The sequence below is a fragment of the Hibiscus syriacus genome, unplaced genomic scaffold (assembly GCF_006381635.1).
Source record: "Hibiscus syriacus cultivar Baekdansim isolate YM2019G1 unplaced genomic scaffold, ASM638163v2 tig00111810_pilon, whole genome shotgun sequence".
NCBI lineage: Eukaryota > Viridiplantae > Streptophyta > Magnoliopsida > Malvales > Malvaceae > Hibiscus > Hibiscus syriacus.
In genome coordinates this window covers 1,756,965-1,829,053 of record NW_024063186.1, presented here as the reverse complement: position 1 = coordinate 1,829,053, position 72,089 = coordinate 1,756,965, and the positions used below count along the sequence as shown (strand labels likewise).

At 33.8% G+C, this 72,089-nt stretch overlaps 2 protein-coding genes and 2 pseudogenes across 2 annotated transcripts; all 4 read right to left on the bottom strand.

Annotated features, from left to right (window-relative positions):
- Nucleotides 1–13,646: 13,646 nt before the first annotated feature.
- LOC120171019 lies at nt 13,647–14,210 on the bottom strand (annotated as a pseudogene).
- A 19,229-nt stretch (nt 14,211–33,439) lies between these two features.
- Nucleotides 33,440–52,164, bottom strand: LOC120171065 (cytochrome P450 81D11-like). Its single transcript, XM_039178865.1, has 3 exons — nt 52,121–52,164; nt 34,205–34,394; nt 33,440–34,090 (listed from the first exon to the last, which is right to left on the bottom strand). Exons 2-3 carry the CDS (start codon nt 34,358–34,360, stop codon nt 33,455–33,457), a joined length of 792 nt encoding a protein of 263 aa, XP_039034796.1. The 5' UTR covers nt 34,361–34,394; nt 52,121–52,164; the 3' UTR covers nt 33,440–33,454.
- On the bottom strand, nt 34,557–48,097 carry LOC120171064 (cytochrome P450 81Q32-like). The gene is made up of 3 exons (XM_039178864.1): nt 47,178–48,097; nt 46,424–47,063; nt 34,557–34,682 (listed from the first exon to the last, which is right to left on the bottom strand). Exons 1-3 carry the CDS (start codon nt 48,072–48,074, stop codon nt 34,627–34,629), a joined length of 1,593 nt encoding a protein of 530 aa, XP_039034795.1. The 5' UTR covers nt 48,075–48,097; the 3' UTR covers nt 34,557–34,626.
- Nucleotides 52,165–62,803: 10,639 nt separating the features above from the next.
- Nucleotides 62,804–64,294, bottom strand: LOC120171052 (annotated as a pseudogene).
- Nucleotides 64,295–72,089: the final 7,795 nt, after the last annotated feature.

The following is a 72,089-nucleotide window of genomic DNA, read 5'->3' as shown; positions in this document are numbered from 1 at the left end:
ATGTTTGATATTAATGGTTGTAAAGTCATTGACATTGCATCTAATCGGATTATGCTTATTGGTCATAGAATAGAAAACATTTACATGGTGCATTTAGATTCTATAGATATGACTAATTTATACCTAGTTGCTAAGGATGAGCATGATAGTTGGTTATGGCATAGGAGACTATGACATGCTAGTATGAGTGTTTTGCAATGGTTAATTCAAGGAGATTTAGTTTGAGGGTTGCCTAAACTAAAATTTGATAATGATAAAATCTGTGATGCTTGTGCTAAAAGAAAACAAAAGCGAATTTCTTTTAAATCCATTAATGACGTATCCACTAGTAGAGTATTACAATGATCCATTTAGATCTTTTTGGGCCATCTAAAACTACTAGTTTGGGTGGAAAACAATATGCATTTGTATTGGTAGATGACTATTCTAAATATACTTGGGTTCTATTCTTAAGTACTAAAGATGAAGCATTAGAAAAATTCATCACATTTTCAAAAGTAATCCAAAATGAAAAAGGTTACTCTATAACTAGTGTTAGGAGTGATCATGGAACTGAATTTGAAAATCTTGGATTTACTGAATTTTGAAATTCTAACGGTATTAACCATAATTTTTCAGCACCTAGAACCCCTCAACAAAATGGAGTTGTTGAGAGAAAAATTGAACTTTATAAGAAATGGCTAGAACCATGCTTTATAAAAATAATTTGCCAAAATATTTTTGGGCGAAAGCCACAAATACCGCTTGTTATGTTATTAATTGAGTAATTATTAGGCTTATTTAGATGAAAACTCCATATGAACTTTTTAAAAATAAAAAGCCTAACATTAGATATTTTCATCCTTTTGGATGTAAATGTTTTGTTTTAATCAACGGTAAAGAAAATCTTGGCAAATTTGATGCTAAAAGTGATGAAGGAATTTTTCTGGGTTATTCCTTAAATTCTAAAGCTTATCGAGTATTTAATAAAACAACTTTAGTTGTAGAAGAGTCTATACATGTTGTTTTCGATGATAATCCCCTTCCGAGGAAGGATTCTTGTGTGAATGATGGTGTAGGTATTATAAACATAAATAACATTGGAGAACCATCATCAAAGGAAGAAACAAAAGATGAGGAAACTCAAGATCCTCTCGAGAATCCAACCATTGAAGAAAGGGAAGTCTCTTACCCAAGGGAATAAAACTATGTCAAGGATGGTGAAATAATAGGTGATCCATCCAAAGGGGTAACAAATCGATCTTCTCTTAGAAATATTTGTAATTATGTGGCATTTATCTCATGCATAGAGCCTAAGAATATTAAATAAGCATTAAATGATGAACATTGGATTATGGCTATGAAAGAAGAGTTAAATCAATTTGAGAAAAGTAAATTATGGATATTAGTTGAAAGGCCTAGTAATAAGTCTACTTTAGGTACTAGATGGGTATTTAGAAATAAGCTTGATGGTGCCTGAAGAACCTCTAATGAAAAAATCATTAGAAGTATATGGGTTCCTAAAGAACTTATTACTACTAAAGATAAGGATATCCTACACAAATGGATACCCAATGGGACTAGGATTTTGGAAACTAATGAATATGGACCCAAAAGAATTTGGGTACCAAAAATAAAAAATTAATCTATGTTTATAGGAAAATGAGTATTGCTACAAGGCACGGGAAACAAATTCAAACTCATAGTACCTTGATAGTGGATGCTCAAGACACATGACTGGAGACAAAAGCCAGTTCATAGAGCTCAACGCCAAAAATGGAGGAGAGGTGACTTTTGGTGATAACTCAAAAGGTCACATTGAAGGTATAGGAACTGTAGGTAATACCTCTTCCATACAAATTAAGAATGTTTTATATGTGAAAAGCATAATCTATTGAGTATTAGTCAAGTGTGTGATAAGGGATTCAATGTCATGTTTGATATTAATGGTTGTAAAGTCATTGACATTGCATCTAATCGGATTATGCTTATTGGTCATAGAATAGAAAACATTTACATGGTGCATTTAGATTCTATAGATATGACTAATTTATACCTAGTTGCTAAGGATGAGCATGATAGTTGGTTATGGCATAGGAGACTATGACATGCTAGTATGAGTGTTTTGCAATGGTTAATTCAAGGAGATTTAGTTTGAGGGTTGCCTAAACTAAAATTTGATAATGATAAAATCTGTGATGCTTGTGCTAAAAGAAAACAAAAGCGAATTTCTTTTAAATCCATTAATGACGTATCCACTAGTAGAGTATTACAATTGATCCATTTAGATCTTTTTGGGCCATCTAAAACTACTAGTTTGGGTGGAAAACAATATGCATTTGTATTGGTAGATGACTATTCTAAATATACTTGGGTTCTATTCTTAAGTACTAAAGATGAAGCATTAGAAAAATTCATCACATTTTCAAAAGTAATCCAAAATGAAAAAGGTTACTCTATAACTAGTGTTAGGAGTGATCATGGAACTGAATTTGAAAATCTTGGATTTACTGAATTTTGAAATTCTAACGGTATTAACCATAATTTTTCAGCACCTAGAACCCCTCAACAAAATGGAGTTGTTGAGAGAAAAAATTGAACTTTATAAGAAATGGCTAGAACCATGCTTTATAAAAATAATTTGCCAAAATATTTTTGGGCGAAAGCCACAAATACCGCTTGTTATGTTATTAATTGAGTAATTATTAGGCTTATTTAGATGAAAACTCCATATGAACTTTTTAAAAATAAAAAGCCTAACATTAGATATTTTCATCCTTTTGGATGTAAATGTTTTGTTTTAATCAACGGTAAAGAAAATCTTGGCAAATTTGATGCTAAAAGTGATGAAGGAATTTTTCTGGGTTATTCCTTAAATTCTAAAGCTTATCGAGTATTTAATAAAACAACTTTAGTTGTAGAAGAGTCTATACATGTTGTTTTCGATGATAATCCCCTTCCGAGGAAGGATTCTTGTGTGAATGATGGTGTAGGTATTATAAACATAAATAACATTGGAGAACCATCATCAAAGGAAGAAACAAAAGATGAGGAAACTCAAGATCCTCTCGAGAATCCAACCATTGAAGAAAGGGAAGTCTCTTACCCAAGGGAATAAAACTATGTCAAGGATGGTGAAATAATAGGTGATCCATCCAAAGGGGTAACAAATCGATCTTCTCTTAGAAATATTTGTAATTATGTGGCATTTATCTCATGCATAGAGCCTAAGAATATTAAATAAGCATTAAATGATGAACATTGGATTATGGCTATGAAAGAAGAGTTAAATCAATTTGAGAAAAGTAAATTATGGATATTAGTTGAAAGGCCTAGTAATAAGTCTACTTTAGGTACTAGATGGGTATTTAGAAATAAGCTTGATGAAAGTGGTAATATAATGAGAAACAAGGCTAGACTTGTTGCTCAAGGGTATACTCAAGAAAAGGCATAGACTATGATGAAACATATGTTCCCGTAGCTAGGATGGAAGCAATTAGAATGTTATAAGCATTTGAATGTTTCAATGAATTTAAATTATATCAAATGGATGTTTAAAGTGCATTTTTAAATGGTTTTATAAAAGAAGAAGTGTATGTGGAACAACATCCTAGTTTTGAAGATTTAAAATTTCCAGATCATGTTTTTAAATTGACAAAAGCGCTTTATGGTTTAAAACAAGCTCCTAGAGCTTGGTATGAAAGATTGTCAAATTTTTTAATTGAAAAAGGTTTTTCAAAAGGGAAGGTTGACACTACATTGTTTTTAAAGTATAAAGGTAAAGATTTATTAGCAGTTCAAATTTATGTTGATGATATAATATTTGGTTCTACTAATGATGTTCTTTGCCAAGAATTTTCTAAGCTAATGCAAAGTGAATTCGAGATGAGCATGATGGGGGAGCTCTCATTTTTCTTGGGACTCCAAATCAAGCAAAGAAAAGATGACATCTTCATCAATCAAGCTAAATACGTCAAGGATATGCTCAAGAAGTTTGGACCAGAAAATGGGAAACCTCACGACACTCCTATGAGCTCATCTACAAAGCTTGACAAAGATGAAAGAGGTAAATGTGTGGATGTTAAATTATATAGGTCAATGATTGGCTCTTTACTTTATTTAACCACAAGTAGACCGAACATTATGTTTTGTGTTTGCTTATGTGCTAGATTTCAATCATGTCCTAAGGAATCACATTTACTAGCTGTTAAGAGAATCTTTAGATACCTTAAGGACTCTCCTAGTTTAGGACTTTGGTATCCTAGAGACTCTAGCTTTAGCTTACATACCTTCTCTGATGCGGATTATGGAGGATGTAAATTAGATAGAAAAAGCACCTCTGGCACTTGCCAATTCCTTGGAAATATGTTGATTTCTTGGTTTTCAAATAAACAAAATTGTCTTGCATTATCTACCACTGAAGCGGAATACATTTCAGCCGTTAGTTGTTGTGCACAAGTTTTATGGATGAAACAACAACTTTTTGATTATGGAATTGAAGTAGGTACCATTCTTATCAAGTGCGATAATACTAGTGCTATTTGTCTCTCTAAAAATCCCATCCAACACTCTAGAACTAAGCATATTGGAATTAGACATCACTTCATTAGAGACCATGTCACCAAGGAAGATGTAGTTCTAAAATTTGTTGATACTTTGCACCAATTAGAAGATATCTTTACAAAACCCTTAGACAAAGAAAGATTTTGGACATTTAGGAGAGAATTAGGTTTAACTGACCTATCTTCACTTAGTGTTTAAATTAATTTTAGCACTTTTAAGAATAAATGAAAAATGCTTATAATAATAATAAATTTTTATTGCATTCTTTGCTATTAGTTAGGGGGAGTTTATGATCTTTGGTGAAAATTAATTATATGTTCAAATGTAGTTTAAAGGATAAAATTGATTGAACATGATTAATTTTCAATATATGAGTTGCTAATACTACTAAAGCTAAATTATTTAGCATTTTTAGTGTTTAAAATAGATTTTTGACATTTTTGTGCATAATGCATCGATACACTATAAAGGTGCATCGATGCATCCCTTTGAATGTGCATCGATACATCATGTAGATGCACCGATACACTCCTTGAATGTGCATCGATGCACAAGGTCATGCATCGATGCACCCATCAGGTTTTTGGTTAAAACCCTATTTCTTCTTCATTTTCTCAAACTCTCTTAAACACTCTCAAACTATCACCGCTCCTCTCCCTCTCCTCACTCTCAAAATTGCTCCAAAACCTACGTTTTTTATCAGAAATCATTCATATTACTTCTCCAAATCCTGTTAACATCATTAATTTCAAGGTATTTTTCCAAAAACCTCTATTTTATCAAATTTTGATTTTAAAACTAGTTTAGATTAGTTCTAGGATGAACATTATATTGGGCATTGATTATAGTATGATTCTAAACTATATTTTACAATCAATTTAGTCAAAAACAAACAATTTTTAAAAAAAAATTCTGAAATTTCGAAATAAAAAATAATAATAATATAATTGATGTTTTTTATTTAACTGAAAACTATACGTATTATGATTTCTCAAATATTATTTTCAAATAGTTTTCAAAATCTTGCCCATTAGGATTGGGTTTAGAGAATATTGAATTATTGCGGACTCTTTTGAGTTTTGGGATTGATTATATTGCATACATGTTTTTAAATTTGCAGGTTGCCCATCCAATTCCGATTCCTAAACCATGTCCAACCCGAAACGCCCTAGGACTTCTTCGAGTCGTTCTAACTGACCTCCTAATCCTATTCCTCCTCACCCTCCAAATCCAAACGATCCCAATATGACCATTCTAAACTCTTGTTTTAATATGCCTGGTCGTCATAGAGAAGAACTCTACCATAGGTACATGGATTCTTTCCGAACATAAAAAATCCAGGAAGAATGTATTCTCTCTATTCAAGCCATGGTAGATATTAACTTTGAATACCTTCCGACTCTCAAATCCTGGAAGTTTGATAAACTATTTCACCTTAAACCAATTGTGTATCATCAGCTAATCTGCATTTTCTACTCTAATGCGGTATGTATTCAAAACGAGAGTCAATGTGGGACTATAGGAATCAGATCCAACATTTTAGGACAATATATTCATATTGACTCCGACACTATAGCTAAATAGTTTGGGCTAGATGATAATGGTTTATATAATGAGAAAGAAACAGTGGCATATCCCTATCTTCCTAATGTTAGTGTTAGTACCTTGCGTACACATCATGATCATTTTCTTCATTTAATGATCTCTTGGTGGTTTTGACCATCCGGAGGTAGGTACTCTACTCTTCGTGTCAGAGATTTATGGTGGATACATTGTATACAGCATAATAAAAAGATAAATTTGCCACAAATCATTTTTAGTGAACTAGTAGATACTATAAATGTTGTCCCCTCTAAACATGTCAAAACTTTAGTTTATGGGTGTCTACATAGAAATCTTTTTATCAAATTCGGTCTTAGAGTCTCTCTCGATAATCGAAGATCAAACGCCTCCATATTTTTTATCTTTCCTAGAATTGTTTGATATGAGGTTTGCTTCCATTAAGTCTCAGCTAACTAAATTTCAACGGGAGATGCGTAAACGTATGGACGCTCTCACTCTTGAAGTACGAGCACATTATCCTCCTCCTCCCGACCCTCCGATGGAGTAGATCTTTACTTGCCATGCTTTCTTGGATTTAGAACTTCGATTGATAAACATTTTGATGTTCTTGGATTGTTTTGGATGATTATATGTTTGGATTTATGTTTTGGCTGCTTGAATGTTTGAACTTATATTTATTTGGTTGTTGAACTTATATTGGTTTATCTTAATTTTTGCATCATTTAGACATCTATGACCAATTCTCCATTACACATTTTATATGAATATTGATTATGAAACTAATGGCTAATCCTTCTTTTGATTGTGATCTTAGCAACTAAAGCTTTAAATTTCTAAATATCAATTGGCTAATTTTTCAAAACCTTGTTTAAAAACATTTTAGAGTCTTTTTGATTTAATAAAAAGGGGGAGAAGTGTTAAAGGAGAAGTGTTAAAGTAAGGGGGAGTAATTTCAAAAACTTTATTTCAAAAATCTTAAAATTACTAAAATGTTTTGTTATATCAAAAAGGGGGAGATTGTTGAAAACATTTTGATATTTCGATATAACAAATTAAGTTAAATGAATTTTAAGATTTTACATAAGATTTTCTAAAGTATATTCGATATATTTATTCGAATATCAAAATATTACTCCAAGTCTTTCAAAGTTCAATGTCAATCCTTACTAAAGTGTAAAGTTGTGTTTTATACTTAAAATATTTTTGAAACAATTTTAACAAAGTATTTCAAACCAAAAACGAGCCTAAAATCAATTTTTCAAGTAAGTGTACCGATGCATGAATCAATGCATCGATGCACCCTTGTTTGAATTGAACATCGAATGGCTTTTATGTACCGATGCACATACCATGCATTGATGCACTCCATATATATTAAAAATCGAATTGATTTTATGCACCAATGCACAAGCCATGCATTGATGCACCCAGGCTTTTTCAAAACATTGAAGCATATTTATGCTTCGATGCACTAAGGGTCCATCGGTCGAAATATTTGAATTTTACACATAGTGTACCGATGCACTAGCCTTATGCATCGATGCACACACGCTCCTAACTGATTTTGTTAATTGTTTTCACACTTAAATGGCTCCATTGACTCCACTAATCATCCCTAACGTTCATAATCAATTGAAGGAGTATTTAAACAAGCTTAGAAGCCATTGATCAATAACAAGATACAACAATCAATAATAATCAAGAGAGAGTAAAAGAGAAAGCATCAAACCTCAAGTTTGAGCATTTTCAAGCATATTTCATTCAATATTCATTTTTGCTTTCAAGATCACTTATTGTTCTCAATTGTATTATTCTTGCGTGTTCTTTTTTTTTTGTTCTAGAATTGTGCAAACACATTTGCCTTGTGAGATTTTTCATTAAGTTTACGAATTTGTAATATTCTCTTTGAGAAAGAGTGTTCTCAAGAATTGGGGTATATTCTTGAGGGAGTTGTAAGGTTATCTCTTTGTCCTCAAAAGAAAGAACAAATTAGTGAATTTGTTGGAAAATCCTTAGTGTGGATAGCTAAGGTACTGGACGTAGACTTTGGTTGAGAAAGTCGAACCACTCTAAATCACTGTGCAAATTACTTTCAATTTTCTGCAAAAGCTTCCACCAAATTTTTAATTGCCAATTCACCCCTCTCTTGGCCGATTCCATCGATCGATTAACTCAACACGAATGCTCAAATCTAAACGTGAGAATTATAAGGTACTTAAATCGCTTCGGATTTTCTCTCTGTTTTCTGAGCTTACTTTTCAAATCAAAACAATTTCGACATTGGTCCAGATATTGTTCTGGTTAACGTTTGAAGAAGGATTTGCTTATTGAAGCATATTCAACTTCCCGAGAACACACTTAGCAAAATTGTTTGCTAAAAGGAAACTGAGATCGAAATCAATTGTTATTGAAACGACACAATCCGTGTTGGCAACGAAGAATTGCCCTTGTAAGCTGACGTGAATCTTGAAGTAAACATCTGTTTTCGATGATCCGAGGAATTTGAGGCGAAGCTGAAGTTTGAGGTTACTTTCACAATAAGTTTCTCTCTATCTTAATCTCTTTAATTTGTTTATTTAATTATTTTTATTTTATTTAATTCTTATATTCAATTTTAAAAACAACTTTTAAAAAATCCCCCTTTTATATTTATTACTATTAATATTTATTATTTTATTATTTTCCCTTTTTTATTATTTATTTTATTTTAACATATCTTTTCAACTTCATATGAAATTCTATCTTCTTCTAAAATCAAGAAAGAGTTTTATTAAATCATAAACACCACAGTCCCTGTGGATCGACCTTGTTTCTCTATACTACTTTTTCCTTTTTATTTATTAAGAAGCCAGGAATTATTTTGATAGCAAAATGACGGTTATCAGTATCGTAGTGCTGGGATTAGTTAGTTTAGTTTGACTCAAAATCATGATAATTCGATTTAAATCGTAAATTATATAAATTGTATTTTTACTATATTTGGGTTAAATTACTAAGAATGAATTGAGAAACCAAAATTCCTAAAATTTCTCTGATTGCCTGAATAATGAAATCACTCATGTCATATCTAAAATTTCTAAAATTTCTCTGATTGCCTGAATAATGAAATCACTCATGTCATATCTAAAATCTAAAGTAGCTCTGATATAAAATATTTTGAATACCTTCCTGATTACTTAGTGCCTCCGAAAAATATTTGAATACTATATGATCTTGATAAATCACTTCCCGAATAACTAATTTATCCGTTAGCTATCAAACCCCTTTTTTAGGGATCTCATTTCAGAAATTCAATCAGTTCATAGAAGTTTTGTGTTTTCTCCGCTTGATAATTGTTAAGTACCTCTAAAAAATAATTGGATTATCTAGTGTGTTCCTTATGTGTCATATAATTGTTTTACTTGTTTTAAAATATGATTTTCTGAAATTACGGATTTACTGAAGTATTGATTTACTGTTTATGAACTATAACTACATGATATGTGTTCTCTGGTAACTGCTTTTACTAATAAATAAATATGTTTGAACTCTGATTTCCTGCTACCACTAGTTATTGTCTGAAAAATGTTTTTCTTCAGGGTACTTTGGGATCTGGTATGAAGTCTCTACAGGTTCAGTTATGATCAAGCAAGTAATTCCTTATTGTAGGTTCAATTATGATCAAGTTGGTAATTCCTTATATAGGTTCAACACCGATTAGTTTGTAATTCCTTATGGACCTAAGGCGACCCTTGGGTGGGCTCTTGGGCCCAATTGGCCTAATGGTAAGACCTTATGAACCCTAAGATACTCCCTTAGGGTGGCACCTCTGCTATGTGCATTGTGTAGGCCCTTTTGGGTTTGAGGGAACAACTCTCAAGTGGGCAACTACGCTTCGGCTAAGGTAAGACCTTGTGGACCCAAGGTGCTCCTTTATATTGACACCTACACCCAATGGGCCTAGGTAAGTCCTTATGGATGCAGTTATGGGGAACTGCATATCGGTGTTCGATTTTAGGGTATTATTATGGTTTTAAAATATTATTTAAACTACTAATGTTTTTAAAGGATATGTATTTATTTCTCTATTTTGTTGGAACACACTGGACTTCCCAATTCAATCTTCTGAATCTATCTCTCTCTGAACACTTCCTTCAGACCGTAAATTTATGTTTGCAACTGAAGACTTACCTAGTAGAATATGAATTCACCGCTAAAATTTGATGATTACTATCCCACTAAGGAATTTATGCTTTACCTTATACCCGATGGCCTATTGTATTCATCTGATAGTTCTGTATTACTGAGCTTCCCAAAGATCACTCTTTACTCACCCTTTCAGGTTAAAAGAATCGATCTAATGCAATTATCAACTTCATTATTGGGAGTTCATTCGGCTTTGTTTGCAGAGTACGGTACAATGTGTAATTAGGGGGCATATAGGTCATATTTGATTTTTTTTATATATTGAGTCTAAAACTTGTATGATTTTAATTATATTTGTAATATATGAATGGTTTTATGAACTTGTATTTTATTTATAAATTGGTTTATGATTTTTTTTCTTTTTCCAAATTTTTTCCTTTATTTTCCTTAATTCATGTAATTGCCGCATATTCCTCCGGTTTTGCTTCTTAATTTAATAAGCTTAATTCATACTGTTGTCCCTTCCATATTTATCTTTTGTTTACTTTTATTTTATAACTCTAATTTAGTCAAACTTCATTTCCTTTGATGGTTAATTGCCTTTTATTATTTGTTTACCTTTATGAGCATTTGTTTGTTTGTCTGTTGTTTTATATATTATTATTTATTTGTACTTTATATTTTATTGTTTTTAATTTTAGCCCTTCATGTTATTGTTTAACCTTGTTTCGTTTCTAGTTCATGTAATTTATTTCATTTACATTCTGGTCCCTATGCTTTATATTCATGTACCTTTTTAAAATGTAATTATTTAGTACATTCAATAAATCGAGGTAATGCTTTTTTGTATGGGGAATCTATGGAAAAGTCTCTCGGATACAATGGAAGTATGTTTCCGAGGATTGTTTGTATAAAAGAATTCCTTTTCAATTTATTTTTGGATCATAATTTAAATATAACTTGAATTTATAATTTTCAATATAAAGATGACATATAATTAAATAGGTATTGATTTCGGGTGCTGTGGGGGTGTTCATCCTTCCCCACGCGTAATCGATTCTCAAATCCTTTTTAAAATGAATTTATGGTTAAACTAGGCTGATTTTTATCTTTTAACTTGATTTTTTTCTTTTAACTTGATTTTTTTTCTTAAAATTATTTTAAAAGACATTTTTAGGTCTTCGACCTACCTAACCCAAAGGTCGATGGCGACTCCAAATCATTTGTTTTCTCAAACCCCAATCTTTTCAATTTAAGCTGGTTCGATCCCCATTCCAACTCCTAAAAAACTTAAGGACCATTCCGACAGTGACACGTTAATTTTTTAATGTTGAGTGACTAAAATAAATTCAAAACAATAATACTAAGTATGATCTTGAAATTAAAAATAATTGAGTGAAGAAAACATAAGAAAAGTGATAAATGGAGTGCTAAATATTTAGTTTACCATTTTCATTTTTTATAGGCTTAAAGTAAAAATAAATACCTAAACTATACCTTTTTTTTTGCTTTAGGTACTTAAACATCTTTTTGTCAAACTAGGTACTTAAACTATTATATTTAATTAGTTTAAGTCTTAAAATTGTTTTAGTTGGAAAATTAATTTTCGACCAATAAGATGTTGACACGTCATACAAAATTATGTATTTATTTTGACCAAAAAATATTTTAGGGGCTTAAAGTAAAAAAGAGGTTTAGTTTAGGGATTCATTCTAATAAAAAATAGTTGAAGTACTTAAAGTGGTTACATATTATAATTTAAGTACCTAATTTGACCAAAAAATAGTTTATGTACCTAAAGGAAAAATAGCATAATTTAATTTTTTTGTTTAAGCCTTTTTTTTATAGTATGCATGTGAATCGCTAGACGTCAGTGCATACGTTATACTCTTCTAATTACTATAAATTAACTATTTTAATGTAATTGTCTGTGACTCATATGATGCACGTGCTAAGTTATTTATAATTTTTTATTCTAAACATGTTCAATCATATAATAAAACTAATGATTTATAATTTTTTTGAACATGAATTACCAATCTTATTGCATGTAAAGGACGTGTCAAACACCTAGAAGAAGTTCAACAGACTAACAAACAAAAGAAAAATAGATGACGAGCAAAAACAAAGTCAAAAGACAAATTAAAACCCAATAACTAAAGGAAAAAATGTTTGAACTTCAAATCCTTGCTAAAGAAGTAGAAAAAAACGATGATACACTCAGTTGCAAGGAACCAAATAAAACACTCGAGCCTTCAAGCATCTGACCCAACCACGAGAGTCTGTCACTAAGGGGGATCCAGCCAACGACGATCATCCAATGCAGTAACTTCGACACATCTTGGAGCTTCCTCCACCCAGAATAGGTCTCTCCTTCCCAATGATGGCTCTGCTGCTAACGCATGCGCTGCCGTATTCCCACTGCGATGTGTGAAAAGAGCACGAGCGAAGACAAACTGCATGGCCCTTTATCTCATTCACTATAGCGCTAATTTCCGAGAGATCGGGCTCTGGTGATTTCAATTTATCAATGACTGATTTAGAATCACCTTCGACAATGATGTCCACAAAATCTAAATCAACAGCAAACAAGACTGCGTTGAGAGCAACGGTGGCTTCTGCCAAGAAAACAGACGTAATTTATTGCACCCATCTTCTGCTCATTCCTAAAATAAACCCACAATCATTTCTAATAACAATTGTTGTCTATGCATGTTGTTGGCCCTGTATAAATCGAGCATCGAAATTAATTTTAACTGCAGGAGATGTTAGGGCTTTCCACTGGACCAGGATGGGCTGTAGCGGACAATAAACAATTCTATTTGCATTCTCAAAATCATTGCATTGGGTCTTAACAAGGGTAAGCGCACTACAGCAAAAGTGGCTTGTTGTGGCGTTTTTTTTACTTATAGCGGCGTTTTTAAGCGCCGGCGTAAAGACAAACGCCGCTAAAAGCGCCGCTAAAAATAGCACCGCTAAAGTTTGCGGCGTTTTTCAACAAAAAATGCCGCAATAGGTGACAACATATAGCGGCGTTTGTTCAAACAAACGCCGCAAAAGGTATTGATATTTAGCGGCGTTTTTCTGAAAAACGCCCGCAATAGGTGTTGATATTTAACGGCATTTGGCAGACAAACGCCGCAATAGGCGTTGATGTTTAGCGACGTTTTCTTCACAAACGCCGCAGTAGATGTTTATTTTTACCGGCGTTTTTCCTACAAACGCCGCAGAAGATGTTGATATTTAGCGGCGTTTTCCTACAAACAAAATTTTAGCTTAATTTTAGTTTAATTTTTAAAATCCGTGGTTTCATTTCCGCCGAGATAAAAATATATTAATCTTTTCCCCCACCTCAACAACTACAAGCAAAATCCTACGGTCAAAGAAATCATATAAATCTTGCAAATGAGATGAACCCTAACATTAGAAGTTAATTGATAAATTCAAGCTTTCTTGGGAGATTTAGTTGCCTTTGATGGAGATTTCGATTCTTTAGAAGAGGCCTTTTCAGTCTTCTTTGGGAGAAGAACAGGGTTAATGTTCGGTAAAACGCCACCGTGAGCAATAGTAACGCCGGCGAGAAGCTTTCCCAGTTTCTCGTCGTTCCTCACGGCGAGTAGAAGGTGTCTTGGGATGATCCTGTTCTTCTTGTTGTCACGTGCTGCGTTTCCGGCCAATTCTAGAACCTGGATTCCCAATTCAAAACCGAATTACGAACTACAAATAACAACAATTAACTTATGCGATGACTTGCTCTAGCTTTCAGTTACCTCGGCTGCTAAGTACTCGAGAACAGCGGCGAGATAAACCGGAGCTCCGGTTCCGACACTCTGCGAATACCTTCATTTCTTTAAGTAGCGGTCGATCCTTCCGACGGGGAATTGGAGGCCAGCTTTGACGGACCTTGAAACTGGCTTCTTCTTTGGGCCGCCGCCTTTTCTTCCACCAGCACCTTTCTATACTTTAACTCCGACATCCATTGCTAGAGACAGACGAGAAAAAAATGATTTTAACGCTTCAAGAAGTATAAAATTCTCAGCTTTGACAAATCGCGGTGCAGAAAACAAAGCGAGATTGGCACGTTTTGTAGCGGTAGTTTAGGCGGGGTGCAACGAGAGGGGACTGAGACCCGTTAGATTGTGCACTTATCGACGGTTGAAGATCCTTTAGAGACGATCCGTGTTGTTTTCAATAACACCAATGAGAAGTGTGAACACTCCAACCAAACGTATCAAAAATATTTAGATGCTTACATTAATTTGTATTTCAATGCTAATTCGACATGGAATATTAATATGTCAGAAACAAATTATATTATTCAAATTTTCATGTTATAAGTAAATTAAAGACTTAAATATATTATTATCTCCTAAAGTATACTATTTGTATTAAATTGTCCTCTAAAATATTTTTTCAAATATTTTATTTTTTAAACTTTAAATCGTTATCTCGTTTACTCTAAATCGTTAACTCCGTTAAAGTAAAAAATCAACACACCGCTGAGAGGGCAAACGACTGGAGAGAAAGAAAGCCTAACCTGGGTATGGCGAAATGCGACGACGCCGGAGACGAAGAAGGCATGGCGCAGTGAAGGAGATGGCTACTGGTGTTTTCTGGGTAAATTGTAATCGGAAAATCGTAGACAAATCAATAAGGAAGAATGGCTAGGGCTTCAGGAGTTTTAAAACTGGCTTTGCAACGTTTAACATTACAAACGCCGCTGATGTGTAAATAATTGCGGCGTTTTTAATTAAAAAACGCCACGTTTGTTAAAATCAATTGCGGCGTTTACAGAAAAACGCTACTAATGTACGACCCATTTGCGGCGTTTCTTGTAAAACGACACTATAAGCAACTCTATTGCGGCATTTATATAAAAACGCCACTAATGTACGACCCATTTGCGGCGTTTCTTGTAAAACGCCACTATAAACAACTCTATTGCGGCGTTTATATAAAAACGCCGCTAAATTACTACTCTATTGCGGTGTTTTTTTAGAAAACGTCACTATAAACAACTCTATTGCGGCGTTTATATAAAAACGCAGCTAAATTACCACCCTATTGCGGCGTTTGTTGAAAAAACGCCGCTAAAGTTTCATTTTCCGGCGTTTCGATTTTAAACGCCGCTACATCCTTAAATTTTGTGGCGTTTTCCCTAAAAACGCCGCTGCATAACACTTTTGCTGTAGTGGCACATCCTCCATTTTAAGTCTATTGCCTTTGATGATGCTATCAATTCTCGCATACCATAAAGCCCACATGGCTACAAGAATCTCAACATGCTTATTGACTGAATATTTTGAAAATAAACAATCCAACCTGGCTATAAAATCATTTGCTAAATTAAGAATGGACCACAAATAATGTAAATGAGACCATACTAATTACGCTAGAACACAATCACGTATGATATGCAGTCTATTCTTGACATATGTATTGCATCGAAGACAAATGGGATTATTAACAACTCGATTTTCGTACAAACATTGTAAGGATTTTTTTTTATATAGAGTTTGTTCACCATCCATTGATAATCATCAATCCCCAATTCAACTTTGTTCACCATCCATTGATAATTATTTGCTCAACTACAACCCATAACTCCATTTCGACTTTACATAGAGTTTTTTTATATTGGAGGCAATTGTCAGTCCTGACGAGAAGAACTAGCCCAAATGGGATTTTTCTCCACCCCAAATTTTTTGATTGTGTTGACTATAAACAGAGAGTGGAATATTCAGTATTAGCTCCACTTTTACATCTTTGAAAATATCTCTAATGAGCCGCTCCTTCAATTTCATATGGTTATCATCAATTAAATCTGAAACATTTTCTACTGTATCGTCCCATGATGATTCAAAACATCTCGACTGACTCAGAGGGATCAAAAAAATATTCCAGATAGAGATCATCCTCCCCGCCCACCTTCCAATGTAATCCTTTCTCAAGCAGCCCCCTCGCGCTCCATATACTTCTTCAAATGTATGAAGGAGCGGATCCAAGGTGAAAGGATAAAAAATCACATGTCAGGAAATATTTTTCCTTCAATAGTCTTGTAACCAGCGATGATGGATTTTGAAATAACCGCCAACCTTGTTATGCAAGTAGGGTGATATTAAATTTTGATAGATCTAGAAACCTAAGTCCTCCATTCTCCTTAAGTTGACATAAATCTTTTCATTGACACCAATGTATTCCTTATTTTCCAACGGATTTTTGCCACTAGAATTGAGCCATGATTCCTTCCAGCTCCATACACAAACCTTTCGGCAACAAGAAACATGACATGGCATACAAAGGGATCGCCAGAAGAACAGACTTAATAAAACTTTTTACCTCCATGTGAAAGGGCTCGAATGCATCACCCCTCTAACTCTACTCTGAAATTTGTCTCGAATACAACCAAATGCTATTTTTTCCCCACTATGGTCGGCAACCCTAGATATTTTTATGGGTTCAAAGTACTTGAGACTCCTATTATACATCGAACAACCCTTCTGTTTTCTTCAATTACATTTGAGCTAAAAAAGAGACTTGACTTATCAAAATTGTTGGTTGACCTGAACACTATCCGTATACATGAATAATCTCCTTGATTTAAATGACCACAATTGCCACTGCCTTGCCAAAGATTAGACTGCCATCTACAATGATCAGGTGAGAAATTGACGGGGCATATATATTAATATGAACACTATGAAACAAACCCAATTCAATAGATGAACGAAGTAGGGAAGACAAACATTCACTATAAATTAGAAATAAATAAGGACCGAGGGATCTCCCTGCTGTTGAGTTAATCAATCAACGGAATTGGCCAAGAGGGGGTGAATTGGCAAATAAAAATCTGGTGGAAGCTTTTGCAAAAAATTGAAAAGATTTGCACATCGATTTAGAGTGGTTCGACTTTCTCAACCAAAGTCTATGTCCACTACCTTAGCTATCCACACTAAGGATTTTCCAACAAATTCACTAATTTCTTATTTCTTTTGAGGCCAAAGAGATAACCTTACAATACCCTCAAGAATATACCCCAATTCTTGAGAACACTCTTTCTCAAAGAGAATATTACAAATTTGCAAACTTACAAGGAAATCCTCACAAGGTAGATTGTTTGCACAATTCTAGAACAAAGAAAAGAACACTAAAAAATGAATACAATTGAGTACAAGTAGTGTTCATGAAAGCAAAATGAATATTGAATGAAAAATAGGCTTGAAATGCTCAAACTTGAGGTTTGATGCTTTCTCTTTGATTCTCTCTTGATTCTAGTTGCTTGTTGTTTCTTGTTATTGATCAATTGCTTCTAAGCTTGTTTAAATACACCTTCAATTGATTCTGAACGTTGGGGATGATTAGTGGAGTCAATAGAGCTGTTTAAGTGTGAAAAAAATTAATATTAGTGGTTGGGAGCGTCTCATGCATTGATGCATACCCTAGGTGCATCGGTGCATCAAGTGTAAAATTCAAATATTTTGACCGTTGGACTATCAGTGCACTAAGAGTGCATCGATGCATAAAATGTATTCGATGTTTTGAAATAGCCTGAGTACATCGATGCATGGTCTTCTGCATCGATGCATCAAATGCACTAAGTGCATCGATGCATGGATTGGTGCATCGGTGCATCACTTTGAAAATTTGATTTTAGGCTTGATTTTGGTTCAAAATACTTTGTGAAAATTGTTTCAAAAATAGTTTAAGTATAAAACACAATTTTACACATTTAGTAAGGTTTGAAATGATCTTGAAAGACTTGGAGTAATAATTTGATATCCGATTAATTGAATCGAATATACTTTAGAAAATCATTTGTAAAATCTTTTAAAATTCATTTAAACTTAGTTTGTTATATCGAAATATCAAAATGTTTTCAACAATCTCCCCCTTTTTGATATAACAAAACTCTTGAGTAATTTTAAGATTTTCTTTGAAAATAAGTTTTGAAATCAATTTTTAAATTACTCCCCCTTACTATAACAGTTCTCCCCTTTAAAACTTTTAACACTTAACACTTCTCCCCCTTTTTGTTAATTCAAAAAGACTCAAAAACTGAGTGAAAGAATGCTTTGAAAAACATAGCCAATTGATTAAACATTTTAATTGAATATAGCTTAAGCTGCTAAGATCAAAGATCAAAAGAGTGGTTAGCCTTTAGTGTTCATAATCAATATTCAAATCAAATGTGAAATGGTAAATTGGTTATAATGCAGCTAAGATGTAAATAATGCAAAAATTAATAAACATGAAGCTCATAAAGATCAAACCAAATAAATAAAAAGTTCAAACATCCAACAATAGTTAAACAATTCTAAAAACAACAAAATGTTTTAACAATCCAAGTTTTAAGTTTTAATCCCAAATACAATCAAAATAAAATAAGTCTAGTCATCCATAGAAGGATCGGGAGGCGGAGGAGGAAATCGGGCTTGCATCTCAAGAGAGAAAGCATCCATGCGTGCAAGCATCTCCCTTTGAAACTCTATCTGACGAGCTTCCAAAGTGTCTAAGGGTCGATTTACTGCTTCGTTAGTAGCAGTCAAGTGGGATTCGATGGAAGCTAACCGTAGATCAAATGTCTCCAAAAATGAATAAAATATGGAGGCATTTGATCCCCTTGTGGAGTTGGTTCCGGTGCAGGCTCGTCATCGGGTACGTGATTATCGAAGTCTTGCATAAGCTGTTGAAATTCAGGATCATCGTCAGTAGCCAGAGCCGGAGGAGGAGCATGAGAGGAGCTAGGAGCAGCTCATGAGGAACTAGCTCCCGGAGTTTCCTTACCGGGTCTAAAAACCCATTGATCGGTTACCTCGTCTTATTTCCAATCCGCTTTCTTCAAGGATGTGAGATTGATTGGGTTTTGGAGAGGAATAGGATTGTCAAGAGAGACATCCATACTGAGTTTGATAAAGAGATTGCTAAGAAGACAACCATAAACTAATATTTCAACTTGTTTGGACGGGATAATGTTTACGGTATCGACTAGCACACTAAAGATACTCTGTGGAAGATTTATTTTGATCTTATTCTTAATACAATACATCCACCATAAATCCCTAGCACGAAGAGTGGAGTACCTACCTGCGGATGGTCGAAACCACCACGAGATCATTAAATAAAGATAACGATCGTGATGAGATCGAAGGGTACTAACATTAGCGTTTGGGAGATATGGATATTCCACAGTTTCTTTTTCGTCATATGCACCATTGTCATCTATCTCAAATTTTGAAGCTATAGTTGTGGAATCAATAAGAATATATTGTCCTAAAAGGTAGGATCTAATTCCTATAGTTCTACATTGAGTTTCATTTTGAATACAGACCGCATTAGAATAGAAAATGCGGACTAATTGATGAAAGACGACAGGTCTAAGAGAAAACAGTTTATCAAACTTCCATGTTCTAAGAATCGGGAGGTATTCAAATTTAAAGTCTATCATGGCTTGTAGAGATGGAATACGTTCTTCCCTAATTCTATAAGATTGGAAAGAATCCATGTACCTATGGTACAATTCTTCTCTCCGACGTTCAAGCATATTAAAACATGTACTAATTATGGTCTTTTGAGGATTGTTTGGATTTTGTGGTGGAGGAACGAGAGGAAGATTTTGGTTTGACCGACTCGAAGAGGACTTAGGACGTTTGGGATTTGACATGATTTAAAGATCGGAAAAAAGGAAAGAAATAAATAACCTGCAAATTGAAAAACATGTATGCACAATAATCAATCCCAAAACTCAATTGAGTCCGCAATAATCAAGGTTCTCTAAAACAATCCTAATGGGCAAAGTTTTGAAAACTATTTGAAAATATCATTGGAAATGTTGCAATACATATAGTTTTCATAAAAACAATATAATGAAGTCAAAAACATCAATGATTTTCGAAAATAATTTTTTTTAATTTCGAATTTCAAAGAAAATTTTGAAAAATTGTGTGTTTTTGATGAAATTTGTTATAAAATCTAGTTTAGAATCATCATATAACCAATGTCTGATATAATGTTCATCCTAGAACTAATCAAAACTAGCCCTAAGATCGAAAATTGATAAAATGAGTTTTTAGAAAAGTTTACCTTGAAATTTCGGATTGAGAGGGATGTATTGATGTTTTTCACGAATTAATGTTTGAAGAAGGATTAGGAGTTGAAAAGCTCGAAGATTCCGATAAAAACCCAAGGATTTGGAGCAATTTTGAGAGTAGGAAAGAAAGAGGAGGCGAACGGCTAAGAGAGTTTAGTTTTAGGGTTTGAAATAAATGAGAAAATAAGTCTTTTTAACCTAAAACCCGACGGATACATTGATGCATGACCCTGTGCATCGATGTACATTCAAGGCGTGCATCAGCAAGATGAATCGATGCACATTCAAAGGGATGCATCGATGCACTGTTAAGTGAATCGATGCATTAAGCACAAAAATGTCAAAAATCTATTTTAAACCACTCAAAATGCTAAATTAATTAGCTCTAGTGGTTTTGGTAACTCATATATTGAAAATAAACATGTTCAATCAATCAAATTATTCCTTAAACTACATTTGAACATAAAATTAATTTTCACCAAATAACATAAACTCCCCCCTAATAGCATAGAATGCAATAAAAAATATTATAATCATGTTCAATCAATCAAATTATTTTAAACACTAAGTGAAGATAGGTTGGTTAAACCTAATTCTCTCCTAAGTGTCCAAAATCTTTCCTTGTCTAAAGGCTTTGTAAAAATATCCGCTAATTGGTGCAAAGTATCAACAAATTCTAGAACTACATCTTCCTTAGCGACATGGTCTCTAATGAAGTGATGTCTTATTTCAATATGCTTAGTTCTAGAGTATTGGATGGGATTTTTAGTGAGACAATAACACTAGTATTGTCACACTTGATAGGAATAGTACCTACTTTAATTCCATAATCAAAAATTGTTGTTTCATCTATAAACTTGTGCATAACAACTACCGCTGAAATGTATTACGCTTCAGTGGTAGATAATGCAACACAATTTGTTTCTTTGAAAACCAAGAAATCAACATATTTCCAAGGAATTGGCAAGTATCGGAGGTGTTTTTCCTATCTAATTTGCATCCTCCATAATCCGCATCAGTAAAGGCATGCAAGATAAGAGTCTCTAGGATACCAAAGTCTTAAACTAGGAGTCCTTAAGGTATCTAAAGATTTTCTCAACAGCTATAAAATGTGATTCCTTAGGGCATGATTGAAATCTAGCACATAAACAAACACTAAACATAATTTTGGTCTACTTGCAGTTAGATAAAGTAAAGATCCAATCATTGACCTATATAATTTAACATCTACACATTCACCTCCTTCATCTAAGTCAAGCTTTTTGAAGAGCTCATTGGAGTGTCATGAGGTTTGCCATTTTCCAGTCCAAACTCTTGAGCATATCTTTGACGTACTTAGCTTGATTGATGAAGATGCCATCTTTTCTTTGCTTGATTTGGAGTCCCAAGAAAATGAGAGCTCCCTCATCATGCATTTCGAATTCCCTTTGCATTAGCTTAGAAAATTCTTGGCAAAGAATCATTAGTAGAACCAATATTATATCAACATAAATTTGAACTACTAATAATCTTTACCTCTATGCTTTAAAAACAATGTAGTGTCAACTTTCCCTTTTGAAAAACCCTTTTCAATTAGAAAGTTTGACAATCTTTCATACCAAGCTCTTGGAGCTTGTTTAAACCATAAAGTGCTTTTGTCAATTTAAGAACATGATTTGGAAATTTGAATCTTCAAAACCTGGAGGTTGTTCCACATACACTTCTTTATAAAACCATTTAAAAATGCACTTTTAAAATCCATTTGATACAATTTAAATTCATGAAAACATACAAATGCTAATAACAGTCTAATTGCTTCCATCCTAGCTACGGGAGCGTATGTTCATCAGAGTCTATGCCCTTCTTGAGTATACCCTTGAGCAACAAGTCTAGCCTTGTTTCTCACTATATACCACTTCATCAAGCTTATTCCTAAAAACCCATCTAGTACCCACAGTATATTTATTACTAGGCCTTCAACTAATATCCATACTTTACTTCTCTCAAATTGATTTAACTCTTCGTACATAGCCATAATCCAATGTTCATCATTAATGCTTTAATATTCTTAGGCTCTATGCATGAGATAAATGCAACATAATTATAAAAATTCTAAGAGAAGATCGAGTTGTTACTCCTTTGGATGGATCACCTATGATTTCACCATCCTTGACATAGTTGTACTCTCTTGGGTAAGATACTTCCCTTTTCAATGGTTGATTCTCGAGAGGATCATGAGCCTCTCTTTCATTTTCTTTGATGATGATTCTCTAACGTCATGTCTAACCTCATTTGTATTTAATACCTACCATCATCATTCAAACAAGAATCCTTCCTCGGAAGTAGATTATCATCGAAAACAACATGTATAGACTCTTCTACACTAAAGTTTCTTTTATTAAATACTCGATAATCTTTAGAACTTAAGGAATAACCCAGAAAAATTCTTCATCACTTTTAGCATCAAATTTGCCAAGACTGTCTTTACTGTTGTTTAAAACAAAACATTTACATCCAAAAGGATGCAAATAGCTAATGTTAGACTTTTTATTTTGATAATTTCATATGGAGTTTTCTTTAAAATAGGCCTAATCATTACTCGATTAATAACATAACAAGCTATTTGGGCTTCTGCCCAAAAATATTTTGGCAAATTGTTTCACAAAGCATGGTTATAGCCAGTTCTTCTAAAGTTCGATTTTTCCTCTCAACAACTCCATTTTGTTGAAGGGTTATGTGCTGAAAAATTATGGCTAATACCGTTAGAATCACAAATTCAGTAAATCCAAGGTTTTCAAATTCAGTTCCATGATCATTCCTAACACTAGTTATAGAGTAACCTTTTTCATTTTGGATTACTTTTGAAAACGTGATGAATTTTCAAATGCTTCATCTTTAGTACTTAAAAATAGAACCCAAGTATATCTAAATAGTCATCTACCAAGACAAATGCATATTGTTTTCCACCCAAGCTAGTAGTCCTAGTTGGCCCAAAAAGATCTATATGGATCAATTGTAATACTCTACTAGTTGATACATCATTAATGGATTTAAAAAAACTCGCTTTTGTTTTTCTTCAGCACAAGCATCACAGATTTTATCATTATCAATTTAGTTTAGGCAACCCTCGAACTAAATCACCTTGAATTAGCCGTTGCAAACACTCATACTAGCATGTCCTAGTCTCCTATGCCATAATCAACTATCATGCTCATCCTTAGCAACTAGGAATACATGTCATATCAATAGAGTCTAAATGCACCATGTATATGTTTCTTATTCTAGACCAACAAGCATAATTCGATTAGATGCAATGTCAATAACTTTACAACCATTGGTTTCAAACATGACATTGAATCCTTTCACATAATTGACTAATACTTAAGAGATTATGCTTTAATCCATTCACATATAAAACATTTTTAATTTGTATGGAAGAGGTATTACCTATAGTACCTATACCTTCAATGTGACCTTTTGAATTATCACTAAAAGTCACTTCTCCTCCATTTTTGGCTTTAAGTTCTATGAACCGGTTTTTGTCTCCGGTCATGTGTCTTGAGCATCCACTATCAAGGTACCATGAGTTTGAATTTTTTCCCGTGCCTTGTAGCAATGCTCCTTTCCTACAAACATAGATTAATTTCTAATTTTTGGTACCCAAATTCTTTTGGGTCCATATTCATTAGTTTCCAAAATCCTAGTCCCCTTAGGTATCCATTTGTGTAGGATATCCTTATCTTAGTAGAATGAGCTCTTTAGGAACCATATACTTCTAACGATTTTTCCATCAGAGTTCTTCGGGGACCTCTATGATTGTAGTTTTTAAAACTTTTTCTAACAAGTTGGATTTGAATTTTCTCCATTTTCAAAACGTTTTGTTCCAACTTTATCAAAAGAATTTTAAGATCATCAATTTTCTTTTGATGATCATCATTGACCATTGAAACTAATTTGCAAATCCAAATTTTCTTTTCAAACTCTTCTAGTTTGATTTGCAAAATCTTTGATTACTTTCAAGATCGTTGTTGGTTTTGGATATGAGTTTATTTTCATTTTTCAATTTTGAAACATCATTTTTATATTTTAAAAACAATTTCTCATAATCCGAAGTCAACCCATTATATTCCTCTAATAGCTCATCATAAGATAAATCATCAAATTCAGATGAGTTAGAGGTTACCTTAGAATCTTCCCCGAATGCCATCAAGCACAAGTTTGCTACTTCTTGTTCCTCTCATCGGAACCCTCTTCATCGCTCATTGTAGCCACATGGTCCTTCTATTTTGGTTCATTTTTAGGCCTTCATTTCGTTTGAATTTTCTTCCTCGGTAAGGTCTCATCATTTTTCTGAACCGTTTAGCAAACAATGCCATTTCCTCGTCATCGTCATCTTCATCCGAATCACTCTCATTTTTTGTAGATTTGAGAGAAACTCCAATATTTTTCTTCTTCTCCTTCTCCTTTGGTGTCTCGTCAATCTTATCAAGGTCCACCTCATCTTCAAGCTTCATTTCATGAGTGAGGAGGGAACTGATTAGCTCTTCAAGAGTTAAGGACTTTAGGTTCTTAGCCTCGATGATTGCAGTCTTCTTGGATTGCCATGATTTTGGAAGTGAGTAAACTAACTTCCTCACAAGTTTTTCGTTTGGTATGATCTCTCCATATGATTTGAGACCATTGACAATCGTTGAAAATCTATCCATCATAGCTTGATATCTTCATTTGGTTTCATCCTGAAATTTTCATAGCTATGTGTTAAAAGACTAATTTTAGATCCTTTTACCTCGTTGGTGCCTTCATGAGTGACTTGTAGTTTATCCATATTTCTTTGGCGGTTGTACAAGATGAAACTCTTCCATATTCATCTGGTCCAAGAGCACAAAATATGATATGGATGGCTTTGGAGTTGAGCTGGAACATTCTTATCTCTCATTCACTCCACAATCTTGGATGAGTGAGAGGCTTGATATATCCGTCTTCTACAACATTCCATGCTCTCATGTCACTATCTTGAATGAAATACATCATCCTATTCTTCCAATAGGCATAGTTAGCCCCATTGAAGAAAGGAGGCTTGTTGACGGGCATCGAATCGAGACCGGAGTCGACGTTTGAAGTGGAGGCCATTGATGACTTTGATTATCGATGTAACTTTTCCCGAATCGACTCAAGAGGCGATTAAACCTTCAAATGAGTTAGGCTCTGATACTAATTGTTAGCCAAAGGGGGGTGAATTGGCAAATAAAAATCTGGTGGAAGCTTTTGCAAAAAATTGAAAAGATTTGCACAACGATTTAGAGTGGTTCGACTTCTCAACCAAGTCTACGTCCACCTTAGCTATACACACTAAGGATTTTCCAACAAATTCTAATTTCTTCTTTCTTTTGAGGCCAAAGAGATAACCTTACAACACTCTCAAGAAAATACCCCAATTCTTGAGAACATCTTTCTCAAAGAAGATTACAAATTTGCAAACTTACAAGGAAATCCTACAAGGTAGATTGTTTGCACAATTCTAGAACAAAAAAGAACATTCAAAAATGAATACAATTGAGTACAAGTAGTGATCTTGAAAGTAAAATGAATATTGAATGAAAAATAGGCTTGAAATGCTCAAACTTGAGGTTTGATGCTTTTTCTTTGATTCTCTCTTGATTCTAGATGCTTGTTGTTTCTTGTTATTGATCAATTGCTTCTAAGCTTGTTAAATACACCTTCAATTGATTCTGAACGTTGGGGATGATTAGTGGAGTCAAAACCGTTTAAGTGTGAAAATAATTAATATAGTTGGGAGCGTCTCATGCATCGATGCATACCCTAGGTGCATCGGTGCATCAAGTGTAAAATTCAAATTTTTGACCGTTGGACTCTCAGTGCATCGGGCACTAAGATGCATCGATGCATAAATGCATTCGATGTTTGAAATAGCCTGAGTGCATCGATGCATCAAATGCACTAAGTGCATCGATGCATGGTATGTGCATCGATGCATAAAATGCATTCGATGTTTAATTAATTCCATGGTGCATCGATGCATGGATTGGTGCATCGGTGCATCACTTTGAAAATTTGATTTTAGGCTTGATTTTGGTTCAAAATACTTTGTGAAAATTGTTTCAAAAATAGTTTAAGTATAAAACACAATTTTACACATTTAGTAAGGTTTAAAATGATCTTGAAAGACTTGGAGTAATAATTTGATATTTGATTAATTAAATCGAATATACTTTAGAAAATTATTTGTAAAATCTTAAAATTCATTTAAACTTAGTTTGTTATATCGAAATATCAAAATGTTTTCAACACCTGCCTTAAACCTCGTTATAGACTAAAAGAAGCACTGACGACCCCATTTATAATAACCTAATATGTAACAGAACATAAACAATTTCTTATCATTTTCACCCAATGAGCAAAAAAACCCCATTTTCTCCATTATTACCCACAAGAAACGCCACTCCACCCTGTCATAGGCCTTGCTCATGTCAAGTTTCAAGGTGAAATAACCGTTTCTGCCCTCTATTTTGTGTATAAACAAATAAGTAATTCATAAGCTGTGATTATATTATCCGAAATTAGATGCCCTGACACAAAAGCACTCTGAGCTTCGTCATACATAATGTAAAGCTCTGTATTCTCTGAACCAACATCTTAAGACACAATCTTGTAGGACATTATAGATGAAGGCTGAAATGGGCATTTTTTTCGAATTATATATATTCGATAATAGTACAATGTAAGTCCTGTTTATAGTGCTCATATCAAAAGTCCCTCCATAAGACTAATGAAAAAATTAGCAACTTTACCACCTATCAATTGCCAAAAAAACAACGCACCAAATTCATCCTCGCCCGTAGGTTTAAGTGGACATCGATTCACTACTTGAATAACTTCTTCAATTGTAAAAGGTCGAAGCAAATCAGTATTCATATCAGCCATAATGTTAGTGGCTATGCCATTCACAATTCTATAATCCATCGACCTCACATTGGATGTGAATAAAGTCAAGAAATAATCTCTACCAACATCTCCTATTCCCACATCAATATCAACAATTAAACCATCATTAGTTTCTAGGGCTGTTATTTTATTCTTACATCGTCTATTAGAGGCAAAACGATGAAAGAAAGTCGTGTGTTATCACCAAACCTTAGCCAATTCACCCTGGCACATTATTCCAAGTACAATTCAGATTTGTCCAACTCGAGATGAAGTTCCAACTTTGTCTATTATTTCACCCATTACCGTCCGTTTTGTAATTCAACCAAAGCCTCCAGTTTCTTCTTAAGAACACTAGCAGTGAAATGCTCTTTTTACATATCCCTTTGAACCACTCATCATGACCATGACTCACGAAATTGAGCCTCTCCGATAAACCCAATAGACTCATTCTATAACCGTTGCATTCCTCCTCACAAGAGTTTTTCCAATAGCCAAGAAGCCTCAAACATAAAATTCCATGCGAACATACCACCATGAACAACGGTTTCTAGTAACAAAAGACAGTGATATAAAGAATGGTTAAGGGTCTTAATTCATAGCATGGGAAAAGAGTCTTTCACGTACTATCACCAAACCCCGATCCAAACATTCTCTAATTTATTTATACCATGCGGCCTCTCTCCCAAGTAAACCAGGTTCATGTAGCCAATATCTATAAGATTACATCAATATAAAGCCTCCGAAAATCAACCATTTGTCTTTCATTACAAATGATGCCACATTCCTTTTCAAATGCGAACAAAATTTCATTAAAGTCCCCAATGATTAAACAAGGGGTATTTGGTTATCATCGAATTGTCGTAGAAGATCCATGACTCTCGACAACGATTTCTCCTCTGGTGCCCTGTAAAACCCAGTACACGCCACTGGAATCCGTCTTTATTGGTTATAAAAACATCAATATGCGACCTAGAAAAATCTCAAAACAGCATACCCCCACTAGAGCCTTGTTAATCCACCTCTATTTCATTTATAAAACTCCATGACTTTCGTACCTTCTCCATCCGTGAACCTTGTAACTTTGTTTCCATAAAGAAAACAACCTGAGGATTAATGTCTCATAGCTCCTTCCAGAGACATTGAACAGTCTGGGTCATCCCCAACCCCCGAATGCTCTAACTCAACAGTTTCATTATGCCCGACTAGCCTAATCATTTAGGCATGCCGATACAACTTCACCTCTAGTATTTAACTCCCCAACACTAGACGAGACTGTTGGACCGCTCTTCTGTCGCTTTACATTGTCTGCCTTATAAATGGGATTCTCTTTATCCACTGCAACCATTGTGACATCCCCAGTATGTTATCATCTCCTACCACATTAGCTGTCGGGAAAGATCGAGACACCCAAGCTTTTGTTTGCTCTGTGGCACCTAAGCCCTGATATAAAATCTACTTAGGACTAACCACCCTATACGCCCCGACTTCTCCATTCCCCTGTTCCTCATATAACCATGAGCTTGTGGTAATCCCCTTTCTTTGTGGAGCAGCACAAATTGAACCATCCCACAACAGCGTCTGATCCTTCTTATCCTGCATAATTCGAAGTAGGCAATATTTTTCACTATGCCTTAATTTTCCACGCCTAAAACAAAATAATCTCAGTTTTTCATACTGAAATTGAGCATAAGAGAAAGACTCGTTTGACAACGCAATCTTTTTCATTCTCTTTAAAGGTTTTCGAGTATCCAATACAATTCTCATCCGAATGCTCCCTTTATAACCCAATGTAATAGCCAAAGAAGCATACTCAACAAATTTACCAATAAAATTCCCAAATTGTTGTGCAACATGTTCAGAAAAATACACAATCGGTAGGTCATTGATTATAATCCAAAACACAACCTAATTTAGCTTCGCCATCATCGGATCTCCCCCTGTTTCATCTTGTGCATAACTAAGAGATGAGAATTAAAGTACCACAGACCTTCCGCTTCTATTCGATCCACGTCACCCTCATGGAATAACCGAAATAAAAATCTACTAGCACCCAATTCAGTGATAGAAATCCCCCCAAAAAATCTACTAGCACCCAATTCAGTGATAGAAATCCCCCCAATTAGTTTCCAGACATCGATAAAGTCACTCTCATTGCCTGAAAATTCACCATGCACGCTGACAGGAAACATCCCATAAAACAATTATCAAAAGAAATAAAAGTGGGAGATATCGATGAAACTAGGACCAAACTAACCTCCTCCTCTTCACCCAAGGTCAAATCCTCTAAATCACGCACAATTTCCCCCATGGCAAACCCACGAACGCAAAAAACAAACTTAAAAATTGAAAAAATCTCAGAGGCTACAAGAAATAGGGAGACGACTACCACTCGGTAAGGAGAAACCCTAGCACAGAGGGTTTTCAAAACACACATTAATGATTTATAAATTAACATAATAGTCATCCAATGATAGAAATCAATTTTTTAGGTAAATGTTTGTTTTCTTTTGTTTTGTTAAGAATGTATATTTTTTTGATAGAGAAAGAAAATATTATCATAGTTCTCTCGATTAAAATTTTATTATGTTTGTGGTTTATTATCTTATTTTTATTAAGATTTGAATCTAATAGTAAATTTTATTTTGGGAAACCAAGGCTCAAAAACTATAATATAAAAATATAATAAATTAAAATAAAATAAAAATTAAGCCCAAATGAAGTAACATATTGTTAGACCAAAATACATAATCCAATGGCTCAACTATCAGATCCATCTCATATGCTTACATTAATCCAATAGTCTAACCAGGACCACACCTTCAGTCGAACAACATTAACCCTAATTCCTAAACAAAAATTTTAAAACAAAGGGTACCTAATGTCCGTGTAATTTTCAAAAAAAAATCAATGTGGTCCTCGAATTTGTTTTACTCAATGTGGTCCTCGAACTTAGAAAAAATAACTTAATATGATCCCTTGACCAACAATTTTCTTCATTGACCGTTATGATACTGACGTGACAATTTATGGTACTGACGTAGTAGTCCACAGTAACTAGTGACGTATCAGATTAACTAAATTGAGTTTTCTTTCCAAGTTCAAGGGGCAAATTTTTTTTAAGTTCAAGGGTTTATTTACTTTTTAAAAAAAAAATACAAATATGTTAAAATACTACTAATATATGTTAAACCCTTTAGTTCTTTGATTTTTATTTTCTGCCCCTCTTAAAATTGATTTTTTCACTTAAGTATTTTTTATCACCTTTAATATTAGTGTCATTATTTTGAAACAGATAATAATGTTAGGAAGTATGGTAGAGCGTAGATATTTTAGAGTTAGTTATAAATTTTTATATATCTAAAGAAATATTTGGTATTAATATGTTATGATAATGAAAAAGATAATTATGAATTAATAAATTTATGATTAAAATAATATAAATTTGATTGGAGGATAATTATTTGTAATGCAATATAAATAATTGTTGAGAACTTATTTTATCCGTATTGGTATGGAGATTTTTTTTTATTTTTAAATGATGTATTCTTTATTCTCGTATACTGATATTTTATTTTATTTTACTTTTTACTCATGTTTCATTTTTATTAATTTAATAGTAAATATTGATTCATTTTAATATTTTTTATTTAATAAATAATACTAATAATTAATGATATTTTATATTAAAATTAATATTTTTATATCTTAAAATTTAAAATATTAGTATTTTTAAAAAAACAAAAAAAACTTTGAACTTAAAAAAAATTAGCCTTCGAACTTGAAAAAACCAATTTAGCCCACTAGCCATGTCACCATTCACCGTGGACTATCACATTAACACCGTGGAGTGCCACATCAGTATCGTAATGGTCAACGATGGAAAACATTGATAAAAGGGTCACAAGGCCGACCCTGTCCCAGGGCAAGAGTGACGCTAGCCCAAGGCCTACAAATTAAAAAATAGCATAATATTTTTCTTATTTTTAATAAATTATTTAAAAACTGTAAAATAAAATAATGGAAAATCATGAATTTATGAAATTGACAATTGGTATCTTTGAATTTTTATATTAACGTTAATAAATTGTTCAACTTATGAAATTGACAATTGGTATCTTTGAATTTTTATATTAACGTTAATAAATTGTTCAACTCCTCATAAAACTCTATTTCAATATTTCTTTCCCAAAATTAAAAAAATCCAATTGATTTTTTTAATTTTTTCTTTCCAAATTCTCACCATCAATTCACCAACTCTCTTTCTCAATTTTCCATATCAATAGAAAATTTATTAACGTTATTTTTTCTCTTCAAAGTTCAATGGGAGGAAAACTTTAAGTATAATTAGTATGCTTCTTTCCTTTTTTTTTTCTTTTTCACTATTTCTCTTAAAATTATTACTCTCAATTTTTAATTTCTCATATTTCTCACAATCACAAGGTCGCAATTGTTTACCATAAATTGTGGTGATTGAATCATATTGAAGATTGTTCTTAAAATTTTAGGTAAACTATGTTTTCAAATTCTTTCTTTTGATTTTTATATATTTCTAAATTCTAGATAAAATCATTCTATTATTTTCAGATGCTATGTTATGTATGAGAAAAAATATGTTAAAAAACATTGATGTTGACATTATCATCAAAGATTTAGTATCTAGAATACCTGAAGGCAATGTTTTTTATAAGTATTTATTTGCTTAAATATACTTTTTGACATTTTTGATATTGTAATGAATTACTATGTTTAATTTAATAAAAAATTTCTAATAAACTTTTTGTGTTACACATTTTTTTAAATTTCTTTTAAATTGGGGCCCATTTTTTTATTTTCGCCCCGAGCCAAAAAATACTCAAGACCGCATTGAAAACAAAAAATATTTGAGAACCAAATTGGTCTCTTTGGAAAAGTACAGGGGTCTCAAATATACTTTGCCAAATTTTAAACTCAATCTTTGGTTGGCATACGCCGCCAGTGTTGCTTCAGTTTCCAATCGGCTCTGCACCAACAACCACGTCGGCCTCCAATGCACTCGTGCATTTGTGTTTGTGGTTCCCCTTTCAAAGGTCGTTCTAGGATCGATATAGTCCCTTTTGAAGAGGTAAAAAGAACTTTTAGAAGCAGCCAGGGCCTGATTAGACCCATTTTCCATATGGTACAACGGATGTGCGATTGGTGGAAGCAGTCCCCACCAGTGTTCCTTGGACGTTCATGATTCTCCACCAGCTGTTCATCAAGACTTATATTTGGTCCTCCTTATTGTAAAACGATGTCTACATGGGCTCGTTTGATCTCTCTTAATTAAAGAAAAGAAAAGAAAAAAACTAGTAAAATAGAGGAAAAAGGAGAAAGGGAAGAAAGGTGTATATGTAGTCAGATAAATGCATGCTTTCGAGTTAGCTAAATCCAATATAAATAAAAAATGAGGGAGGATAGAGAACTTTATTAGACTTAGTAGGGCCATAGTATTAAATTCCTATTGCATTCCGTCACGGATGTTATTGCGGTATCGTGGTTGCGGATATTACGTAATGCGTAACGACTACTGTGGGCATGATTTGTTTCAAAAAATCTATGTAATTTTATATTTAGGGTAATTTGGATGTTAGTTGCAGCTTTATTGCGGCATAATTTTTTGTTAATTGCAGTGTTACAAATTGGAATCCAGATATAAATGCTTGAAAAGAGTGTAATTCGCCTCTACAGAGCTAGCTGCTGCTCTCGCTTTCATGTCCCTAAATGTTCAACCTGAGCTTAGATAAGATGCTGCAATCTTCAATCTATGTTAGGCATGAGTTTGTCTTTTTACCAAGGCACACCAGCCATAGGTTTAAATTTGTTAACAACAGGACATATCTTGAGATATTTAGTCAGAGGTCCGAATGCTTTTCGTATTTAATTATTGAATAAAATTCGTACATAATATCTAAATGCTAACGATGATACAGAGCGGAGAGAGATGAGATAAGTACTGGATCATATTCACTCCTACACCACCACGTACAGCAAACCTAATTTTCATCTCTATTTTCATCTCTACCACCCCTAAAATCTGTATTCATCTGGATACAAATTAAAACAGATTTCGCAAAATTCATCCCACTGATATCCCCATTCAAGAGCTACATAAGTTAATATTCCACATGCTTGGTTATAACTCCATACAATCAATAACAATATTTAACATGTTTTAATAAAAAAAAACCCTACAAACTAATTAGTATAAAACGTTCTATACACAATGGGGCGAGCTTTGCACAAAGCCTTCAACGGATGAGCTTTAGGCATGGTGCCTCCTCTTCCTTCAACCATATCAATCACTTTGCCATCAATCCTTTCCCACTCAAAGCATTGAATCAATGCTCCTAAGGTTAACCCCACCACTCTTTGAGCTTGCCCTGCTCCTGGGCATGCCCTTCTTCCTAACCCAAATGGCATTAGCTTGTGAGTCCCTAAATCATCATCTCCCCCTAATTTCTCATCATTCTCAAATCTCTCTGGCTTGAAACTTGTTGGGTCCTCCCATGAATTTGGATCCCTATGAATAGACCATGCATTTACCAACACGATCGTGCCACGCGGAACATCGTATCCACCAATGGTGCAATCACTAGATGGCACGTGTGGGAGCAGAAGAGGGACTGCAGGGTATAATCTAAGTGTCTCATGTATAATACTTTGAAGATATTTCAGCTTTGGGAGGTCCGATTCATCGATCAGATTTTCTTCCCCTATCTCACTGTCTATTTCAGCTTTAGCCCTCCTCAATACTTCTGGATGGTTTAGCAAATTGGACATTGCCCATTCTAAGGTCACTGCTGATGTATCAGTTCCTGCAAATATTAGCACCTGCAAAATAACCATGCTTGTTATTTACATGGCGATATAAAGAATCCTATTTATATTAACATGGTTTTTTATTATTGAAACGATGGAACTAGAAGAAAGAAGATTTGAACTAACCAACATAAGCCCTTTGATTATTTCATCAGTATAGTAATGAGGATCAGATTGTTGCAAGTTAAGAAGATGATCGATCGTACTATTATATATATTATTATTATTTTCCAGCTTCTTATATCGGTGCTCATCTATCAACTTTTGCAACAATCTGTCCATCTTTTCCCCAAGCTTCTTCACCTTCTTCTCATACCCTTCAAACCAATTCAACACAGGCATGAAATCAGAACGATTTCCCGATCCCGCATAGCTAGCCGTCTGTTCTATAAGCTCCCTAAATACGCTCGCTTCATCGTCATCCATCACTTCGTCTCCGTAGTACCTCTTCCCCGCAAGCATCCTCATTATATTATTGAACGTCAAGTCATGAAGCATGGACTTGAGCTCCACTATTGCAAATCCTCGACGCGAGTCACGCGACAATTTCACCAACAACCGCCGGACCTCATCTTTCCGGATGCTCGCAAAGGCATTGAGACGACTAGACGAGAAGATTTCAATGGCGCCGATGCGACGTAAGTTGCGCCAATGATCACCGTAGGATGAAGATGTAATTGTGGTGTAGTTGTAGCCTAAGTACTTCCATATGATCAAATTGGGACGATTAGCCAAAAGTACATCGTTCTTGGTGAAGCATTCCTCCGCCGCGGTGGAAGATGAAACAATCACCACAAGCCGAGAGCCAAGGCGAAGGGAGAAGATTGGACCATATTTTTGAGAAAGAGAATGGTAGAAACGGTGGACAGGAGGTTTAAGGAGGTGGAGGTGGCCGAGTATGGGGAGTGAAGGTGGGGATGGAGGGAGGTTTTTGGGGAGTTTCTTTGACTGGAACAACAAGTTTAAACAAAGGAGAAGGAAGATTAGGGAAAGAGATGAGTAAATAATTGTTGTTACTTCCATTTGAGATAAGCGTTTATCAATTTCAGCAGAAATTGTTTTATATATAAAAGGGAATACGAGTGTTATCAATAAAATAATGCCAATAATGTTCAAGTGGATGGACTTATGGTGGCCAGTATTTTTATATTTTATGGGACCTCCACTAGGTGATTTTTTACATTTGTGCATCTTTGTTAGCGTAATGCCAAATATTCACTCCGAAAGAAAAAAAAGACAAATTGACATTTATGGTGTCCTTTTCTTTTGTTTTTTTCTTAATGCATACATGTGAATTACAGCTAGACGTCAGAGCATACGTTATAATCTTCTCATTATTATAATTTCACCTTTATGATTTAGAATATCTAAATTAACTATTTTATGTAATTTAATAAAGTTTAAACTAGTTCATGACTCATATGATAAATTTGTTAATTATATATATATATGAAAAAAATAGGGAAGACAGACAGATACAATTTTGTAGTTTTCGCACAATACTTGTTCTAATTGGGGCGAGGATGAGTATAAGTTTAGAAGGTAGCAAGCGGGTGTGGATCTAAGCAGTCATACTCATCGTGGATAGTGGGTAGGTGATGGGTTTGAGACATTGTCTGCCCCACATTCGCCTGCCCCACATTCGCCTGCTCACTAGCTACACACCATATAAATTTTGGACCATAATGAATTTAGGTATAATTTTAGAGACTATTCTGTAAATATTAAAGTTTTATTGGACATGATTTGTAATTTAACCAAATCTTAGGCTATAAACATTTTTAAAATTAAAGATTGTCATTTCTTCTATATCAAATTGACGGGTATGGGTGAATACAGATGAGTACAAGATGAGTAATGAGTATCTATTTGGGTAGTGGGTGTGGGGATGAATTTGAGAATGTATCCACGTGAGCGAGTGTGAGTTTAAAAATTTTACCCATCACCAAGGTAGGTGGATATACAAAAATATTAAATGAGTATGGGGATGAAAGAAGGGGTATCCACACTCGTCCCATCCATTTGCCATCCTTATAAAAAAAAGTTTGATCATATAATAAAAGTTTAATTATTTATAAATTAACATAACGATCATGAGATTCATTGAGTGAGCTTAATGATGAAAACAAATGTTATTCTTCTTAGAGGATTCAAGCTTGAGTAGTTTTATTTGCAATGTGTGTATATGAGTGTAAATGAACTAGGCTTGAACTAATTATTTATAATAAAACACTTATGTTCGTTTGTTTATTTTTAAAGGTGTCCTTGTTCAGTTCGCATTCGTTTAAATTTTTAATATCATGTTCGTGTTCATTTATTTATTTATTAAGGTGTTTGTTTTCTTTCATTTAACTTTCACGAACATGTTAATTTATATGTTTTGTGAACATGTTCGTTTAGCGTTTGTGAACATGTTTGTTTGACATTCGTTTATATGTTTATTTTGGTGTTCATTTATATATTTGAGAACATGTTCATTTGAAAGCAAAAAATGGTAAACCTACGCCACTACCGCTTAAACTCCTTAAGCTTTGTAGTTTAAACTCCAAATTTCATGTTGAATTTAGTCCCTACATTCATCGATTTTCAAAAATGTAAAAAAAGTTAATGAGCTTTGAAATGAGCTTGTTGAAGAACGTAAACGAACGGCTTATTTGTGAACATAAATGAGCCGAACACACTTATATTCATTTATTAAATGAACATAAAGATTTTGTATATACTCATTTATTTAGCTTAATAAACGAATGTTATATGGACGATTCATTAACAATTCATCGAACGTTCTGTTCATTTACACTCATATGTGTGTATAAATTGTCATAGACTAAGAAAAATTCTAAAAAAAATAATTCATTGTAATCATCTCATAAAAATAAAAATATATATAATAGTTATTTGAATGATATAATTCAGTTTAGGTAAATGTTTGTTTTCTATTGTATATTTAAGAAGAATTAATGGTACGTGAGGCCCTCGAACCATTTTTCCCAAAAAAATAATAATATGGCCCTCAAACTATTTTTACAATTTTTAAGCAATTTTGTATGAAATAGGAGTTGAGGGGTCAAAAGTGCAATTTTCCCCTTGATTGTTTTAAAAACTGAAACCCCTCCTTAAATTTATGTTTTTCACGTGAACCACCCCTTACTTAGCTCACCAAATACTCTTCCCATCTTCTCATCATTCTTTCTTCTTCATCCTTCCTAAAGCGTGAAACTCAAAGAAATTCAAGCCTAGTTGGATCAATCCATGGTAAGATTATTAACCCTCATCCTTCTAGCTTCATTTTGAGCTTCATTTCACAAGTTTTTAAGCATTGAACCAAAAATGGGTTTGGAGAAGTTTAAGGGAATCAATGGATTCTAGTTATGATTTGGGTTATATGGAGTTTATTTAGTTTGCATCCAACCGCTAGATGAATTAGTATTCCCTTTTCTCACTTTTGTTTAGTGAAGGAGGTAGGATAAAGCTCTCAAGCTAGAGGAAAAGAAAATTTGAACCTTGGTTGATTGGGGAGAGTCCTAGCCATTAAGGAAGCAAGGTAACACATTCACAACTCTTCTATACCATTAGTGAGTCATTAGAAGAGTAAGATGGTATAATGGTTGAGTTTGAGCATGATAAGCATTCTCATGGTAGATTTTATGTTTTAGAGTTATATATGATAAAAGCCTTATTTATGCTCTTTTGTATTTGCATAAAACATTAATAATGTTTAGGGACCTCTTTAGGGTTTTTGGGATAGGAAAATAAAGATTTTCGTGAAAAATTGGTTCCTTATGCAGGTCGAGTCAGTATCAAGACTTGTTCTTCATTTCTGGGAAAAATCATGATTTTTTGGGAAAAATTGGTTCCTTATGCAGGTCGAGCCAGTAGCCTTTTCAGTATCGATACTTACATAAAGTATTGATACTGAGTCAAAGGTATCAATACTTAAGGGTCAATATCGATACCAACAGTTTGTTTTGGGCAAGAAAGTCAGTTTTTAAGGGAATTACACTCGAGGTACCCAACACTTCAGTATATCATTAAATAACACTACAAGTGTGAACATTAATGATGTTTAATCACAATTAGAAACGAGATAAATTAGGGTGACATAAAACTAGCCTTGATTGATGTTCGGGAAACGATCAGGACACCCGAGTTCATTTGGAAGTATAGAATAAGTCCGGATAAATCCTTAGGTTGTGCGCGATGCACTTTAAGCTGAGTAGCTTGAGCGCAAGCTCCGACACTCAAGGAGTGGACTAATCGAGGGTGTTGACCGATGCAGGAATTCTGAGCACCATCCTCGGTAGACTAGAGGGGTGTGTGAGCTCCTAGATACAAAACTCTCAATCGCACCATGATGTCTATTATAGAGTATAGAGTGCAGTATACAAGTATACTCACTATTGTAGTTTATCAATTAGCTTCAGCATGTCATGAACACTTTTAGTATGACTTAGTTGTTAGTGTGACACGGGGCTAGTTAGCTCAACGTTTGGAATTTGTTTCCTTACGTATGTTAGTCGAGGAAAAGTCTGAGGACCTTTTTGCCCGCAGTTATCCAGATCATACTAGTGCAGAGTGTGTCTCATGTTTTTCTTTAGAGGGCATGTATATTTGTAAACCCCATTTTGTATATTAAAGTTGTAACTTATTTTAAACAGTGGTCTGTATGATTTGAATTATTATTTTTGGGAGCTCCTGATGTAAAATCTTGTATTTAAATTGTGTTTGATTTATCTAAGCATGAGTATTACAAACGGTTGTTTTAAATGGAAAGTTAAAAAGCAAAATTTTAGTTAGCCACTCTGGTGGTTCTGTATGGTATTCTAATCGGTCGACTGTGTGTTGTACTGATCTATGGTGTTATATTTTTGTTTAATATAAACCTAGAGATTTTGTGTTTAATTTTGATTTAAGGTTGTGTTCTAAATTTTATTTTTAGTTTTGGTTTAAAGTTTTTGTTTAATTTTCTGTTTGATAACCGGAAAAGTTTATGTTCCAAATTAAAATTTTTGAGCTTGGTTAAATAAGAACTTTAATCTTAAATTTTTGAGTGGATTCAAGGTAAGTATAATATCATAATAACCCGGAGTAGGTAAGATCATGAGTAGATAAGATAATGTGAAGAGGATCATTTCTCGATTTAGGGTTGAAGTGGCCAAATATATATATATATATCTCTCGGAGTAGATAAGATCATGTGAAGAGGATCATTTCTCGATTTAGGGTTGAAGTGGCCAAATATATATATATATATATATGAAAACTATAGATTTTAAAAAACTATATACATTATATATTTTCAAAATCATATTATATATATATACACTATATATTTTTCAAAAACTATATATATATTTATATACTATATAATAAAAATCCTTAGAGTAACTCCGAACAAAAATGGGTGTCTACATATGTATTATAATAGTCACTACAAGAAAATATACCTTTAATGACACACGAACGATGACACACGCTAATTTATGACTTGCAAAAAATGTGTGTCATAAAAAATGTCATGTTTCTTAAAATCTGAACGATTTATGACTTACAATAATGTGTGTCATATTTAATAGTCATAATCCAAAAAATTTACAAAAACACAGAATACATTTTTTAATTGTGTGTTATCTCTAAAATTCATATTTTAATTTCCCCATAATTTTCATTTTCCCGCTTCTTCCCCCCTCGATAATCAGTACACGCCTAATGTTTTCCACTCCTTTCATTCTCTCCTTTTCTCTCCTGCTTTTCATCTCAATTCTCTTCTTCTTGTTAGGCCCGAGTTTGAATCCCCAGCCTCTGCCGCCCATTTCCACCTCCGATGAACTCGAGGATCTCCGTCTCTTCCACCGCGGCACCGTTTCTCCTTCCGCCTCATCCTCACAATGATCCCACTCTCTTGTTCGCTAATGCCCGTGCGATTTATTTTCTTTTGTTTTCTGTTTAGTTGCATTTACAACTTTAAACAGACAAATCGACCCTCTTCTTCTTCTTATTTGGTTTTCGACCATTCGTCTATGGCCCTCGACTATCATTCCAAGTCCGACGATGCCCTTACTCCCGCAGCCGCTAATTTATCTCGCAAAAAGGCTATCCCACCTCAACCCACCAAAAAGCTCATCATCAAACTCGTTAAAGGTTTGTGTTTCCTTTTAATTGATCTCATTTGTTGTATAATTTATTATATGGGTTTTTTTTATATAAGATTTTCTTATTTTCAGTTAATTAGATAATTTGATCTTAGGAATTTAGTGGCTTTGGTTGTTGGGTCATTTTTGGAATGAAAAAATTGGGGATTAGAGGAGGTGAATTTTGGAAACTACGGATTTTGTTTGGTCTTAAGATCTTAGGATAGGCAAATTTATGTTTATTGCTTTTACTGTTATACTAAGCTAACACTAATTAATTAAAATTGGATTATGTCATTTAGGCTGTGTAAATTGAAACATATTTCTTTGTTAGCATATTTGATGCGTGCTTGCATAAGTATAATAAGTTACTTCATCTTTCCAAACAGCTAAATATGGATTTTAGTTAGCAGGTATTGATATATCATATTAATAAGTCTACTTGCAAGGAACTGTAATCAGGTTTGAAGTATTTTTGGTTTTCTATGCAAATCTGGTTATCTATTGTTTATATGAACTAATTATAAGAAACTAGAACAACATTGCATTTGCTAACAATGATAATACTTTGAAAATATACTCATAAGGGTTTCTGATTCAACTTTAACTTCTCCTGGCTCTCTGTAGCAAAACCGACATTGCCTACAAATTTTGAGGAGGAAACATGGGCAAAACTGAAGTCGGCCATTAATGCTATATTTCTGAAACAACCAGATCCTTGTGACCCGGAGAAGCTTTATCAGGTAAGTCTCACTTTTTCCCCTTTCTCTTTATTTTGATTATGTAGCCATTTGTAGTGTGATCAATATTGACCCTTGGAATTGTAGTTGAAATGTTAATTCTAAAATAAAATAAATTTGGACATTATTGTTTGAAATTGTTTTAAAAATTGTAATAATTATAAATGTTTGTTTAAATTGATATTATTATGATTTAATGAAATGATAATAGCTAAGACTGCAAACCAAACAAACGTTTAATAAATCATTCGTAAATTGTTTAGCGAGAAGTTCATTTATGTTCGTTTATTTATTAAACGAATAAACATTAACAAAATTGCGTGTTCGTTTAATTAAATAAACGAACAGGAACAAAGGGCTCGTCCGTTTATTTGCATGTTCTCCTTCTTGGATCAACGTAATCTTTGTAATGCTGCCATGATTTGTAGGCAATGGCGATCAGCTAGTGCTCATGAGGATTTTTGGAGGTGTTTGAACTTGGAAAACCGGAATATATCTCTTGAACAATGTGAGTCTCAGATTTTCTCAATATCTTTACTTAGTTCTCATTTATTTTAAACAATCTACTCCAAACAAAGTTTACAAATTGCTTGGAGTCGACACTATTTTTTAGATAATAAAATTATATGGGTATTCGATTATAATATTATTTTGCAAGAGAAAATGGTACATTGATGTAATGAAACTGGATGCCATACTGCAATAACATTGCATTTTGATCTTGTAGTTAATGACATTTGTCAAAGATATCCAAATTCCACTGAAGTGAACCTGAGTGGCACTCCTAGCATGCAACTTCTTGTTATGAAAGTTGTCCATTCATCACGATAATATTTTGTTGACATATTTTATGTTCTAATAAAATGAATTTTGCACAGCCTCTTATTAATGTGTATAAAAATTTCTGATTGGTAGAAATCTTAAGGCTTTAACATTGGGAAAAGGGCTACTAGGGGATGCTTTTTTCCATGCATTGATTGAGTGTGGTATGTTAAGGAGTTTGGATGTGAATGATGCTATTCTCGGTGATGGTGGTTAAGAGATACTTATTAACCATGATAGGTTATGTGATATGAAAGTAACTAAATACCGTGTGATGCGCATATCCATCAGGTGAAGCAAAATCTAGATTTGATTGTAAACTATATTTTGATGTCAATCTGTTCTTCCGTTATGCTAACATCTGATCTTTTGTAGGTTCCCACTTTTAAAGAGTTTTTCCTTGAAACGTAGTAATATGGCACAAGCAGCCCTTAATTGCCCCCTTTTACAGCTGCTTGATATAAGTGCATGCCATAAACTTACAGATGCAGTAATTCGTTCCGCAGTGACTTCTTGCCCTCAATTAGATTCTTTAGACATGTCAAATTGTTCGTGTGTTAGTGATGAAGCATTGCAAAAAATAACTCGCTCTTGTTCTGTTCTCCATGTTCTGAATTCTTCATATTGTCCTAACATATCTCTTGAGGTCAGTTTTTGCAAATGGTTAATTTAGTTCTAATTAGTGCCGCTTTCTATGAAGTCTGTAAGACTACCAATGTTAACGATTCTTAAGCTTGACAACTGTGAGGGTATCACTTCAGCTTCAATGGGTGCAATAGCATACAATTATATATTGAAGGTTTGAATCATTTTTCTCTTATATAATGCTGCTACCTAGATGTTTTTTCTATCAGAAGATGGAATTTTCTCATTCTCTTAGGCAGAGTAAAATAAGGGCATTAACAGACCGTTCACTTAATCAGGAGATAGAAAAATCCCAGTTCTGCGATTACTTGTTATATAATGTAAGTGCTTAATTTTAATTTTAGTAAAACACAATATATTTAATCATCGTACTTATCTAATGTTAACATCAAAATATGTCAGGTAAAAGCCTTAAATTGTTTCTTTGGTAACTGCTAATAGATAAGAAAAGAATCTATTTGTTTCCTCATTTACTGCTGAATTTGTTGTCAATCACTTCGACAATATTCATATGATCTTCTGTTGCAATATTTACATAAAACGCAATCCACTACAATGCTTGGGGTCATCAATGAACACATTAACTTTCAAGGTGATGCCATTTTCATTGTTCATATTCTGCATGTTACGTATGCAAAAGAGGTGTTGTTTGAATATTGTTTTCTTTGTTTCCTTGCAGTTTCTTCTGGGGAGTGAGTTGCTGAACTGGTCTTATAATTATACATGGATTTAACAGATATAATTCTCCTTCCATTAGTGAAAGTAAAAGGGTTATTGTTGCCATCAACTCTATACTGAATCCTATTTGTACTCCACTTAAATACGCATTTTCATACTTGTTCACATATTTCTAATATTTTTTTTAACTTTGAGCTTCTTATACTTCTCATAGTTACTTGAAGATTCCCTAGAAGAACGCTTGGAGAAAGCTGGAGGTTTGCTTTCTGATTCTGAAAAGATAGAAGAAGAGAACAAAGAGGGGGATGCAGATGAGACTATGGTACTTTTTGCTGTAAAAGGTTCTGTATTCATTATATTCCTTCAACTTTTGAATGAATATATTTTGCTTTTGTTAGTTTTTAGATGTTCAAGTTTACTGTAGTAGGATTATGAAGTTACTGTGTGATTAATGGCTGAATCAGGTTTTTGTTTTTTAATTTGTTTTTATATGTTCCTTGTATCGACAAATGATTACAATATTTTTTATAACTTAATGTGAATATATTGTATGCAAATGGATTGCTTATATATAAAAATGATATATATATTTAGTATTATGAGGCATTAAATGTGATTTAGTTTGATTATTTGTCAATCTACAATATATATAATTTACGAAATATAATCACGACACACGAATGTGTGTCATCTTCATTTATGATGGGGGCTTCAATGACACGCAATGTAAGTCATACATGCGTGTCATAAATTTATGACACAAAAATGTGTGTCATTTTCATTTATGACGGGGCTTCAATGACGCGCAATGCTCGTCATAAATGCGCGCCATAGATTTATGACGCACAATTGCACGTCATCTGATATTTATGTCGGTGGCTTCAATGACGCGAATTTGTGTGTCATCTGCACCCATAGATGACGCGCATTGCACGTCATTAAAGGGGTTTTTTCTAGTAGTGAGTATAAGGTTATCATAACATATGACACTCCTACTCATCTAGCCCACAACGTTGATACTTTGGATGCAACCCGGGTCACTCATGCATTAAGAACGCACATCCAAATGACCCCTCGATGGATAAATACCTCAACTAAAACTTGTTTGACATACGCATCAAGAACGTACATCCAACTAATCTACAACTCTAGAATATCTGAATGATTTTAGGTCACAAGAGCATTATATCAACATTCGACTATCATTACTTTAAGTGACTTGGAATGACTCTTAGGATATCCGAATAACCCATCAAACACATCAGACGATCGTCATAAATAAATAACTCAAGTGTCCTCTTTATTTCTTGAGTGTCAAGCAAAGACATAATTTTATAAAAACCTCTTATCATAATGTTCTTATTCTTTTCAACACATCATTAAACTCCATGCTATTAATCATTCACATATTCTTAAGTTTCCAATTTTAAGTTTTTAATTGATAGACTCATCACTCTCAAGCTCTTATAGATAATTCAATGTTCATTAACCAAATTCCACTGATGGTATAGATACCGACACATAGCTATTGATACTCTCCTTGAATACCGGTACCTAAAATAGCCTTAAAGTTTACTTAATAATCATTATTGTCAATATCATGCCTTGAGTATCGATACTCACCTATGGGGTATCAATACTTCCTTTAAGTATTGCTACCAAAACTAGCCCCAATATTGGTTTAAAATACCCCTAATATTGATACCAAGTCTTTGGTATTGATATAAAACGAACAATATCGATACCTTATGAACATGCATCGATACCCCTTAAAAAAATCTACTTTTTTTCCTTTGAATAATAGTGTCGATATTAATTCATATGGTACCAATACTCAAACTCATAATTGGCTTGTTTCACATGAAAATCAACCCAAACTCATCCAAAACAGTTGGTTCAAGGACTAATTTGATTAATAAAGCTTATAGAAGTATTGAGGGATCATAAAAAACATAATATTCATTTATTTCTAACGTCCAAATCTTTCTCTACAATCTATGAACACCAAAACCAAACAATATGCTCTAACCGCCTAATACAAGCAAACAAACTAATGTATATGATCTACAAGTAGTAAGGTGGAGTCAAGGGTGTGTTACCTCAACTTCTAAGCAATTCAAAACCTTTATAGCTCACCTAGAGCCGAATCCTCCCTGCTCTTGCCCTTGGGGCTTTCACACGACACTTTCACTAATCCAAAGCCACAAAAATTATTTCGACATTGAAATGATTATTATAACTGGCTAAAAAACAATTAGGTTACATATAATTCGAATGAAAATATTGGAGGAACTCTTGGAGCTTAAGCTTTTGTAAAACCCAAAATGAGCTCATGGTCACTATAGAAGAAGATGATGAGCTTATCTTGGAGCTCATAATTCATAGATCATGATTCTTACCTTGGATTTTTAGATTGATGTAGAGGAAGAAGAAAGATTGCAGCTTTGTTGTAGTTTTTGCTTGAGTAAATAGATAAAGGAAGATGAAAATGGAGAGCTATGAAGGATAAAGTTTAGGCAAGAGAAGAAAAAAGGGGCTATGCAAATTGCCCCATAAAGTTAGAGCAAGTTAGATTAAAATCCTACTAAATTAGGCACAATTTTCTTTATTCAGAAAATTGCCCTCTGGGTCCCCTCTTCCTTCATCTCAAGTTCAAACCCCTCTTCTATCACCAATTAAAATGATTACTCACACGATTATACTCAAATTTGACCCAAGGAAACTCCATTCTATGATCAATCAATTCAATTGAACCTTGATTCAACACTCGAATGTTGACCCAAAAATTCGTTTCGTTACAATCGTGATAGCCCATTTGTTGCCATCGACACTAAGTAATTTATCCTAGATTAGGGTTGGGCGAGTTTGAGATGCTACTTCTGCATTAGTTCCCGTCAAGTTTTTTTCTATTCTCATCTTATGATTTGCTAAGAGTATAAAACGTAAAATCATCCCATTTCAAAATTTAAATCATATAAATCTTTATACAATTAACTTGTGAGAATAAAAAATTGATTATTATTTTCTATTTATTATTATTGATTTTTTTATTTATATAATTAAAATTTAAAATAAACTTCAAAATATTAATTATAATTTAGCATAAATAAAAGAAAGAAAAATAACAAACATTTAATATTAAGACGAACAAGACTTAAAAACGTTTAATAAGAAAACGTGTTAAAATATTAGTATAAAATAGGACGAATTCCGCAAAAACATGTATTAATAACATCCCAATACAAGTGCTTCAGAAGTTATTATTCCATTTGCTTCATTATAACTAAATACAATCAATAAAAGTATACAACTTTTTTCTATAAAAAAACTCCAACTAATTAGTATAAAAGTTCTATCCACAATGGGGCGAGCTTTGCACAAAGCCTTCAAGGGATGAGCTTTAGGCATGGTGCCTCCTGTTCCTTCAACCATATCAATTGCGTTGCCATCAATCCTTTCCCACTCAAAGCATTGAATCAATGCTCCTAAGGTTAACCCCATCACTCGTTGAGCTTGCCCTGCTCCTGGACATGCCCTTCTTCCTAACCCAAATGGCATTAGATTGTGAGTCCCCAAGTCACCTTCTCCCCCTAATTTCTCATCATTTTCAAATCTCTCTGGCTTGAAACTTGTTGGATCTTCCCATGATTTTGGATCTCTATGAATGGACCATGCATTCACCAACACGATCGTGCCACGCGGAACATCGTATCCACCAACGGTGCAATCACTAGATGGCTCGTGTGGGAGCAGAAGAGGGGCTGCAGGGTATAATCTAAGAGTCTCAAATATAATACCTTGAAGATATTTCAGCTTTGGGAGATCCGATTCATCTATCAGATTTTCTTCCCCTATTTCACTGTCTATTTCAGCTTTAGCCCTCCTCAATACAACTGGATGGTTTAGCAAATTGGACATTGCCCATTCTAAGGTCACTGCTGATGTATCAGTTCCTGCAAATATTAGCACCTGCAAAATGACCATGCTTGTTATTGACAAGGCGATATAAAGAATCCTATATATATTAACATGGTTTTTGATTATAGGAACGATGGAACTTGAAGAAAGAAGATTTCAACTAACCAACATGAGTCCTTTGATGATTTCATCGGTATAGTAATGAGGATCAGATTGTTGCAAGTTAAGAAGGTGGTCGATTGTACTATTATTATTATTATTAGTATTATTATACAGCTGCTTACACCGGTGCTCATCTATTAACTTTTGCAACAATCCGTCTATCTTTTCTCCAAGCTTCTTCACCTTCTTCTCATACCCTCCAAACCAATTCAACAAAGGCATGAAATCTGAACGATTTCCCGATCCGGCATAGCTAACCGCCTGTGCTATAAGCTCCCTAAATTCGCTCGCTTCATCGTCATCCATCACTTCATCTCCGTAGTACCTCTTCCCCGCAAGCATCCTCATTATGTTATTGAAAGTCAAGTCATGAAGCATGGACTTGAGCTCCACTCTTGCAAACCCTCGACGCGAGTCACGCGACAATTTCACCAACAACCTCCGGACCTCATCTTTCCGAATGCTCGCAAAGGCGTTGAGACGACTAGACGAGAAGATTTCAATGGCGCTGATACGACGTAAGTTGCGCCAATGATCACCGTAGGATGAGGCTGTAACTGAGGTGTAGTTGTAGCCGATGTACTTCCATATGATCAACTTGGGACGATTAGCCAAAAGTACATCGTTCTTAGTGAAGCATTCCTCCGCCACGGTCGAAGATGATACCACTACTACAAACCGAGAGCCAAGGCGGAGGGAGAAGACTGGACCGTATATTTGAGAAAGACGGTGGTAGAAACGGTGGACAGGCGGTTTGAGGAGGTGGAGGTGGCCGAGTATGGGGAGTGAAAGTGGGGATGGAGGGAGGTTTTTGGGGTGTTTCTTTGATTTGAACAAGTTTAAACAAACGAGAAGGAAGATAAGGGAAAGAGACGAGTAAAGAATTGTTGTTTCTTCCATTTCAGATGGGCGTTTATCAATTTCAGGGGTAACTGCTTTATACGTAAGTGGGAATATGAGTGTTTAAGTGGATGACCTTTATGTGGTGGTCAGTTTTTTCACATTATCTTAAAGAATTATATCTTGTTCTGATGAGGCACATGGGGCCTCAAGCAGGTGAGTTTTCACCGTTGTGCGTCCTTGTGGGTCCTTTTCTTTTTTTTCTTAATGCATGCATCTGAATTACAGCTAGACGTCATTGCATACGTTATACTTACAGTTTATCAAGCGAGTAGATCGCGAGTTATGGCGTGCTTAATTTGTGCTCATTAAAAGTTTTATTACTTGACTCGATTCGTTGCTCGTTAAGTTAGTTATTAATTATGCTCGTTACTCGTTAAACTCGATATTCGTCATTCATCAAGTTAACCGAAATTTACTTTATTTTTTTAACTATAGATAAAATTTATTCTTTTTTTCTGGGCAAAAAGAATTTATTTATTAAACATAAACGCCTTAACCTTGAATATGAGCCTGTTAAAAACCTCCTTAATACTATGTGGAGAAAAGAGTATTCACACCCATGGGAAAACAAATCTTCAACTCGACTGTTAAACCAAACTAAACAAAATACAACACTATAATACCTCGCTTATAACCCAGCTACAAGACCACCACACATGGCCAAAAAATTTTCAGCATCCATGCACCCAACAATATATAGCTCCAGCAATCAAAAAACCAAAATCATAACTATCAATACTAACAATCACATCAGAAAATATCACAGAAAGAACCAGAACCCCAGTCACTTACCACCAAGCTTTGACCAACTCTCTTCTAAGCATACCTTCAATTCCCACCTGAGAGAATAAGCCATTTCCTCTTCGGTAAAAAATAAAATGATTGAGATGAATGAACTCAATTTTCCGCCTCAGTCTGTACACTTCCAGAAGCATAGACCACCGTTCCATTGCCGATGAGGTGGAAATTCCACCCAATCCGTAGCTATTTCTGAGTCGCCTTCCACCATGAACTCCCCTGCACCCAACTCCTTTTCTTCAGTTAGAACTTCCAACGATATTCTAATGCCCGTAATGACCGAAAAATCAATCCCCAACTTAACCGTTGATCCAAGAACATTAGACGAAGCTCCCCATTTGCCTTACACAGAACTCCATCACACCAAGTTAGACGTTCATACATCACCCCAGCTTAATATAAACATAAATTAGTAAATTTAATTAAAAAAATTATCAAAAGAATGTATGAAGTAATTTTAAAGTCTAAGCTTCAAAGTAACAATCTACAAATATATTAAAATAAAAAATTAACGAGATGTTCGTGAACTTATCGAGTCGAGTTGGACTTTGTTCGACTCAACTCGTTAAGGTCTCGAGTCTAGTTTTTACCGAGTCAAATTCGAGCTACTCAACTCATTAATCACCCCTAGTTATACTATTTTAATTATTTATTCTCTGTTCATTGCTGAATTTTTTATCAAAATCTTTTAATGTGAACTTATTATTATTTAAAATTTATTATTAATAAAAATATAAAAATAATTCTAAAAAAATTTAATCAAATAATTTTTAAATATATATTTTATGAAATTTAATTATTTAAAATAACTATGATTAAAATTTAAAAAAAATTGATTTTAAAACTCAGTAAGAGACCATCTTAATAATATAATTTCACCTTTATGATTTAGAATGCATAGATTACTAACTTTATGCAATTTAATCTGTTTAAACTAGTTCGTGACTCAATGCATGTGTTAATTTTATTTATAGTTTTTTATAAAAAAATTTAATCAAATAATAAAACTAATGATTTATAATTCAATGGTAAAAAGATATTATTTTTTTTTAAAGATTCGAGTTTGAGTTATTATACCTATAGGGTGTGTATGATATTAAATTAAAATTCATAATTATAGCACATATTTTTAATGTATACTATTATGATAAAATATGACATAAATTAAGTTACTGATTAATTTATAAAATCACAAGATATTAGAAATATTACAGACATAAAAGTGTTTAATAATAATAATAAAAAATTATCATGATATTATAGTTGATAAATTAAAATATAACTTCAACGCGATATCAAAATTTTTAAAAATAAAGTTCTTACATAGTATCCAAATACAAATAATAATGCGAGACGATAACGATGAAGGGATACAAGGTCATATTCACACCCGTACCATTATCCATGACATGTTTAATTTTGGTATAATGATAAAAAAATTCTAAAAACGATAAATGCTCTAAAATATGAATCTTTTTGTCATAAACTGAAACGTTGGTAACAAAATATTTCAAAAAAGAATAAGGGAGGAAGTAACTATTTAGTCAAACATTAGGTAATATTTTGCTCTAAAATAAAACATTGGGAACCAAAATACTTAAAAAAAAATAGAGACTAAAAATAACTATTTAGTGAAACGCATAAATATTTTTTGACATTATTTATTTAATTTTTATCTCCAATTTTTTTACCTTTACCACATGTGAAACCCGTACTCATCCCATTTAATCCGGTTGGGGTGTAAACGAGCTAAGTCGAGCTCGAGTATTATTGAGATCAATTCGACTCGAAAGCTCTGAAATGGAGATCAACTCGACTCGAAAACTCGCGAGCTTAAAATTTTTAAGCTCGACTCAAACTCGAAATCCTGAATTGAAGCTCGTGAGCAGTTCAATAAAAAAAAACTCTTAAACTTAACAAGATTGAATAATCAAACTCAAACTTAAATATGAACCTTAAATACATGAAAGCCTTATTGTATTTTAAAAAAAATCAACACATAAATGTTAATATTATTAATAATTTATTTTTTAATAAAATCTTAATATATTATATTTTCGATCTGCTCACGAGTTTTTCGAGCCGAGTATCAAGTAGCTCGTTTCGGCTTGTTAAGAATTTGAGTTGAGCTTGAGTTCGAGTCGATCTCGAGTAACTCACGATATGTCTCGTCTCATTTACACCCCTATAATTAGGTATGAAATAGGACGAATTGCGCAAAAAATGGTATTCATCATTATAACTACGTACAATCAATAAAAATATTTAACTTTTTCTAATAAAAACTCTAAACTAATTAATATAAAAAGTTCTATCCACAATGGGGCGAGCTTTGCACAAAGCCTTTAACGGGTGAGCTTTTGGCATGGTGCCTCCTTTTCCTTCAACCATATCAACTGGCATGCCATCAATCCTTTCCCACTCAAAGCATTGAATCAATGCTCCTAAGGTTAAGCCCACCACTCGTTGAGCTTACCCTGCTCCTGGACATGCCCTTCTTCCTAACCCAAATGGCATTAGCTTGTGTGTCCATAAATCATCATCTACCCCTAATTTCTCATCATTCGCAAATCTCTCTGGCTTGAAACTTGTTGGATCCTCCCATGATTTTGGATCCCCCCTAATTTCTCATGCATTCACCAACACGATCGTGCTACGCGGAACATCGTATCCACCAACGGTGCAATCACTAGATGGCACGTGTGGGAGCAGAAGAGGGGCTGCAGGGTATGATCTAAGAGTCTCGAACATATAATACCTTGAAGATATTTCAGCTTTGGGAGATCCAATTCATCGATTAGATTTTATTCCCCTATTTCACTGTCTATTTCAGCTTTAGAGCTCCTCAATACAACTGGATGGTTTAGCAATTGGACATTGCCCATTCTAAGGTCACCGCTGATGTATCAATTCCTGCAAATATTAGCACCTGCACAGCATTCATGCTTGTTATTGACATGGTGATATAAAGATTCCTATCGATATTAACATGGGTTTTGATGATTGAAACGATGGAACTTGAACAAAGAAGATTCCAACTTACCAACATGAGTCCTTTGATGATTTCATCAGTATAGTAATGAGGATCAGATTGTTGCAAGTTAAGAAGGTGGTCGATCGTACTATTATTATTGTTGTTGTTGTAATTTTTATTATTGTCCAGCCTCTTACATCGGTGCTGATCTATCAACTTTTGCATCAATCCGTCCATCTTTTCCCCAAGCTTCTTCACCTTCTTTTCAAACCCTCCAAACCAATTCAACACAGGCAAGAAATCTGCAGGATTTCCCGATCCGCCATAGCTAACCGCCTCTGGTATAATCTCCCTAAATTCGCTCGCTTAATCGTCATCCATCACTTCATCTCCGTAGTAACTTTTCCCCGCAAGCACCCTCATTATATTATTGAACGTCAAGTCACGAAGCATGGACTTGAGGTCCACTCTTGCAAACCCTCGACGCTAGTCACGCAACAATCGAACGCCTGCAAAGGCGTTGAGACGGCTAGATGAGTAGATTTCAATGGCGCCGATACGACGTAAGTTGCGCCAATGATCGCCATAGGATGGGGATGTAAGTGTGGTGTAGTTGTAGCCCAAGTACTTCCCCATGATAAACTTGGGACGATTAGCCAAAACTACATCGTTCTTAGTGAAACATTTCTCTGCCGGGTGGAAGATGAAACCACCACCGCAAACCAAGAGCCGAGGCGAAGGGAGAAGATTGGACCATATTTTTGAGAAAGAGAATGGTAGAAACGGTGGGAAGGAGGTTTGAGAAGGTGAAGGTGGCCGAGTATGGGGAGTGAAGGTGGGCATGGAGGGATGTTTTTGCAGTGTTTCTTTATTTGAAACAACATATTTAAACATAGGAGAAGACAAGGGAAAGAGACAAGTAAAGAATTGTTGTTTCTTCCATTTGAGATGAGCGTTTATCAATTTCAGCGGTCCTTGTTCTAATGTCTCTACATTACGAGTGTTATCCAGGAAATAATGCCAGGAACGTTAAATCACATGGGGCCTTTGTTAAAGTCAAGGAAATATGGCAGCAGCCGGCTTCTATTGTTTTGTCAAAGTTTGGCATGTTTATTGTTGAAATTTTGAAGGGATAATCACCAAATTGAGTCATTGAAGTTTAGTGTATTTATAAGATTAGTCCTCAAGCTTCAACTATAAATACCCTATCCCATTTAGTTTCAAAATCATCTCAAAATCCCAAAAATCATTTCTTTATCCCATTACTAGAGAGCTTTCTTGTGAGTAGTGAGTGTTTTGTAAATACTTGTAAATTTTCTCTCTTAGTAAAAGATCTGTAGCAGTCTGGAGAGGTAGGCAAAATTGGTTGAACTCCGTTATCAATTTCGGGTATTATTTTTCCGCTTTTATTTCGCATTCTCACTAATCTGGTTATAAGGAAATTACTCGTATTCGTTTTATTTCCCAACAACTGGTAATCAGAGCTTTTGGTTGTGAATTTTGTCAATTTTTGCGAGGTTAGTATTCATTACAATTCACGTGAATAGTGAATTTCGTGAATAGTAAAATTTTGTCGGCGATACGAGTTTTTCGACGGAGGTGTTATAATACACGGTGGTTCGTACAAATTGTTAGAAACAATCCAAAGAAGCCAGATTCGAGTGGGAGCGATGGCTGCAGACGAAGGGAAGGTGAAAATTGAAAAGTTCGATGGTGCGGACTTTGGATTTTGGAAGATGCAGATTGAAGATTTTCTGTACCAGAAAAATCTATATCAAGCTCTCTCAGGAAAACAACCAGAGGGCATGAAGAATGAAGATTGGGCTCTTCTCGATAGACAAGCCCTCGGAGTTATCCGACTGACGTTATTCTGCAATGTTACTTTCAACATAGCAAAGGAAAAGACCACGACGGGTCTTATGGCGGCTCTCTCCAGTATGTATGAGAAGCCATCGGCCTCAAACAAAGTTCATTTGATGAGGGGATTATTCAATTTGCGGATGGCGAAAGGGGCATCAGTGGCTCAACACTTAAATGAACTCAACACAATCACAACCCAGTTGAGTTCCGTGGAAATTGAATTCGATGATGAAGTTCGAGCTTTAATTCTCTTATCATCTCTACCAGACAGCTGGAATGCTACTATTACAGCAGTCAACAGCTTGTCAAGAAACAGTAAATTGAAATTCGACGATGTTCTGGATCTGGTATTGAGCGAAGAAATTCGACGAAGAGAATCGGGTGAAGCATCAACCTCCTCAATCTTGCACACGGAGTCTAGAGGGAGAACTTCAGAGTGATATTCAAATCGTGGCAGATCTAAATTCAGAGTGATAGTCAACAGTCCGATTGAATCATGGATCTTGGATTCAGGGGCATCTTTCCACTCCACCCCATGCCTAGAAATCATGGAGAACTATGTAAGTGGTGATTTTGGGAAGGTTCATCTAGCTGATGATTAAACCTTGAAGATCGTCGGAAAAGGAGACCTCCGACTAAAGTTGTCAAACCAGACCACTTGGACGCTGAAAGGAGTGAGACATATTCATGGCCTCAAAAGAAATCTGATTTCTGTAGGACAGCTTGATGGTGAAGGTTATAGTACAACCTTTTCAGGTTGTGAATGGAAGATTACCAAAGGAGCACTCGTCATTGCTCGTGATAAGAAGACTGATACTCTCTATGTAACCTCAAACTTAGAGAATAGATGCTGATGGAAAATCAAACCTATGGAACCAAAGGCTTGGCCATATGAGCGAGAAAGGGATGAAGACACTTTTATCAAAAGGGAAGTTACCGGATCTAAAGAATGTAGTTGTCGGACTATGCGAGGATTGCATCTTTGGCAAACAAAAGAAAGTCAATTTTGCAAAGTTTGGCAAGACACCCAAGGCAGAAAAGTTAGAGTTGGTTCATACTGATGTATGGGGACCATCTTCAGTTCCATCTCTTGCAGGCTCATTATATTATGTCACCTTCATCGATGATTCTACGAGGAAGGTGTGGGTTTATTTTCTAAAGAAAAAATCAGAAGTCTTTGATACCTTCATAAAATGGTAGCCATGATGGAAAATGAGACTGGTCTGAAAATCAAGGGGTTGAGGTCTGACAATGGAGGAGAGTACAAAAATCGTAGTTTCAGAGATTTCTGCGCAAACAATGGGATCAAGATGGAGACGATAGTTCCCATGACACCGCAACAGAATGGCGTAGCAGAGAGCATGAACAGAACTCTGAATGAACGTGCCAGAAGCATGAGGATACATGCCGGATTACCCAAATTTCTATGGGCTGAAGCTATCAATACTGTAACTTACCTGATCAACCGTGGGCCCTCAGTTCCTTTGGATGGCAGAATACCAGAGGAAGTTTGGAGCAAGAAAGAAATAAACCTTTCACACTTAAGAGTGTTTGGTTGTATTTCTTATGTACACATAGATTCTGCTGAAAGAAGTAAACTTGATGCCAAGTCCAACAAATGTGTCTTTGTTGGTTATTTTGGTGATGAGTTCGATTACCGATTTTGGGACTATGAAAATCGGAAGATCATCAGAAGCAGATATGTTATTTTCAATGAGAATGTGATGTACAAAGACAGGGCAACCATAGAATCAAGTAGCTCCAATACCGAAGCTGAAACAAAGGAATTTGCTGAGTTCGAGGAGATTTCTGGAAATGATGTTCAAATCAGTCCTGAAGCAGTTCAAGAAGAACCAGACACACCAGAACTGAGACGTTCCTCCATAATTCCGAAACCAACACAACGTTATTCGCCTTCTTTGCACTACTTGTTGCTGACTAACAATGGTGAACCAGAGTGCTATGATGAAGCAATGCAGGTAGAGGATTTAATCAAGTGGGAGTCCTCCATGAAAGATGAGATGGACTCGCTTATGTCAAATCAGACGTGGATATTAGCTGAATTACCACCAGGAAAGAAAGCACTCCATAACAAGTGGATTTACAAGATCAAAGAAGAGCACGATGAGAGCAAACGCTACAAAGCAAGATTGGTTGTCAAAGACTTTCAACAAAAAGAAGGTATTGACTATAATGAAATTTTCTCTCTAGTCGTGAAGCTATCTACAATTAGATTGGTATTGAAAATTATAGCTGCAGAGAATTTATATCTTGAGCAGTTAGATGTGAAGACAGCTTTCCTTCATGGTCATTTGGAGGAAGAAATCTATATGAGGTAGCCAGAAAGCTTCATAGAGGCAGGCAAGAAAAACCTGGTATGCAGGTTGAAGAAGAGCTTGTATGGTTTAAAACAAGCTCCTAGACAGTGGTACAAGAAGTTCGATAGCTTCATGTGTAGCAATGGTTTTACCAGATGCCAAGCAGATCATTATTGCTACATCAAGAGGTTCGATAATAGCTTTATTATTTTATTGGTGTACGTTGATGACATGCTCGTTGCAGGCTTAGACATGCAAGAGATTATAAACTTAAAACAAAAATTGTCGAAGCAGTTTGCTATGAAGGATATGGGTGCTGCAAAGAAGATTCTTGGGATGAGGATCAAGAGAGACACAAAGTCGGGGACTGGTATTATCACAGGCTGAGTACATCAACAAAGTACTCTTCAGGTTCAACATGCAAGATGCTAAACCAGTAAGTATTCTTTTAGGCGTTCATTTCAGACTCTCCAAAGAACAGTCACCAAAGACGGAGGAAGAACGTGCACACATGGTGAAGGTGTCGTATGCCTCAGCAATTGGAAGTCTGATATATGCTATGGTTTGTACCAGACCAGGTATTGCTCAAGCAGTGGGAGCTGTTAGCAGGTACATGAATAATCCGGGCAAGGTACACTGGGAAGCAATCAAATGGATCCTCAGATACCTGCGGGGTACCACAAACAAAGCACTTTGTTTCAAAGGTGGAGATACGATACTGACAGGCTATGTAGATGCTGACTTAGCCGGAAATGTTGACATCAGAAGGAGCACTACAGGGTATGTCTATACTCTAGGAGGAACCACAGTGAGTTGGGTTTCTCAACTACAGAAGATAGTTGCTCTCTCCACAACTGAAGCAGAATATGTCGCTGTTACGGAAGCCAACAAGGAGATGGTTTGGCACCAAAGTTTCTTGGAAGAGTTAGGCAAGAAGCAAGAGAACAATGTTTTGTATTGCGACAGTCAAAGTGCTATACATCTAGCAAAGAATCTGTCTTTTCATTACAGGACGAAGCACATACAATTGCGATATCATTTTATCCGGTCTCTTCTGGAAGATGGGATTTTGAAACTTGAAAAGATCAGTGGAGCTCAAAATCCGGCAGACATGTTAACAAAGACGGTGACTATGGACAAACTAAAGTTGTGTTCAGCTTCAATTGGCATGCTTAAAATAACAAGACCAGAAATGATGTTGCATTGATCAATGTGTGAAGACAAATTAAAATTAGACTTCAAATGGGAGATTGTTAAAGTCAAGGAAATATGGCAACAGCCAACTGCTATTGTTTTGTCAAAGTTTGGCATGTTTATTGTTGAAATTTTGAAGGGATAATCACCAAATTGAGTCATTGAACTTTAGGGTATTTATAAGATTAGTTCTCAAGCTTCAACTATAAATACTCTATCTCATTTAGCTTCAAAATCATCCCAAAATCCCAAAAATCATTTTTTTCTCCCATTACTAGAGAGCTTTCTTGTGAGTAGTGAGTGTTTTGTAAACACCTGTAAATTTTCTCTCTTAGTAAAAGATCTGCAGCAGTCCGGAGAAGTAGATAAAATTGGCTGAACTCCGTTATCAATTTCGGGTATTATTTTTCCGCTTTTATTTCGCATTCTTACTAATCTGGTTATAAGAAAATTACTGGTATTCGTTTTATTTCCAAACAACCTAGGTAAATTTTCATAGGTGCACTCCTACTTAAAGTTGTGCCAAAAATATAATCTTATAACTACTACACCTGGGCGTCTTTGTTAGCATACTTCCAAATTTACAATTCTGAAAGAAAAGAGACAAAGTAAGTGACATTTGTCGTGCCCTTTTTCCTTTTTTTTATCATAATGCACGCCTTCGAATTACAGACGTCAGTGCATACGTTACAGTCTTCTAATTAATATAATTTCAACTTTATGATATAGAACATCTAGATTAACTATTTTCTTATTTATTTATCATAGGATCTTCATTTAGAATATAAAGAAAATATTTTCATAGGATATTGATTTAGATTTCATTATATTTATTTATTTTCTTATTTTTATTAAGATTTGAATCTAATGTCAAGAAATATTTATAATATGTATATTGTTTGTCCGTGTGCCTTATTTATATATATTAACTATTAATTGATTTAACATGAGATGTTAAACTTATTAAATAACTTGTCTATTCAAATTTATTTTGATTTTTTGTTTAATATAAACTTAGTGATTTTGTACTTAATTTTGATATTTGTGTACAATACCATTATACTAATAATCATTTATTAACTTGATTATACGAAATATAATTTTTTTACATAAAATATGTATTTTTTATAAACAAACGTTTTTTTTTATTTTTTATTTAGTTGACATCACCGATTAATCAATTCTCAACTCAATTGAAAAATTATAAAAAATATTTAATAATTGATAATTAATAGTAGTATAAAAATACTCTTATCTTTTTATATTTTTATACATTAAAAAATAAAATAACTAAAAACAATCATGTAAGTATCGAACTCATAACCGTGAGTTCACATACAAATTCTTTAGCACTCTACAAACAATAATTTATTACTTGGAATTTAAGATATATATATATATATAATGCTTTATTTTACTCATAATATGAGTGTGGCAATCTAATACTTTTAAATATCTAATTTTATTTTTTTCTTAATAAAATGTAAACTTCAAGCTAACTCTCATAAATAGTCTGATTACCCTGCTTTAGGTTGAGGAACTCCTGTTTCATTTCTCAGATAAATTGATATCCGATATACTTACTCCTGAATTATTCCTAAAAGAATTGTCAGGCCACGTTCTCGAGAGGAACATGCATAATGGCATTAATCCATCAAATTCGAGTTTGTCCTCGAAGTAGTGACATGACTCCATCCAATTTCTCTGCATCAATACAGTGATCCATCCAACATAATCTTGAAATCATTGAGCCAGAGATCAGCAGCGACTAGGCCCTCATCAGATTTTCCCTTAAATTCAATAGCTCCCAAACTTTTTAACTCCTTTTGATTCGACAATAAAGGAGCTGGAGCAGCAGGTGGCTGAAATCTAGTGAGGATCACATCCAAAGTTTGGTAGAATATTTCTCTGATCTTGCACTGGCACTCTCTGTTGTGTTGGTGCACGACCTTGCTCCGATTGAACAGAAGGGTCATGATTTACTTCATTACTCCCACTAGTAGTTCCTTCCGAAACCTCATGTTCAGTTGCTCACCAAGATCCCTATGTTTCATACATTTAACACATACACATATCCACTTATGTTAGTAAGGCGTGGCATCAATCATATAAATATCATATGAGTAATAATGACATCCTAGTGGCATGTATACCTTTTTCAACTTAAAACACATTCGGTTTAGGCCTCGAATCGACTAAACCTACAACTTTGATAACAATCAATGTAACACCCCCTTCCCGTATCCGTCATCGGATATGAGTTAGAGATGTCACATGACAATTTCAAAACATTCAATACTCAAAATTAGTACAAGTTTTTCCTTTAAAACCATTCATTTCAAAATCAATAAATCATAAATAGTTAAATCGCGTAAAACCAAATATAATACTTTAACATTCAAATCGTACTCAATTTTAAGTAGCAACGTAACAGTTTACTATTATACCATGTAGCAATTAAAACTGCTTAAAAGTGTTTAAACTAAAATTTAACATAATAACAATTAAAGTCTAGTTTACTAGAACACTAATTTTTCTTTGAATTTTCAGGAACCCCATTATTCCTACTTGAATTTTAAGCAAGATGGAATCAAGAATTGTTCAAACCGAAAGTGAAAAAATGGCAAAAACCCAACCCCAAGGCGTGAAGAGATCATGCGGCAACGAACAAAGGAAGAATCATTCCGAAAAAAATGAAGCAGAATTTTGAAATAAACTGTTCAAACAGTGCAGAAAATATAGATTTGGTTCGAAACAGTGCAAAAAAGTTTAAGCAGAATAGGCAGAAAAAATACAGCATAGATTTGAATTAGCAGAAAAAACAATGCAAAAATGTGAAATTGTTCAAACAGTAAAAAAATAGTAGTACAGTTTTGGTTCGAAAATTGAGAGAGGAAAAAGAAAAAAAAGAAAAAAGAATAAGGCTTGATTGAGTTGTTTTCTTGAGTCTACTTCCTTTATAATAAAATCTTGGAATGATCTATTCTTTTCTTGATTTTTGTTTTGCAAAAAAATTTAATATATCTTCTGGTGGCTTCTCGATCGGCCATTCTGCTCTACAACAGTTCATCTCGACGTAGCCGCGACCACAGTTTCCACTAGACCGGGGAGTATTCCTTTTCCCTCTCTTTTCCTTTATATTTTAATTTACGTTTTGAGACAAAACGGTTTAAGTGAGAGGGAGGGATTGCTTGTTGAATTTCGCCTTGCTTGTCGAATGATTGAACTTACGATATTTTGATCTTGATATGTTGAGTTGTTTGTTGGCTATTCTTGTATTTATTTGATTACTTTGATTTTTTTCAATGAATATTTAGTTTTGTTTTTAATTGAAAATTGGAAGCATGATGGTTATTTGACATAGATAGTGAATTTTCCATGAAAAATTTGGAATTCCATGGTTTATTGGTTGAATTGATGTTAGACTTGATACATTGAACCTATTTTGGTGATTTTTGAGCCTAGTTGAGCATACATGTTTCGTTCTTGCTCTTTGTTTCTTTGTGTGTGCCGGAACACGTTTTAGCATTCTAAAACTTATGGTATGATGCTTATCGAGACTACATGCATGAATTTGATGTTTTTGTATGATAGAGGCACTTAGGATTAATCATTTTCACTACCAAAAAAAGCCTACCCTTTTATCCCTTAGTGAACCAAGTTTGAGTTGATTTTTCCTTTGTTTGATTTTCACCTCATCAAGTTTAAACCAAAGCCTTATCTTTGTTTTACCTCTCTTTGTTTACCCTTGCCGAGATTTGGAATGCTTTTATGTTTCACAGAATTATTGTTCGAAGGAAAAAAGAAAAAAAGGGGATTCAGTTCAAAAAGCAGCAACCAAAAACAGAGAAAAATGCTACTAAAAATTCTGATTGAAAAAGAAAAAAAAAAGAAAAAAGAAGAAAAAATGTTCGAAAAAATAGTCCACTATGTGAACAAAAGAAAAGAAAAAAAGAAAAAAAAAGCCCTTTTTCGAATGATTAAAGATAATTCCTTGGTTGTTTTATTTTACTTCTCTTTCATGCACCTCACTTTCATTTGTGGAATGATTCAATTTTTTTTAGGTTCCTTGTCTTGGCACTTAAACAATTTCTTTTTTACCTACTCATACTTTAGCCACGTTATAACCTGATTCAAAGACCTCTTGACTTTTGCATCTTATTCAATTAAAGTGGTGGAGATTGGATTTAATCACAACCTTATGGTAATGCTTTGACTTGTTTTGGCTTGAGCATTTCTTTGTCCTTAAAGACTTTGAGCGGAATGAGTGAATCTCTTGTGAGGGTATCAAGTTTTGCATCATGAGATTAGTGAGTCATTGGAATGTCTTGTTTTGCGTTAACTTATTTCCTAGCTTTGCCACTTGCTTGGTTGTTTTCTAGTTTCAATTAATTGCTTTGATTTTGATTAAAGTATGATGTGAATTACAGAATGACAACTTATGATTTTGGCATGTTGATTGAGAAATGCTTGAGGACAAGCACTAGATAAGTGACGAGGAATTTGACTAGTGTCTATTTTGTGTAACATTTCATGATTATATGCTCCTTGTTTATTCATCATTATTGTTGATTTGGGCGTTTTACGTGATTTTTGTGCAGGATAATGACTTCTGGAAAATGTGCTTAAAAGGAATGAAAACTAAACTTTTTATTCTGGAATCAAGGCTAGAACAATGGGTATGAATTTGGGCATGAAATGTTGATGTGGCAGTGAGTCAGCAACATTTTCCAGCAGTTCCAGAAGGTGGATGGATGGAGCATTTCAAGCTATTTAAAATTCAAGTTTTGGAATTTTCTTTTTAGGACTTAAGTTTAAACAATTATTTTTATTTTTCACCACATTTTTAGGGTTTCTAGAAGGCTATAAATACCCCTTGGGGTAAGCCTAATTGATCATTCAATCACATCTTGAAATAGCTTGTTCTTTCCTTTCTTTAGTATTATAAAAACTTATTTCTTTTTCTTTTAAGCCAAGGGCTAAAGCGATGACTCAATTTCAACGTGAGAAATGAAAAGCACTCAAAGAACTTCAGAAATCTCTCTCAATTTCTTTTGCGCTTATTTTCAAAATCAAAACAATTTAAAAATCAATGATTGACTTTGGTCAGAGTGTTGTTGCGATTAAATGTGTGGGAAGAATGATCAGCTTATTGAAAGCACATTCGACTTCCTGAGAACACACTTAGCAAGATTTCCTTGCTAAGATGAAAATGAGATCGAAATTGGTAATTATTGAAACAACAATCCTAGTCGGTCTTCCATGAACTTAAATGGTTATTGATCTACAACAATTGGTGTTGATTAGATCAATTTTCGAAGCTAGAATCAAAGATTGCCTTGGGTTTTTGGTATATAAAGAATAGTCACGATGATTGCCCTTGTAGACAAAGTAACCGACGTGAATCCCGAAGTAAAAATCATTTTTTGATGATCTGAGGAAATTGAGTAAAGTGAAAGCCTAAGGCTGATTTCTACATATTGAATATACTTCTGTTATTTTTTCTTTCTTTTTAATCTTCTTTAAAATCTTTTTATCTTCTGTTTTCTTTATTTATCTTCATCTTCAATCCCCTCATTTATTTAAATATTGTTCAATCTACTCCTGGGCACAAAGATAAAACAAAGCACAGATAAATCAGGAAGTTTTCTTAGTCTTTGTGGGATCGACCCTTTTCTTTTACTATATTTAATTTCCTTTATTTATTATTTGAAAAAAAAGAATTATTTTGACGCGAAAAACGTCCGCGCCACTTCAACCGTATCAAATACCTCGTTTCCCACTCAAAGCATTGAATCAATGCTCCTAAGGTTAACCCCACCACTCTTTGTGCTACCCTACCCCTGGGCATGCCCTCCTTCCTAACCCAAATGGCACTAGCTTGTAAGAAATGATCATTTCCCCCCAAATTTCTCATCATTCTTGAATCTCTCTAGCTTGAAACTTGTTGGATCATCCCATAATTTTAGGTCCCTGTGAATAGACCATGCGTTTACCAACATGATCGCGCCAAGTGGAACATCGTATCCACAAATGATGCAATCACTAGATGGCACGTGTGGGAGCAGAAGAGGGACTGCAGCCGGCAGGGTATAATCTAAGAGTCTCAAATACAATACTTTGAAGATATTTCAGCGTTGGGAGACCTTTATTCATCGATCAGATTTTCTTTCCCTATTTCACTGTCTATTTCAGCTTTGGCCGGCCCCTCATTACTTATGGATGATTTAGCAAATTGGACATTGCCCATTCTATTGTAACAGCCGATGTATCAGTTCCTGCAAATATTGGCACCTGCATGCATAATAACTATGTATATTGTTGTTATTATTAAATTATCGAAAACGATTGAACTTAAAAGAAAAAAAAAGATCATTTAGTTAACCGATACGAGTCCTTTGATGATTTCGTCAGTGTAGTAATGAGGATCAAATTGTTGCAGAGAATGAAGGTGATGAATAAACCACGTCTTTCTTAGTGAAACATTCCTCCGCCTTGTTCGAAGATGATACCCAACCTACAAACCTATAGCCAAAGCGGAGGGAGAAGACTGGATCGTATGTTTGAGAAAGACGGTGGTAAAAACGGTGGACAGGCGGTTTGAGGAGGTGGAGGTGGCCAAGTATGGGGAGTGAAGTTGGGGATGGAGGGAGGCTTTTGGGGTGTTTCTTGGATTGAAACGACAAATTTGGACAAATGAGAAGGAAGATAAAGGAAATAGATGAGTAAATAATTGTTTTTTCTGCCTTTTGAGATGAGCGTTTATTAATTTTCGCAGTAGAGAAATATAACATGCTTGTTATATATAAAGAGGGGAATAACATGACATGGGGATGGAAAAAATCTCTAGAATTATCCCCTATATTATTTTATTGGCTAAAGTACACAAATAATCCCGATGATGGAAAATTACTTTATTAAGTATTTTGATTATTAATAATTATAAAATGATATTATAAGATGTTGTTTCGTTGGTCTCTCGATATCTTAGCCTTTTACTTCGTAAAGCTTTCGTAAACTCAACTTTGTTGTACAAATTATATTAGTAAACATACAGTTGAATTCCTGACCATGTTTATTCTTATTTTTTTTGTACTCCAAGTGTTCGAATTTTGTTTTGATTAATTTGGATCAATTCAGGTCGCATATTTAGTTTTGGTGGGTGAGTTTCCCAACAAGGATTTTTTACATACACAAGACTCAAACCTGAAATCTTATTTAAGCGATATCTAGTTGCTTACCACTTGAATCAATCGTCGTTGGTCTCATGATCATGTTCATTGTTTTCAGTGTTATTTATTTTAAACAATGTGCAATTATTACATTTAAAAGAGATTATTTCAAAAATGAACATGTTTTTGGCACGCCTAGGAATGATAATTTAATCCGAAATTGATGGTTTTTGACCCTATTCGATCTAATAGGGTTAATTTAAAAAAAAATCAATTTCAACTTGGGTTGGATTTTTTATGGGAATCAGGTCGGGTCGAGTCAGGTTCGAGTGGAGGGTAAAAAATTTCGACCCGACCCGACCCAACCCAGGATAATAGTAATTTCTTCAAAAAAAAAATTATGGATAATTGCTATAATATCTCCTCTATCTATTATTTTTAAATTAAGTATTTATTTTATACGAGATCAGGCCGGTTCAAGTCAGATTTATATTTTAAAATTTTGGGTCGAGTCGGAGTTGGGTGAAGGAAATATAATTTTCATGTCAGGTTGGGTCGGGTGGAGGATATATAATTTTCGGGCCGGGTCAAGTTCATGTGGATGATATATAATTTTAGAGTCGGTCCAAGTCCTTGTGTATGAATAAAATCTCTGCTGGAAGACTTACTCACCAAAGTTAGGTGTACGAGGCAGATCAGTCCGAATTAGTCAAGACAAAACCTTAGAATCGAGAGGACACAAAAATTACCAAAAAATAGAGTGGGATATCAATGGAAAAATAAAATTTCTGTTTAGTTGGTATTTGAAGGACTTAGGCAATTGATCAAGTAATTATATTAAAACATTGACATTATACAGAATGCCAATATCTAAATCCTTAAATTACTGGTAATGTTTCCGTTGCTGGTCTTTTTATTTAGAAACAAAACTTCCAAAAATGTCATTTTTCATTTGACAGGAAAGAATGAGTTATTTTACACTACAAAAAAATGAGTAATTGCTGATGGAATTTTCGAGGGAATTTGTGATGAAATTTAAGTTTAGTAACGGAATTTTTTAGGGAAGAGAGTGGTCAGTAAAACGCTGGTTAAAACCGACAATTCCGATATAATAAAGTGACTAATTAGAAGTTTACTGACGAAAATCCGTCAATATATTACTGGTGGAAAATTTAAAATCTGTTGAAATGTTATATATAAATAAAATATTATATTTTATGTTTTCGACGAACATATCTTTTCTGTCGGGATATTTAAAAATATAAAAAAGAAAATCTGAATTTTTAATTTCCGATGGATTATATGTTTCTCGTCGAAAATTTAAATCTTATTTTTTTTTAAAAGGAGGGAAAATTTTATCGAGATTCTACTTGGAAATGTTTTTCATTCCCTCCAAAAAAATATTATGAATCCATATTTTTATTTATTTAATTAAAACACCAAAAATTAATTATAATTAAAATAATTACATTAATTTAAAAAAATAGATAATAATAATAATAATTCTAACAAGTCCATATTGTATTTTGATAATGCCTTAATAAGAAAATAATAACATATAATACAAAATTAAATTCATCATATTAAATAAGATAAACATGACTTTACAACATATATTTCACAATACAATATTTCTATTAAATATAAATATATGATTGTACAATATAATAAAAAATACAATTTTCAATAATAAAGAAAGAGTAAAATACAAAGTTTGTACACTAAAGAATTATTATCATTTAAAAGTTTTTAAGCAACCTACAAAATATAATGAAAGATGTTAGTGAATAATTAAAAATAATATAATAAATAAAGCATGTATTGAGAAAAATTACATTAAACAAAATTAGAACTTACATCAATATTAATAGTTGATGATAATAAAAGAGGATGAAATTAAGAGAATTTTTGGAGAGAAAAAAAAAGTTAAGAAGAGATGAAATGAAGGAAATGAGAGAAGATTGAGTTTAGAAAGGTTTAAGTAAGAGAAAATAAGGGGGAAAAATGCAAATTTGATGTTGAAATAGAGGGAAATTGAAAAAAGAAGAGCGGGTGAAAAACTCTAAACTTTGCGACGGAACATGTGGACCCATCAGAAATTTGTGACGGAATAGGTGAATCTGTCAGGAATTTGTGACAGATCCATATATTATATCACAAATTTGTGATAGGTCCACATATTCCATCACAAATTTAAAAACTTTTTTTTCTAAAAATCAAATATATTTTTTTAAAAATTTATTATATAAAAAACATCATCCAACCACTTAAAAAATATGCTTTCTGCAGTAACTAATGCCACAAGCAGCAGAACGAAGGCGGACAAGCTGGATCGAATAACCAACTCCATCTCTCTAATCTAGTTGTCTAAATAGCTATATTAAACAATTATTTAAAAATTTAGAAAAATAGATAGCAATAAATTTAATTTCAATAAGTATTATCTAAATTATTTTTGTAGTATATTATATGTTTAAAGTGTTGCATTAATTTTTTTTGTAATAAACAATGTAACCGTCTCTAAAAACCTCCCTTTATATCCTAAGGGAGGAAAAGCGCATTAACCTTGTTGTATTTTCATTGATAAGAAAATAAAAGTATAGAAGTGTTACAATTCAACAAAACATCAGATAATATTAAAAAACTTGAAGTAAAGTTGGAAACCTAAAAATAAATATCATATGAAATTCAAGAATCATTATCCTCATTGCATTGTTGTGATGGAAGAATCGAATAATAAGCTTCTTCTTGATTGTTGGGTGGCTGGATAAAAGGTGCCCAAGGTGTGCTACCTCTTGTTTGTTGGTGCAAAGGCATCGAAATGCTAGTTCAGCCTCTGAAAGTTAGACGCATAAAAGGTTGTATGGCATTGAACCCTGGATAAAGTGGAGGACGATGCATCGAAGAGTAGAAACCAAAAAAACAAATAATTAGTTGAAAACAAATTGTGATTGATAATAATTATAATGATATATATAATATTTGATTGAAATATCGTTTTACGACCTGATTGTCCATTATAGTTTGCTTCGAAAAGAATCTGAGAGTATCATTGTTGTTGTGACATTACTAAATTCATTAGCATATCTTGACGTTCTTAGACTTGCCTGAACTGCTCTTTTAATGTATCGATCTCTTCTTGTTGCTCTGGATTTCACGGTATGAACCTTTTTGAAGAACCAGAAGCCTGAGTATTATAGTATATGGGAGTTGTGGATCCAACACCAAACACCCGACCCTTCGAGCTTACTTCACCAGCAACTTCCAAAAATATATTATCTGGATCAGCTAATGCTGAAGATAACTCATCCACACTTGTAGTCTCCTAAGCTGATGCTAGTGTCTGCAAATACTTGTTCTACAAAAAATGATAATGTATTATATTAAATAAAAGGGTAAACATTTTGCAATATCAGATTTGTTCACAATTAATCATACTAAGCAGCAACAACAACAGCAACTAAACATTTTCACACTTAATAGCCTATGCTAAATAAATAAAGACACCCAAAATATGCAAATACATACATGGAGCAAACAATAAAGTAATAAACTATTATTAAATGTAAATTCAAAATAACAAAGTACCAAAATTTGGGAAAAATTGGACTGCCCAATAACTATTAAGTAATTTCTAAAGTATAAATATATGTCAATCCAATGACTATACATTTATAAATTTGAAATAAAAGTGATCAACTATGTAGTTTACCATAAGTAAAAATAAGTAACATTAGTTAATGAAAAGCTTTTGATTATAATTTTGAGAATAAAGTATAGCTAATTCCCAATGATTGTCACTGAACCACCCATCATCTTTGTTGTCCTTACTCGTATGAGTAAACTTCTAAAGAGAAAATGCACCTACTATCTCACCAGTGCGATATTCCTAAAACAAATTCATTTACCTAAGTGAATTAAATATATTGATAATGTATTAATCATATAAAGATTATATATTGTGAGAAACATACCAGTCTTTCCTTCCATTCTATTATGGAAATGGAACCTCCTATAAGAGAGCCCAATGGTTTTGTCTCTATATCACCACGATGACGATTTTTCTTGGCTTGCTCACTTTTTTTTTAACTCTGGAGAATTTCAATAATCTAAGTAGGATTGCCATGTCTCTTCTGACATACATTGAGGTCGTGTCTTGGTATTACAATGCCAATGATGTAACGCCTCAGTGTATGAGATCCCAACTGCCTTGTTCCAACAGTGAAATATTACCAGTAGTAGTAATAATAATTTGTACAATTAAATTCAACAATTTTACACTTACCTTGAACTCATCAAAATAAATATGTTTTATCTCTTCTGGAACAGCTTTCCAATTAAAGCCATGTGGATGAAAATTTTGCTTTATAGCCACTCCAATTGGTTTTCTATAATAATTATGCTTTTGGAATTCATATTTCCCACTATACAAGGCTAATATTTATTTTTCAATATAGAAATATATATACTTATATGATCATGAATTATCAAATAAAGTTAGTAATTAGATACATCCAATACTTACTTAGCAAAAGGACCGTGCAACAAAACATGCACTTGTCCATGCGAGTCCACTATCGCACCGGGTAGTGGCACACTAGAGTCAAGCATCAGCGTAGTAGAACTAATATGAGAAGTGGTCTGAAATGCCTACGAAGTAGAGCCATCATAAGAAGTGGTTTGAATTATCTCCAGAATAGTCTCTAAAACTATATATATATCTCAATATCATGAGGATCCTCTGATCTATCATTAACTAATGAGTAGGAGCCGATAAAGAGTGAGTATGGAGTAGTTGGACGGAATCCTCTAACTCTAATCCTTGGCATAATCTGTGAAAAAAATATGTAACTATTGATATACTTCACAATGATAAATTAAATACACAAATGAATCAAAATTTGTGAGTAAATAAAAAAAAAAAGATTCTCAGTACATAGCAAAAACTACACCTAATCATCTTCTGTTAAGTCAAAGTACTCATTTGATTTCATTTTCGTCTGAATCATCTTCGACTTTGACACATAATATATTAATTGTGTTGTTGAGTCATCAACTAATAGCTCAGCTTCATCATTTGCCATTTTTTGTATTGGATGAGACTCATACTCGTCATCTTGGTATGGATCTGAAGTCGATTCAGGTTAAACATTATTTGAAATTGGGATATCCATAATTGCTAAACAATCTCACTTATCACGTCTAAGACTAGGATAGTTGACATAAAAAACTTGAGTTGCTTGAGTCACTAGAACAAATATATCGTTTCCGTTGTATCTTTTTTTCTCGCTCACTTCTATAAGAGACGGGTATTTTGGATTGATTTTTATACCGACTCGTGTTCTCGGATCAAACCATTCGCACTTGAACAAAACAATGCTCTTCACTGGACAACCTGGATATTGAATTTGTATAACCTCAACAAGTCGTCCAAAATAATCACTTTCACCGTTTACATAGTTGGAGCCTTTAACACAAACACCACAATTTAGTGATGGTTTATCTTAACCATAAGATATTTGTGTGAAATTTAAAACCATTTACTTTATAAACCGAGAATGATTTTGTCAACCGAAGTGGACCCATGGCAAGTGCTTTTAAGAATATGTTTGTGATGTTATTCATCGGTTCTTGAACCTATAAAAAGTTACCAAAAATTAAACTTTTTGGCATATTTCTATAGCTCATTCCAACTAAAAAAATGTAACTTGACTTACAAATCTATTAAACCAATTTGAGAATTCAGTATCAAGTGTAGCGTAAATTTGTGCATCACTCAAATGGGGTTGACAATATCTCTAGTAGGTCATATACATTTTGTTCAATTAAAGGTGGATCATGATTAATAAAAAATTAAGCAGCGCCAGAATATAATGGTAACTATGACACATACTCAACAAATGTCTCCACCTCTGTGCTATTCAACAATATGTAGGTGTGTGATGCTATAATTTCTTCATTATAAAGATATCTTTCATTCCCTTTCCCAGTCGTCTCTACTCTATATTGTACAAAAATGGAAAGAATTTGCTAGCTATTAAGTAATTTGGGAAAAATTCAAAATAACAAAGTACCAAAATTTGGGAAAAATTGGACTGCCCAATAACTATTAAGTAATTTCTAAAGTATAAATATATGTCAATCCAATGACTATACATTTATAAATTTGAAATAAAAGTGATCAACTATGTAGTTTACCATAAGTAAAAATAAGTAACATTAGTTAATGAAAAGCTTTTGATTATAATTTTGAGAATAACGTATAGCTAGTTCCCAATGATTGTCACTGAACCACCCATCATCTTTGTTGTCCTTACTCGTATGAGTAAACTTCTAAAGAGAAAATGCACCTACTATCTCACCAGTGTGATATTCCTAAAACAAATTCATTTACCTAAGCGAATTAAATATATTGATAATGTATTAATCATATAAAGATTATATATTGTGAGAAACATAGTCTTTCATTCCATTTTATTATGGAAATGGAACCTCCTATATGAGAGCCCAATGGTTTTGTCTCTATATCACCACGATGACGATTTTTCTTGGCTTGCTCACTTTTTTTTTGAACTCTGGAGAATTTCAATAATCTAAGTAGGATTGCCATGTCTCTTCTGACATACATTGAGGTCGTGTCTTGGTATTACAATGCCAATGATGTAACGCCTTAGTGTATGAGATCCCAACTGCCTTGTTCCAACAGTGAAATATTACCAGTAGTAGTAATAATAATTTGTACAATTAAATTCAACAATTTTACACTTACCTTGAACTCATCAAAATAAATATGTTTTATCTCTTCTGGAACAGCTTTCCAATTAAAGCCATGTGGATGAAAATTTTTCTTTATAGCCACTCCAATTGGTTTTCTATAATAATCATGCTTTTGGAATTCATATTTCCCACTATACAAGGCTAATATTTATTTTTCAATATAGAAATATATATACTTATATGATCATGAATTATCAAATAAAGTTAGTAATTAGATACATCCAATACTTACTTAGCAAAAGGACCGTGCAACAAAACATGCACTTGTCCATGCGAGTCCACTATCGCACCGGGAAGTGGCACACTAGAGTCAAGCATCAGCGTAGTAGAACTAATATGAGAAGTGGTCTGAAATGTCTGCGAAGTAGAACCATCATAAGAAGTGGTTTGAATTATCTCCAGAATAGTCTCTAAAACTATATATATATATCAATATCATGAGGATCCTCTGATCTATCATTAACTAGTGAGTAGGAGCCGATAAAGGGTGAGTATGGAGTAGTTGGACGGAATCCTCTACCTCTAATCCTTAGCATAATCTGTGAAAAAAACATGCAACTATTGATATACTTCACAATGATAAATTAAATACACAAATGAATCAAAATTTGATAGTAAATAGAAAAAAAAAGATTCTCAGTACATAGCAAAAACTACACCTAATCATCTTCTGTTAAGTCAAAGTACTCATCTTGATTTTCATTTTTGTCTGAATCATCTTCGACTTTGACATCCATAATATTTAATTGTGTTGCTGAGTCATCAACTAATAGCTCAGCTTCATCATTTGCCATTATTTGTATTGGAGGAGACTCATACTCGCCATCTTGGTATGGATCTGAAGTTGATTCAGGTTAAACATTATTTGAAATTGGGATATCCATAATTGCTAAACAATCTCACTTATCACGTCTAAGAC

Coding starts and splice junctions, on each gene's coding strand:
- LOC120171065 (XM_039178865.1), bottom strand. CDS start 34,360: ATGGACAGATTGTTGCAAAAGTTGATAGATGAGCACCGATATAAGAAG. Junction 34,091..34,204: donor TAATCAAAGGGCTTATGTTG/GTTAGTTCAAAT, acceptor GTTATTTTGCAG/GTGCTAATATTTGCAGGAAC.
- LOC120171064 (XM_039178864.1), bottom strand. CDS start 48,074: ATGGAAGAAACAACAATTCTTTACTCGTCTCTTTCCCTTATCTTCCTT. Junction 47,064..47,177: donor TCATCAAAGGACTCATGTTG/GTTAGTTGAAAT, acceptor GTCATTTTGCAG/GTGCTAATATTTGCAGGAAC. Junction 34,683..46,423: donor TTTTATACTAATTAGTTGGA/GTTTTTTTATAG, acceptor CTTCTCGTCTAG/TCGTCTCAATGCCTTTGCGA.